Here is a 72,089-nt window from a genome sequence, read left to right as displayed (position 1 = left end):
TTTCAGTGCTGTGTTGGTAGCAAATTCAAACACTGCCTTAAATATGAGAGCTATACCAAAACGTGGAACTATCTATACCTATAACTTTAAGTGGAGAAGTCAAATGTCAAATTTCAGCTAATTCGGTCAAAAACTTTTTTGACCTCCTGAAACTTCAAGTTTCAAATTGGAGCCAATTTGAGCGGAAAATGTAGCCAAAATCCTCAAAATACCTTAAATCGGGAGGTACTATTATATAGGGGCTATACAAAAACGTGGACCTATCTTGAAAATTTTTGTTGGATAAATTTCTTCTCCATTGAGAACCTCAAATGTCAAATTTCAGCTAGTTCGGTCAAAAATGTAGCTAAAATCCTCAAAATACCTTAAGTCGGGCGGTACCGTTATATGGGGGGCTATACCAAATCGTAGATCTATCTAGCCCATCTTAGAGCTTGACTTGCCTATGGAAAAATACACTCGGGTGCAAAACTTTAGCGTTTTATCTCAATTATTGCGGACGCTAGAGTGATTACAACAGACGGACAAACATGGCTAGATCGTCTCAGCATTTTATCCTGATCAAGCATATACATACTTTATATGATCACAAATGATTAGTTCCATGTGTTTCAAACAGAAAAACAAACTTAATATACCCTTAATACTATGGTGGAGGGTATAAAGAGAACCTCAAAATGTAAAAATAGCTGAAATCGGCCGGTACCGTTATATAGGGAGCTATTCCATCATTTTTGATGGAGAAGTTTCTTTGATATGCCAAATTATATCCAATTTGGTCAGCAAATGTATCTAAAACTTCAAAAAAAGTGAAATCGGATGGTACCGTTATATGGAGGCTATTCCAAAACGTACAAATTTTGGACGTGGGCACAATTTTTTGGTAGAGAAGTTTATTGACCACTAGGAACCCAAAATACCAAATTATATGAATTTTGGTCAGGAAAATTGGCTTAAAACCTCAAAAACCCGAAATTTGGGCGGTGCCGCTATATGGGGGTGATTCCAAAACAAGGACCCAAGTCCACATTTTCTGGTTAAGATGTCTTCTAACCACTTCAGATTCTAAATTCCAAATTATACCTAGTTCGATCAGAAAATATAACAAAAACACCAAAATACTTGAAATTGGTCGGTCCACAGTTTTTGGTGGAGAAGTCTCTCTAATTGACAAAATACACCGAAATTGGTGGACAAAACGAGGACCTATTACCTAATAAAATTTTCAGTGAAGATGTTTGTTGACCTCTAGGAACCCTTAATGTCATATTATATGGCTAATTTGGTAAAAAAAAATTAGCTAAAAGATCCAAAATACCTTAAATCTGGCGGTGCGCTTATATGGCGGCTATTCCAAAACGTGGACGAATATTGTCCATTTTCAATGCGTTACAAAAAGAAAAACAAACTTAATATAAAAACGTCTGTGAAACACCCAGGACCAATATGGATGTGTTCAGTTTGTCACATCCGAATTCACCACACTCAAACTTCGGTCAGAAGCAATGCAGTGAATATATCTCAGGGATTGGTCTAAACTCGTCCATATAAGAGACTACGACAAGGGCAGTTCGTACGGGATACGGGACAGCACTTAACACCAGCCGTTGCTATTTCACTCCCTGAAAATGCATCCTTTGTGCAACTCAATTGCAATGGACTCCGAGGAAATAGTGGATTTTATGAGTCGGAAGAATATCAGCGCTGCATGAAGCTCAACAACAACCGCAGTTTGCAACGTTGTGATGGTTACAACTTACTGAGGATGGACCGCATCAGAAGTGAAGGTGGGGGATCAGCTTTCCTATTGCAACAGTCTGTTTAATACAGACCTATCACGCTTGACCCAAGCTCTAATGATCCGTACATGGAATGTATGGGGGTAGCAGATAGGAACTGCCGAGTTAGATTTGCTTAAATTAGACATTCCGCCGATAAATAGCTGTACTCGAGGTTAGAAGCCCAACATTATTAGTCCGCTTTGGAAGGTCATAACCGTAACCAGGGGATTTTAATGCTCACCAAGAGTTGGTGCATTCGGTCCTCGGAAACGACCAGAGGGTTATACACCTTTTTCAGATGTAATTCGAATTATTTTAATTATAATTCGAGAATTGTATTTGTAATTCGTAACATTTCATTTGTAATTCGAGAATTCCATCTGTAATTCGAATTATTCCATTTGTAATTCGAATTATTCCCTTTGTAGTTCGAATTTTTCCGTTTGTGATTCGAAATATTTCATTTGTAACTTGAATTATTCCGATTGTAATTTGAATTTCATTTGTAATTCGCAAAAAACCAAGTATAAAATCAATAAAATAAATAGTTTGAAAATGTTGTTGAGTATTCGATTCAAAGTCGTTTTCAAATAAAATAATTCGTATTACAAATGGAATAATTCGAATGAAAAAATTCTAACTACAAATGGATAGCTTTCGAATTGCAAATGGAATATTTCGAATTACAAATAGAAATAATTCGAATTATAACTGGGATATTTCGAATTACAAATGGTACAATTCGAATTACAAATGGCATAATTCGAATTACAAATGGAATATTTCGAATTACAAACGGAACAATACGAATTACAAATAAAATGTTGTGTTTTGAATTACATGTGAAAAAGGTGTAGTAGCGACCTTATTGCCCATACAGATGTAATTCGAAACATTTCCATTGAAATTCGAATTATTCCATTTGAAATTCGAATTATTCCATTTGTAATTCGAATCAATTCATTTGAAATTCGAATTATTCTATTTGTAATCGTACTAGTTTAATTGTAATTTGAATTATTCGATTTCTAATTCAAATTATTCCATTTGAAATTACAAATAGAATAATTTGAATTACAAATAGATTAATTCGAATTTCAAATGGAATAATTCGAATTACAATGGAAATGGAACAACAGCGCTGTACATCGATGACTCAACCAGAGCAAGATGTGCGATAGCACAGTGATGGTGGCGCTTGACTTGACTAAAACAACATTAAATTCTTATTTGTCACTTCACTGAGAGGAGTGAGATCCCTCCGGTAAGGCCCCAGATTCCAAACATCAGCATTCATTTATTTCTCACTCATGGCATGTGTATTGGTTAAGTAGTCAATTGTTGAGCTCTGAAGACTTTAAGGAACTATCTGTAGCTCGGCAGTGTTTCTAAAGCTTGGGTTCAATTATATATCTGCTTACAGTGACTTCAAAAAATTGCCCAAAACCAGACATAAAATTGTTAAAATCATTTTGTGCGTGAGATTTTTTATCGAATTACTTTATAGAAGATTTTAAATGATACAGGGATATGATACAGGGATATTAGATTGTGAAAAAATCATCACCCTAGAACACACACATGTCATATAACCGGTAGTAGGTAATCAAGCAAGGGTATAAAACACAAAAACTTTTACCCCAAGTCAAAAATAACATTGCGTTTAGTAAACAAATTCAGAGATTATTCATTTCGACGTAAATGCTGCAAACTATAAACAAAACGTCAAATGACAGCTTGTGTGAAAATGTATTTCAAAACAATTTCTAATCTTAATCAAGGAATATTAGCGCCATATGCACTTAAGCGGCTAATTTATATGTATGTATGTAAACAAATCATAATTCATAGACAGGGTAAACAGATTTAGAATTCAACAATTTAATATAAGTTGTAAATAAGTAAGTGTTCCCACGTAGTGGAAAAATTATTGCGAATGAAGGAAATAAGTCACAATCGTAAAGAGAAACATATTTATAAGGTCCACTTTCAGTGGGTGTTCAAAAACTCCATAGGAATACGTGTATACTACTAGCGATTAATATCTCTATTTATCTGATATAAAAATAAGAAAATAAATCAAGATTGCTTTAATATGAGGCCATCCTGCATTAGTTAAAAATGATCGGTAGAATTTGAAGTTCTAATTAAAACTCCATACATAACTAGAAAGTCTTTTAAACCTCGTTTTTAATTTATTTATTCTAAAGTGGTTCACCCTATGATGTTCCACACTCTGCATTTGTCTAGACTATGGGGGTTGTAGGAAAATTTCACATCAATATACGGTCATAATATTGTTGTAATATGCATACATACATACATACATATAAATATTACCAACATGATTAAAAACAATAAAAATATTACTATCAGTGTGGGACACGCGCTTAATACGCCGTAACCAATTTTATTCCTGGGAACAACATTTTTATTTGTTGTGTTAAATGCTTTTTTCAAATCAAAACAAACTGAATTATCTATAATATTTCGGATAATGTAATCGAAATTACAAATTCCAATTGCTATTGTGAAATGAAGTCAAAGGTTAAAAAAATAAAATGTTTACCGAGATGCTTTGAAGGTAATAGTTGGACAACTATAAACTTGCTGAGGCATAAAGAAGATCGCATTTACTCAAGGACAAATTATCTACATGATCAGTGTTAGTGTATTTTTTTTCATTATAGACTTAAAGCATGATCCCAAAAATGTCTTACCGTAGATGTAAGGCAGAACTAAAGCAATTACTCTCTCCGAACTCTCCACTGCAATCTTCACAAACATTTATCTAAAACCACGATAATCGGTTCTATGCTCTGGAACGATCTGTGGTCCATTCCGCAAAGGATTGTCAACTCAGTGAATGCTGTATCGACCTGTGGGTTTTACCCAAGGCACAGTGGTTCTTGTATGGAAAGCAGTGCCAAAATAGTTGTAACGAGCCAAAAAGACAGAAACAAAATTTTAGTGGTTATAGGTCCACATTTGAGTATAGCCCCAACGTAAAAGTTCTGCCCGATGTTTGGCATTTTGAAGATTTTAGCTAAATTTTCTAATCGATTTGGCTGTTATTTTGCATTTCGAGTTCTGAGTAAAATTTGTTTTCCGTGAAAAAAATGTTCAATATAGGTCCAAGTTTAGATGTAGCTCCCATACTAACGTACCTTCCGATTTTCCCAATTTTGACTATTTTACAGGCGTGGTATAAGGGGAAAACATTAGAATAACTCACAACATAAGTAAAACTCAACTTCAATAATACTGTGCAACATTTTTAAAGTAATCTTGTCCAAACAACTGAGGATTTTTTGAAAGTACAGACCCAAACGACAAAATCCCTAGTTGTGCTTTGTTGTGTCAGATCCAGCGTGGATTTTATGGCCCCATCTAAACATGGATAAATATTGACTTTTTAAAGCAATTCGGGGCTATACATACCTCTGAAGCAAATTTGTAGATAAGTGAAAGAATAAAATATTTGGAGAAATAATGAACTCAAATAAATGCATTTATTGCCTCAAATTTTAAAATATTTCTAAAAAATCCATATCCAAACCCAAAAAATCCAACTGTTACATTTTTGGTAATGTTACACTGTGCAACATTTTTGAGCCAATCCCGTGCAAACAACTTCTGTTTAGAATTTTATGAAAGTAGAGGACCAATGGACAAAAACCATATTTGGGTTTTGTTTTCTTAGATCGGGTTCGGTTTTTATGGCCTCATCTAAACATGGTTAAAAATCGAATTTTTAAAACAAATCGAGGCTGTATCTCTGAAAACAATACGAATCTTGTTTTGACGTCTGCAGCAAACTTGTAGATAAGAGCAAGAAGAAAATATTTGGAGGAATAGTGAACTCGAAAAACTGCTTTTATTGCCTCAAATATTATAATATATCTAAAAATTCTATAATTTGTGTATATTTCGCAGCGTATCTCCCAAAATGTTAAATTCTTCTTAATGTTACCTTTTGGGAAAATAATCTCTGGAATGTAATACACAACTCTTCAGAACATTGTATTGTTGTAAAATGCCTCTATCGCTATATTTATAGCAAATTTTTCAACAACAATTTGGTAAATATTTCAATAATTCATTGAAATCCCAAACATGAGAATAAACATCCTGTGTGAACATTTTTTGAAATACATAAGTTTTGTAAAAGGTATGTTATAAAATACCCCTTTAATAACGTGAAATAACAATTTTAGAGTTTCAGAATGTTCTGAAGAATTTATGGTCACATTATTTGGAAAATTTTTAGAATGTTTACTTGTTTCAACTTCCAACAGTTTAGTTGTTACTGACCAGAATTTCAGAAATTATGTAAACTTTTCTATATTTTAACGAGTTTGATGTGCTAGATGCAACTAGTCCTAGTTCATCTGTTTGACACATAAGTTCTACTACTTTAGGCCTACAATACTGATGAAGACTGCAAAGCAAAGTTCTTATTAGTTTCGGAGATAAGGGTCCGATCACATTTTAGGTCGGTTTAGATGAGGCCATAAAATCTAAACCCGATCTAAGAACACAAAACCCAATTAAGGTTTTCGTTGCCTCAATATGTACTTTCAGAAAATGCACATTAGAAGTTGTTTGCATTTTCAGTGTTGCTTGGAATGTAATACACATCGTCTGCTCCGTCGGAAAAGGTCGTAAGTCCACTTTTTTTGGAAATCGCGTTTTTGTTACAGGATGATAGTACAAGTCAAAACACGTCGTATTGTACAAAGAAAATGGTAGTATGTCGCGTTTTTCTATATGTTTTGCCCTTGTCGGAAAAGGTCGTAAGTCCACAAAACGTACAAATTTGAGTACGAAATGGTCGTAAGTACACAGGAAAATGTATAATTTAACAGAATACTACAGCTAATGTAGTTCAGATATAATGTTTAACGTCATCCATGGTTGGGGTACAATGTAAAGAACTAGCCTACACCTTTGGATGATAAACGGATGATATTTGGCGGAGCCTGTGGACCAAACTTTTGAACAAAAATGTGATAATTTCTATATTGCAACGGAAATTTACATTTGAATACTATTTTCCCCTATAAGCGATGCTGATTAGGATGCTGTATGTGTTCAAATACCTCATATATTGAAAAATTTGTAAAAAAAAAATCAAAATTTTTACTGTTTTTATTGTCTGGTAATTTGTGGTCTCTCTAAGGACATTTATTCACATAACGAGATTAGTTTGTATTCTGAATTCAATAAATATGTACCTTCTAACGGGCGGGTAAGTGCAATGTTCATATTATTAAATGATTCTAAAATAATAATTGATTCAAATGTTATTAAACTAAGAAGACAATACTGCTCTTTGTTATGGAATGGAATTAGACGATGGTGTCATGGGTCTAGTTCCCTATGATTTTCACGGTGATTCTGAAAGCTCTGATGATAAACTTCCTAAACGCAGGAAGACATTACATGCTGAAGATTCTACATGGTTTGCAAACAAAAACAAAAGATGCAGGGAGTTGGGGCAGAACTACGTGGGAAGACAAAAAATGGACACTATTTGGGATTACAATGTAGCTAAAAAACCACGGACATCAACGGAATTAATCATGAAATTTAATTGAAGAAAAAGGGTCGTAAGGCAAAAGTACAAGGTCTTAAGTACAACGTGTCATGTTTTATATTAAATATTATCCGAACCGGTCCACGTTGCGCCAATACCAAACATCCTAGAAGTAATAGAAACTTCTATACCAAATCACGAAGATTTATCTTAAAAATTGCGAGCTGCATATTAATTTCAAAAGACGGACAGACGGTCATGGTTATACCGACTTAGAATTTTACTCTGATCAAGAATGTATATAATGTATAGGGTCTCCGCTGAATATACATGGTGGGTATTAGGTTTATGGTATAAAAATCTTCAGAAATGTAGGTGTCGATATGCAATTTTAACATACCGCCAAATAACTGATGACTTGAGGCATACCGACTGTGTCCCTCTTCTTATAATGTATCTTATATACCTGTTGAAACTATAGCTATCGATATGTTGCCTTTTAATCTAAACACTTGCATTCCAATATGACCAAATCTTCGTTATGCATAACATCTAGTATTTCCATTGATTTGTATCATATTTAAGAAAGTGGGAGTGGTCGGGTCTTATTTTCGTTCGTAAGTTTTATATATAGCGCATTTAAAAAATAGGGCACAGGTGTAACCCGCTCGACCGAAATTCAAAAAAATATATGTATAGCCTACTTCCACCAAGGGACATCCCTCTGCATAATCTGAAAATTACATGGAATAAGTACATAGGGTCGGAAATTAAACAACCGTTGCTTCGCAAATTAATTTTCTCCGATACTTTCATAACTTTTGCGAAAAAGTGTTTTTTTAAATAGGGCCTGCCCCGCGCCCTCCGAAATTCAAGAAAATATAAAGCATATTTTCACCTCGGTTGTTCGTAGTATAATCTTTAAAATTTAAAAAAATCGGTTCAGACGTTTTTGAGTCTATGCGGAACATACACACATTGTCTTTTACGAGGGCAGTTCGGAAACTTCTTAGCCTAGCACAAAAAGCGCGGTATAAACAGAAAAAAGTGTTTTGGAAACTTCCATCTCTGTTACGAACACATGTTACATTTTGTTTCGATCTGGTAACTCCTTCATATAGAAACAGGTGTTCAAAAAAGACGCATCCGCAATTTTTTTAGAATGGAAAAATTAGAAATGCGTGCTGTCATTAAATATTTACATAAAAAAGGTATATCGGGACAAGAAATTCATAATGATATGGTGAATGTGTTAGGTGAAAGTGCTCCTTCATATGCAACAGTAAAAAATTGGGTTGCTGAATTTAAACGTGGTCGTACAAGCATTGAAGATGAACCACGTAGTGGACGTCCAAAAACAGCAACAAAAGAAATTGTAGCCAAAGTGCATGATATGGTATTAAATGATCAACGAATAAAAGTGCGTGAAATTGCTAATATCATGGGCATCTCAAATGATCGAGTCCATTTAATTTTGCATGAAGAACTACAGATGAAAAAGCTTTCTGCAATATGGGTGCCGCATTTGTTAACAGTCGATCAAAAACGCATAAGAATGAACATTTCTCAAGCTTGTTTGGATCGTTTTAAGCGAAATAAAAAGGATTTTAAGCGTCGTTTCATAAATGTTGATAAGACATGGATCCACCACTATACTCCAGAGACAAAAGAACAATCCAAACAATGGACTGAAGCTGGAGGAAGTGCCCCAAAGAAGGCAAAAACAAGTCAATCGGCTGGTAAGGTTATGGCAACGGTTTTTTTGGGACTTCAAAGGTATTTTATTGATTGATTATCTGCAAAAGGGTAAAACAATTAATTCAGAGTACTATTGCAACCTTTTGGATCAATTAAATGTACAAATTCGAGAAAAACGTCCTGGCTTACAACACAAAAAAATAATTTTTCATCAAGACAACGCACCAGCGCACAAGAGTGAAGAGTAAAGACGCTAGTGTAATCATAAAGACGCTAGACGCAATTATAGCTCAATTATCACTAAATTTTGCATAAGATAAGAGTTTAGGTAGAAGAAGATGCCTACAATTTTGGATATGATATTTAGCGGGTGAAATGGACCATTACTTTTATATGAAAAATTAAAAAAAAATATTTTTGGTCTATATTTTTTTTTTTCGTGGAGGGCATACACCGGCAAAGTAGCTTACATATAGAAAAAGGACTACTGACCTTTCACCCCTGATGCAAATTGCAATAACGTGTCAGCTAGATAACGGGCCGACTGCCTAACATATAATGGGTTTTGTGTAGAGAACCATATTTTCCCATTCCCAGTTTTTGCATTATTACAAATTACATGGTGCCCTAGCGTATTAATTGTCCAATTGGCTTTTTATACCCTACACCACTATGTTGGGAGATTATTATAAGTTGGTTTTGGGAAAAAAATTTGTAACGCATCGAAATACTTATATATACCAACATGAATGTCTCACGCTACAAGTCGCAATTTTGATCGGATCGTCACCAAATTTTGGGTGTTGATTGGGGTCCGGAGGGGAAGAAGCCTATTTATTTTGGTCGGATAATATTTGGGGGCCATAATGGGCAAACAAATTATTTAGAGAAAAAGTCAACGTATTTTTCCAAAGCAAATATCGAAGCTTCTATAAGGGGTATGTATACCAGAATCTGACAATGAAAGCAGAAAATATCACCTTTCGAACGATGTAACGTAGGTTGTCGTAGGTGGTCAAACAACAAAGATATCACAATAGTCACAAATAAAACACAACTTTTCATTTTTGCGACTTTAATGATAAGTCTGTCTGGTTAATTTCCCAATAAGAATTGCCCAGCAAGAACTTTCTCAGAGAGTAAGGGGTTTTTACTCTCTTTTGCTAGAAAATTGTAAAAAGTAAACAGACACCTTCCTAGCAAAAACCAGCAAGCAATCAGCTGGCTTGCCAAAACAACAATTTGTCCGCCAATAAAGGAAGCAAACACGTTGTATTTTATTAAAAATAAAAAAGAAAATGAAACAAAAAAGTATTTTTCCACTTTACTAATTTTTTCTCCATAAAACAATACAATTAGACTATGTTATTCCCACAATAAAATTGTTTTTAATTTTCACAAACATAAATCAACAACAAATTAAAAACAGATGATTGATTGTTTTCAGGAAGAAGAAGAATAGCTAGTGCTTGCTAGAAGAAATTCGTCCAGCAAGAATTTGCAAACTCTCAGAGAAAGAACTGTCTCGAATCGCTCTCTTTTACTGGTTTTTTGTGTTAACAGACGGCTTCCAGCAACAATTGGTACAAATTGTTGCAAATTTTAGGGTAACCAGACAGACCTTATAATGACGAATATCATACCTTCCCATTTTTACAATGTTGAAATGTAGGTTGGCGTAGTTGGCCAAATAACGGAGATATCGCAATAGTCGGTAATACACTCATTTTTTATTTATTTGGAAATCACGCTACAGGTCGCAATTTTGATCGGATCGCCACGAAATTTTGGTGGGTAATGGAGGTCCCGGAGGGAAAGAAGACTACTAATTTTGGTGAGGGCAATTTTTGCGATTTTAATTATATCTTTGGTTGGGGACATTACAAAAGCAAAAGTAGAAAATACCATCTTTACAATGATGGAAAGTAGGTTGGCGTAGGTGGCCAAATAACGGAGATATAGCTATAGTCGGAAAATCATCCAATTTTTCTATTTTTTTTAATCACGCCACATGTGGCGTCGCAATTTTGATAGGATCGTCACGATATTTTGGTGGTTAATAGGGCTCCCAGAGAGGGAGTAGCATATTGAGTTTGGTGGTCGGATAATATTCAAGAGTCAGATGGGCAAAAAACTTATGTGTGTGGAAATTCTGAGTTTTAAATTAATACAAAATGTGGCATTTATAGTAAAATATCAAAGTTATTGCAAAAGGCGCTAAGCTTTCACAATTTTAATATTTTGAAGTTTTTATTTGTCGTATAAAAGATATGTAAAATGCTAATCAAGAAGACCAGCAAAGCTTTCAATCAGTACCAAGTAGATGTCAACACTATTCAAATTAAATATTAATTAGTTTGGTTAAGTCTTTTGGTTTAAAAGACAGATAGGTGAAATCTTTAGGGAGATACTAAAGTTTTCACCTATCTGAGTTTTATACCGAAGAAATGTTTACAAGTGAAAAGCTTATGTACAGAAGTAGTGGTGTAGGGTATCACATAGTCGGCACCGTCCCGACTATGGCCTTTTCTCACTTGTCTTTAGTATATTTTTCAACGACCATTTCCTAAATACATCAACAATGCAGTGAAATCCCAAAAACGAGAATAAACTGCTGGCGCGAACAGTTTTTGAAATACGTGTTGTAAAAGATATGATACAAAATACCGCTGAAACAATATGAAATAAGCATTTTAGAGTTTCAGAATGTTCTGAAGAATTGCAGAGAACAGTATTTGGACGATTTTTGCAACAGTTTACTTGGTTCAACTCCCAATAGTTTAGCAGTTACTGACCAGAATTCCAGAAATTATGTACATTTTTTTATATTTTATTGGTTTGGATGCCTTAGATTGGACTTTTCTTATCTGGTCTGTTAAACAGATAAGTTCTACTACTTTCGGGCTACAATACTGCTAAAGACAGCAGGGCTAAATCCCTATTCGTTTCTGAGATAAAGGTCCGAAAAATGCAAAAAAAAGTAGTTTTAGTCCGGTTTAGATGAGGGCATATAACCCGAACTGGATCTGACAAGACAAAACCCAATTATGGTTTTTGTAGTCTCACTATGTACTTTCAAAAAATGCGTACTAGAAGTTGTTTGCATTTTCAGTGTTGCATAGTGTAATTAGTAATGATATTAAAAATATCAGAAAAAAACCATTCACAAAGAATTCATTTTTAAGGAAGTTAGAAAATCAGTTACGAATATTTTTTTACGTAAAAACATTGTAATTGCCACCAACAATTAGTTCCATCTTGGAATTTGTACATTTAACTCTTCAATGCTTTAAGGATGTATTTTACGTTTTAAGGCACCACATTCAAATTACAACTTCTCCGACTCAACTTGGCTTTTTTATGTGCAAACAAATTTGTCGCCAAAATTTTTCGATTTTTGTCTTAAACCCAGTTCGAAATAGCCCCCATAGAAAAGTATAGTCCGATTTCATTTAATTTGACATTTTGACCGACATTTTCGTCCCAAATTGGATGTAATGTGATATTTAGGTTTCGAATTGGCCAAAAATTTAGACTTTCGCAGCTATATTTTTGTAGCATATTTAGACGTTTGTAGCTATATTTTCAGACCAAATCAGATATTATTTAGCATTTAGGGTTCCTGGTGGTCGAAAAACTTATCTACTGAAAATTGTGGACGTAGGTTCATGTTTTGGAAAAGCCTGCATAGAACGATACCGACAGATGTTAGCCCGATTGTAGCTATGCATATGCTTAGACCGAATTACCTGTTGTTTGGATTTAGGGTTATTTGGTCAAAAAACTTCTCTCCAAAATTGTGGACAGAGGTCATTGTTTTGGAATAATCCTAATATAACAGTACAGCCCATTTGAGGTATTTTGGTACATTTTCTGGCCGAATTAGCTGTAATTTGTCATTTGGGAACCTTAGCAGACAGAAAACTTCTTCACTAAAAATTTTAGACATATCGCCGCTCATCTACTCAATGGGTGTCACATCTCAATAAATTTAGTCTCGAGAAAAATGCGTTTTAAGTTGCCGACTAAATTTTGACTTCCCAAATTAAAAAGATTATTACACAAAAAATAAAATAACTACTTCGACGATATTTTGCAAAGAGCTAGTCATATGTATATCAGTGCTAAATTTCTATGCAAATTCAAGCATGGTTTGCATTGGTTCAGTGCTTCATAAAATCATAAAACTTATTTGTTGATTTATCCCAAACTCCTAGTAAATTAGCTGTAGCTCGTTGAGTTTTAGAGATATCTACATGAAAATTGGACACAAGATAAAGTAGAAGTGGCAGAAAAAAGAATATGTGCATGTTTTGTTATAAGCCCCATCAGCGACGTACGCAGACAATGAAATTTTTTGGAACATTTTGCTTCCAAAAAGTCATATTTGGTGTAGTGGGCCCATTTCATTGAAAAATTTGATGAAATTATGCGTCCCTAGAATAAATTTCCATAGTAGAGTAAAATCATGGTACAATAAAGTAGAGGTAGGCCATGTATGAAAATCGATGAAAAATACAACCCTGCAGCCATAGCTTAAAACGTCAAATGGCATGGTGCAATAATAAAGGTAGATGTATCTGCATAGTTAGTCGTTTTACAACAACATATGGAATGTAGAACTTCACAGTTTGTGTGTTACTTTAGCTAGGCTCCAGAATATTGTTGCTAGAAAAGTGTTCCAAAAATAACAAAAGTTGTAAGGCCGATAGCCCTAGTTGCTAGTGCTTTTTTTTATAATTTTTTTATTATGATTTTTAATTGTAATAAATATTTCGAAAATAAAAAAATAAAAAATAAAATAAAACAAAGGTTGTACCCAAACTTATGACAGTAAACAAATGTCACTCTCTTATTTTCTACTTGACAAGTTTTCCGGATCCAACTTCGTGATTGATGGCATCCGATTTGCAGATACATTTCACCTAGAGTTTTTACAATATTTGTAATTTTTGCATCTACCGTTATTGTATAATGTCAATAATAATAAAAATGTCGACCCTGCTTTTAAAAGAATAGGCCATAATAAGAAAAAAATTGTAATCAGCTGTTAGCTCTGGCCTACCTTATAATTATTCTACCATGAGTAAAATCATGAAATTGCTGTAGTGGGGGGATTTTTTTCAATGAAATCACTCTGGTGTGGACCGTGACAAGCTTGATTGATTTGTTTCAATATTCATCTCAATCGACCTGTAGTAGGATTCCCTAACTCATTTTTTGGTTACCGACAAAAATTGGTAAAATTAAAATGCTTATAATTACGTTAATAATTTCTATTTTTTTTTTTTTTCAGTGAAATTATTCTTCGACTAAAAATGATAATTTCATGACATTTCTTTCATGAAATGTGTGGGCTACATACTCTTAGCAAGCCTTAAATGTCGAATGACCTGCTAAATATCACATCTCTAAATGTTTTACACATTGTGTGATCTCAACGAAAAATTACATCAAAATTATGTACCAACTAATATGTAATTCCATACATATACAACTTTCCTCCAGCTGCAACAAATACAGAGAGAATCCTTAATTAATTTCTAAAAATTTTAAAATCTCTTATGACTTATATTTATTTATTTTTCTTTATTTATTTTTATTACACCAGAACTTTTTTATTTTTGGTGGGAATGTGAAAATGGGACATACTTTTTGAGAAAATTAAGTGAAAAGGAAAGTCCTTATGTGTAAGGATTAAGGATTATTACATGTTTCAAAAGGACAACGGTCTCAAAAGTATGGGTTTCCTTCAATAAATTCCCATTTTTTCAAAAAGGACAAGTCGAAACTCGAATAAGATCACCCCATACTGAAATTTTAGAGCTTTTCTGAGCATTTCATGCCTTTAAATTTCCTAAACAGGACATAACACTCGGAATTTTGTCGCTACAGTTGTTATATTTGTAGATGACCAATTTTTGTGGATTTTTCGATCCAGTATATGTTGGACTTGTCACTATAAGTACTATAACTGCCATTAAAACCAATTAATAAAACTCTTTATGATCTTAAATACAGATTTAGTTTCATTTTGTTCAAAAATATCAAGAATTTTTAAACAGTCCCACGGGGATTATCCATTGTATACTAAATTGTGGTCTTATTTGGATTCGAACCGTACATTTGCTAATGTATGCAAATATTGCGCACTTTTAATTGTTATTACGGAAGACAACCTTCTTGTCTATCAAATAAAACTAATTGTGTTGTTCTTTTCAATAAGTTATATTAATATTTATCCGTAATACATTTTGGTTTCAACGGTGTATACTAACTTTTGCGACAGACTGTATATCTGTTCGGAAAATCCGAACTAGAACAAAAGAAGACTTGTAATAATGGGGGTATGTTTTCTTTTACTATTGGATGGATTTGAAAACGCAAAATAAACCAATTTATCTGCATTAAAAATATATTTTTCGCATTAAAATTTAATGCCAAGAAGGTTCTCCTTGAAATTTAATCATCACGTTTAACTTTGAGTTAACCTGAAAGCTAAAAATCAGTTGGAAAAATCCAAACTATAACAAAAGAAGACTTATAAAAATGGGGGCATTGTTCACAACGTATAAAATAACAAAATTAACCGGCAAGTTACTACAAAAAAATTAAATGGAAGTTAGCTTTTTGTAACGGAACAATAATAAAGATTAAATAATTAATTGTTCGCCTTTGACCTTTGTGATTATAAAAACGATTTTAATTTTGATTAATTTTGTCTTTGTCTTAATTTTGTTTTATGTCGTAATAAAATAATGTCCCTCAATATTCTCTGCTGTGACATGTAAACAAATCTAACACACTTCATTTGGTTAATTTGGTTGATAAAAATTTTCTTCTCGCATTTCACTAAATGCTCTAAACAAATCCTTGATCCCACGGAGCGGATCTTCAAAAACGTGTACAAATGGCTATCACAAGCCACAATATATATAATGGACTATAAATTAGCTCTTATTTTGAAAGCCGTTTTCAACGTTTTTATAGGCTCGTTAGAATTTTAAAACAAAGAATTTGGATTTTTTCTGTTATTTTTATGATAAGAGCACCCATTGTCAGAGTGTATCAAGAATTACTTTATCAAAGTAATATATGGAGGTATTATGATACATATTATCAAAATTTACAGTGCATTCAATATAATAATTATAGATAGGTTATGTGCACAAACAGTGATACAAACACATCTTGCATATTTGCGTTAATATATTTGCTACTACAATACGCTCAATCCTTCTAAGATGTTTGTTTAAAATTTGTTGAAGATCCTATTTAAAAACCCAAAGTCATTATGTGGTCAGGATATTATAAGTTATTTTTGGCTCAAAAGTCTGTAAAACATCGCATCGTTAACTTTATACGCCAAAATTAATGTATCGACAAATTTAGTTGATTTGCGCATGTGGGTCCGTCCATCTATTTTTTGTAAACGCGCAACAAAGTCGCCATTTTCATCGAAGCCTATTGAAGCCACTTCTGTGCGGAAAGAGTCAATGTGTTAATCTTACATATGTCCTTGGTCACACTAGATGGTTTCATTGAAACAATTTCATGAAATCCAGGGTTCCTAGGTCGATGTCCGTACTAGAGTAAAATCATGAAGTTGCTGTAGTGGGGAACTCGATTTAAGAATCCCTAAAAGTTTCAATGAAACCACTCTAGTGTGATCTTCGACTATGTGAATACCTACGATTCTATTAGGGGTATTTCCAATACAAATGTCAGACAATGAAAGTAGAAAATCTCATCTTTACATAATGCAAAGTAGGCTAACGTTGGTCATCATAGATCTTCTGAGCTCTTACCGGTCAAATACTTGTTATATAGAAAACGGACGCTCAACTATACTAATCTCCAATTTGTGGAATTTTATTTTCATGGCGGAAATCGCTTCTTCTGGACTTATTCTAAGGAAAACCCTGACTATTTTGCCTCAGTTTTAAATTAATACTTAATGTGTTGCATTATTGCAAAAGGCTCTAAGCTAACCCAGTTTTAATTATTGACATTTTTATTTAGTAAATATTAGTAATAATTATTACAAATTATCGAGTACGCGGAATAAGTTAAAAGTATTAAAATTATAACAAATTGATGGCGACATCAGCCCTGTTCCTTTACGTGCAAGAATCTTCAAGTTTTACCACTTTTTACTCGAAAAGCGTTCCTTTACTTCAGACACCATACAATGCATATGGGTGCAGTTTACAACTTTTACCACTTTTGCCGGTTTTACCATTTTCAAAAGTAAAGGAACAGACCAATCATTGTTGAATTATATTAACGGTCAAAACAACCGCTGTTTTATTTAAATTGTAGAAAGCAACCGCTGTCTTTATGCTATTCATAATGAAATGTTAGCACTCGATTTTTCACTTTCCTCCATCTCCTCATTCTAACTCTGTCAGTTTTGTTTTGGCTACTCATTTTTATTGGTTAGTCTCTTTTGTCTGCTTCTTCGTGTTGCTTCATTATTCACCGATAACAATAACAAACCAGAAAAATCAGAAAAATGGTAAGTTGTCTCCTTTGAAGAAATTATGGAAATTACAGAAATTACATCCCGTTTTAACTTGAATACGACTGTCATAAAAAGCTGGAAGAAGTTACGTTTCCCAAATCTGTAAAACGTGGAACCAATAATTGAATTTGTGTGACGAAGGAGGGATCAGGTAATGCTCCCTGTTTCACTCTATCGGTCTTGGACTTCTTGTTCCTGAATCCAACGTACGACTGTGACACTTTTCGTGTATTAATAAGTGAAAAATTACAAACAGTTGTGATAAAATATCGGTTTTTTTTGTTTTGCAAAAATCAGTTGATCGACTTTAAGACCAGAATAAATGCATAAATAAACAAGTAAGCCAAGGCTATAGTCGGGTCGGGGCCGACAATGTGATACCCTACACCTATAGCCCTGTGCATAAGCTGTTGACTGGTAAAATTCAAAATATTAAAATTGGGATAGCTTAGCGCCTTTGCTCTGAATGTCTTCATTAATACAGGTTAATTTTGTTGAAACGCATTTAAATACATCGTCAGTACAAGGAACAAGTCTCGTTTAGGGGCACCTCTCCGATCGGACTGAAATTTTTACCATAGGTAGTCCTTGGGACCCTGATCACGACTATGTATATCTTTCATACTTCCCGAGATATGGGTCTTGACATTTCGGTAATGTCCTACTTTAAAACCATTACTTTATTTAGGGGCACCTCTCCGATCGGGCTGAAATTTTTACCATAGGTAGTCCTTGGGACCCTGATCACGACTATGTATATCTTTACCGGGGGAAGTCCATACTTCCCGAGATATGGGTCTTGACATTTCGGTAATGTCCTACTTTAAAACCATTACTTTATTTATGGGCACCTCTCGGATCGGTCTGAAATTTTCACCATAGGTAGTCCTTGGGACCCTGATCACAACGATATATATCTTTTCCGGGGGAAGTACATACTTCCCGATGTATGGGTCTTGACATTTAACTATTTTTACTTGCGCAATATGGGTACCATTTTAAAGCTCGTGGTGAGTACTTTTCTTTGCTATTACGACTTTTGCTTCAGATTACAATTGGTGAATTTCAGCCCGATCCGAGAGGTGCCCCTAAACGAGACTTAAGCCCAACTCGAATAAAAAAATGGTAAATTGGGATGTACGCCAACCATCAATAGGCTTCTTTCTCTATGAGACCCCCATCAACCCCCAAAATTTCGTGACGATCCAATCAAAATTGCGACGTGTAAAGCGATTACAAAAAAATTAAAAAATGGTATGTATTACTGACTATTGCGATATCTCCGTTATTTGGCCACCTACGCTAACCTGCTTTACATCATTGTAAAGATGGGACTTTCTACTTTCATAGTCAGACTTTGTTTTTGAAAGGTTCCCAACCAAAGATGTGATATTCATTATTATTAAAATCGCAAAAATGACAAGTTGGTTTCTATTAGCGACTATTGCGATATCTTCGTTGTTTGACCACCTACGACAACCTACGTTACATCGTTGTAAAGGTGATATTTTCTATGCGTTAAAAACTTTTTGGTCAAAACAAACTAATAATACCCTCCCCACATAGTGGTGTAGGGTATAAAAATAAACCCATGTAGTTCAACAATTGCTCTGTTCCAGAACCTGCAAGAAGTTACTATTTTTTACTACGATAACATTTTTTCCTTTATGTTATCGGAAAAAATAGTAAAAATTAGTAGATTCCTGCAGTTCTGGAACAGACCAAATAATAAACAAAACTAATAATTCACATGCTATACAAGGTGGCAAACTAATGTTTTCAAAACGTAGTAGTACGTTTATATATAACAGGATTTAACAAACCCACGGGTTTTTAAATGTCAATTCCATTGATTATATGTAACAGCATGTTTATATTATAGCTTTTTGCCAGTTTAACCTTCTTAGGAGGATTTGTTTGACGTATACACAGTGGAATTGACCTTCGAAACCCAGTGGATTTGTTAAATCCGGTTATATGTAAACGTACTATTAAATAAATCCTCACAAAGCAAGTTAACCCGGCAAAAATGCTCTAATGTATATGGCGTTTAATGAAGGTTTCAAAACACCCCATTAATTCGGTAAATACCACGGCACAATTACCAAGGTAGTGGCATCGTAAAATTTTGAATATGTTATGTCAAAATTTTCTTTATGTGGTTGGGGAAATTACAACAAAAATATTTTTTTATAAAGGGATTTGACTTTTCATATTCGAAAAGCTGGTGTGATACCACTATCCCACTACATGGGTAATTGTGCCATGGTAAATACTTAAAAAATCATGACATTTTATGACCTTTATTCTTAATAAGGATTAACTACTAACAAGTATCAATATTAGGTATATAATATCCCTACTAAGAGGGTTGCCATGTGGTCCAAGGGGGTAAACGATCGTATTACATGTAAACAATGTCCTATAGGTCTCAAACCGTTAATATCAGAAAACTAAGACGTTTTATGAGTTTTTTTTTAGCTCACTAGGATGCACTGCCATCAATTACAATAAATATTGCCTACATAATAACTCGATCAGGAGGGTTGCCAGATCGACGAAAAAAGGCCCATAATCAGGTCTTAAAAGGCGTTTATTTAACTGAAATCGAATTGAGGGATCAGAAGCACAAAACTCGCTTAGAAATGCATATAGAAGATATTGCCAGCATAATGACTTTGTTATAGACATTCGATTTTAACTCTACGTTTTTTGGGTTTCATGGTATACCATGGCAACACTGCAGCATTACTACCCCGTCACTTAGCAAATTATGCCGCAGTATTAGTTCAGAGAACACGAAATGTCTTCAGAGAATTGTAGAAAACTGTACCCCAGGAAGGAAAATAGTCTCCAAATGTGCTATTTTCGACTGTTTCACGAAATATTCTTATCTCTTAATTAATTTAGAATGGTCCCTTTTACTGTTAATAAGACCTGGTACTTTTTTAGTCGATATGGCTGAGTTATTCAAAAAAAAAAACGCATAAAACGTCTTATGGCCTGCTTCACTAAAACGATTCTAAATCAAATTCGTTCGAAGTATCACCAAACTTCTGTGTTTTTGAAAAAAAATATTTGATTCATTTTTGTTTTCAATCAAACAAAAATTTCTGCGATTACAGGAGTTTGGTAGTAATTCGAACGAATTTGAATTCGAATCGTCTTAGAGAAACGGGCCATTAGTTTTCAGATATCCCCGGTTTGAAAAAAATCGCGCGATTTTTTAAGTTTCTCTAGTGGCTTCTCCAATTTATTAATCATACAATCTTTCCCCCGCATAGTTATTTCACATAAAAACAGATTTTATAAACTGTGTGAAATCGATTTTTTTGTAATACTTGTGAAGGAGCATAGGTGAAATTGTTTTAAAAATCGCGCGATTTTTAAAACAATCTCACCAATGCTCATTCACAAATTTGAAATCAATTTTTAAAACAAAAACCAGATATTATGAACTGTTTGAAATCGATTTTTATTTGTAATACTTGTGAAGCAGCATTGGTGAGATTGAATACTCCTTCACAAGTATTACAGATAAAAATCGATTTCAAACAGTTCATAATATCTGTTTTTGTTTTGAAAATTGATTTCACCAATGCTCCTACACAAGTATTACAAATAAAAATCGACAGATAATTGGAGATATCTCTTTTAACTACTTCCATTGAAGTTGCGACTGAAAGCCTTTAGGAGTTCGATAGAGCCGGATACTGCTGTGGCTACTTCGACTGGGATCCTAGTAAGGACTACTCTGTTCAGACACCTCAACTTTCAACTTCTTTACATTCTTTAACTAGCTGTGATATGGCCGCTTGACTGTCGACAACAAATCCTATTGAGGTTTATGGCCAGTACCTCAGTCTGAAAAACACTGCAGACTTAAAGTAGCTTTGTGGATGTAGCTTTGTGTGCTTCTCCACATCTGTGTACACCTTGATGTCGTTACCTATCAGTGATGATCCATTCTTTCCTGCATCTTCATCTTTTCTCGAACATGTACGTCGAGCATTTTCGGGACTACGTTTTTCTGCTTTGGGTATGAAGACACATTTACCTGAAGTTAATTATACAATCCGCGCTTTGCTGCATATTTGTTATAATACCATCTGAAGCCGGAAATTTGTAGGGAGAGAAGCTGTTGATTGGCCCTTATAACTTTACTCGGACTTATTATCTTGTTGGCTTCAATGTTGTCCTTATTTATAGCACCATTGGTTTGCTCTTAGATGGTTCTATCCTGGCAATCGGTGCAATTATCGAATACCCAATTCAATCCTGACAATTCGTACATAACTAGTAAATGCCTAGGAATTCTGTATGATATATATGACGAAAAAGCACCGTGCACTTATGCCGGGTCAGTTTAAGTAGTTTATGTTTCAGTCCGAATGCCGGCTATCAACAAGAAAAATGTATCGGCGTTGGAATTCTGAGTCGATCTATGCATGTTCGTCCACCACAAAAATGGAGATAGAACGCTGAAATTTTGGAAAGATGCGTCTTTTGTTTGTAGGCAGGCCAAGTTCGATGATGGGCTATATCGGCCCACGTTTTGGTAGTACCTCCCGATTTTCGGTATTTTGAGGATTTTAGCTCCAATTTTTCACCACGAAACTTCTCCACCAAAAATCGTCAACATAGGACCATGTTTTGGTATAGCTCCCATATAACGGTACCTCCCGAATTACGGTATTTTAAGGATTTTACCTACAGTTTTAGCCGAACTAGCTGTAATTTGACAATTGAGGTTCTCAGTGACCACGAAACTTCTTTGCAAAAAATCGTCGATATAGGTTCATGTTTTGGTATAGCCCCCATATAACGGTACCTCCCGATTTTCGGTATTATGAGGGTCTTAAATACATTGTTTGAAGGAACTACCCGTAATTTGACTTTTGAGGTTGCCTGCAGTTATAAAACTTTTCCACCAAAAATTGTAATGATAGGTAAACACTGTGATATAGTCCCGTAGGTGGTACCTTTCACCTGGCTGAATACATTTTTTTTAGATTAGATTAGATAATTTAGGCATTTGGGGTATCCATGGTCGAAAAACTAACGAAAATTGTGAACGGAAACTAATTATTCCATTTTAAATAAGACTAGTTTTTACTTGTTTAAATTTAAATAAGTTTAAATTTGTATAAGTTTTAATGGGTGTTAACCTTAAACAGTGCACCACGATGGCACCCAATTGCTTTGACCTGAGTATATTATGGTCTTATTATTTAAGTCTTGGAAACTTTCTGTCGGTTTTCCGAAATAATAAACCAAGTTTATTGCCGCTTAATTAGTAATATATTTATTTAAAATATTCATATAAAACAACACACAGATTAGTAAAATAATATATAATACATTATTCGAATTTGTACATATCATAATAGGAATTTGAGTTTTTGTCTGCTTCATTAGAGATCTTCAGTGATAACTGTCAAACCAGATAAATTGAAATTTAAAACCAGCCATTTAGTTTCTCACATATGTAGGTCACATAAATTTGCTCCCAAGTGCTTATTTAATACGCCAAAGTGGCATCATCTACATTATGTTCCATATCCAAATCATTTGCTGCTAGACCACCACTTCGTTTGCCACCCCAAGAATGAAAACGTTGCTTCTTACCCAACGTAACTGTGTTGCGTTTTTCATCACGCTGTTGCATGAATTGTTGTTGCTGAAGTTTCCGATGACACCTATCGATGATTGCATCACGTAGAATATTTGCAAAGTCCATATCATTGAATTGAGCCATTAGCAATTTAAAGAATGTCCAAATTTCTGCCTTCTGTTCGGTGGGTTGATAATGATCGAAGAATGCAATTTGCGATGGTAGACCATTGTCGGTGGTTAGTATCGCCCTTGAGTTATAGGCATCGCAGACATCTTCGAAATTTAAAATGGCTTGTAGTAAAAATCTGCGATATTTATTTAAATGTGATTCACATGATTGAAGATCTCTAGATTCGGCTGCCGCTCTGACGCTTTGACTATAGCAAAGACATAGAAACACTATGACAATACTGATGCGAATGACGGACATTTTTCTTTACTTTGGGATGATCTGGAAGTAGATAGAAGAACTGTTTATTAAAAAATGTTTATTAACAAGTTTTTCAATTTTGTTTGTTGAAAAATATAAAACTCCTGTTGTCGCAAAAAAAAAATTGTTTGATTAAAAACAAAAATGAATCAAATATTTTTCAAAAAACAGAAGTTTGGTAGCAGTTCGAATACATTTTTTTCTTCTATCCTCTTGGTCATTTGTGGCGACCAAGTATACAGTAAAGTATGTAAATATTTTATGGATGAGATTCAAAAGAAATGCTTAGCTTTATACATACGAACGAATATATCCTACAGCTCTTTGAAAAGATATAAAAAATCGGAAATTCAACTCAAGCCCCTGGGAGAACCTTATGTGTATGTTAATGCACGTCATCACTGATTAGCGGCGCGAAATTAATAACTTGCAAACGAATGACCATTCTTTTTCTTTTTCTGTGCTACAAAAATTTCTCTCAGAAATTAGTCGGTATAGGTCAACGTTTTGATAGAACGGTACCTCCCGATTATCGATATTTTGAAGGTTGTAGCCTCATTTGGTCTGTTCCTTTACTTTTGAAAGTGGTAAAACCGGCAAAAGTAGCAAAAGTTGTAAACTGCTCCCATATGAATTGTATGGTGTCTGAAGTAAAGGAACGCTTTTCGAGTAAAAAGTGGTAAAACTTGAAGATTCTTGCACGTAAAGGAACAGAGCTATTATTTTACCGAAGTGGCTGAAATTTGGTATTTAGTCTTTTTCTGGGCTACAAAAATCCCCCCGCCCATAGAACGGTATATCCCAATTTTCGGTATATTGAAGGTTTTAGCCTCATTATAACACTGAAATGGCTGCACCTTGGTACTTAGTCTTCGTTGAGGGTATAAAACTTTCCACCTGAAATTTGTCGGTATAGGTCCATGTCTACATATAGCCCCCATAGAACGGTACCTTCCGATGTTCGGTATGTTAAAGGTTGCAAAATTGGACAATCGCTCAAACAAGGCTTCTGTGAATTGGTTCAAAGAAATTGAAATTGCTTCAAACGACGTTTATAAGATCGTCACATATGACGAATCTAGGATCTTTGCTCCTGAAACAAAGCAGGAATCGGCTGTTTGGGTCTTCGAAAGTGAATCAAATCAAACGAAAGTTGTTTTTTATTTTTACCTTATTAAGGCGAAGGTCATTTATAGTGATATTTAATTAATTCTCTTTCGAGTTGAGCTGTTAGACCTTAGATATACATTGAAAAATTAGGAGTCTACCGAAGTCCCACGCATCCAACCATTACGCTACGTTTCACGGGTGGTTAAGCCGATCTTCAGGCGTAGTAGGATGTTGTTTTTGTGGCAGACGAAGTCAAAGCTTGGTAACTAGTATATATATATATATATCGCACTTCATTAGATAAATGCATATGCGAAATTATGTCAGTTAATTGAAACTCCAAACTTTTCCTATAGTCCTGCTTGGTAATCCAATTTTTCAATGTTCACAAATACTATGGTAAGTTTTATTCCTACGTCATTAGTAATTGCTCCTCTATATCAGAAGATTTGTTTATGATCATCAATTATCTCCTAAAGTTTTGACAAGTTGATGGTGGTTCAGAACGCTAAGACGCCGGCAACCTTGACACTCAGTTGTCGGAGACCCAGGTTCGAATCCCAGCCTGGCTCATGATGAAATTATTTTTTATTTTTACCTTATTAAGGCGAAGGTCATTTATAGTGATATTTAATTGTTCATGTAAGAAGCACTTCGAAGCAAAAGGAAGCCTGTTTCTTCAGAAAAACTGATCGTGTGGCGACTATACGGCTTGAGAAATATAGGACGGTTAATTCTGAGTGGTACACTAAAGTTGTTTGCCTGAAGTCTCCTGAGAAGTTCGAAAAACGAACAAGAGAAGATCAATTATTCTGCATCATGACAATGTGGGATCTCACACATCGATTCAAACCAGCGCCTGTTTGACCGGACAAAACGTGGAATTGATGGGTCATCCGTCGTACAGCCCTGACTGGGGATCGAATGACTTCATTTGATTCCAGCACATCAAGGAAAAAGGCGTGCTCAACGATTTTTGTTGCCTGTAAAAGCTTTCAAAACCCATGTTTTGTAGGTCTTTCAATCGGAGTGGAAAAAGTGCTTCGGAAATAGGTTTGAGCGCTCGAAAAAGTTTTTGAGGTAAATATTCGCGTTTTCATTGTTAGGCCAGATAGTTATTGTTCAGCCCTCGTATTAGGCCGGGGCGATTTGAAAGCCTTAATGGGCCCTTCGCGTTTCTGATTCCTGGGATTGAACTGAGCAAAAAAGTCTACTGAACCATATGTCTTCGATGAAAATCGAGCCTTCCGATTTTGACTTTAAGTTTTTTATCTACGTTTTTTTGCCATCTTGGCATATAACAGCCAAACCATTGAGATTTTCGACCCAACACAAAGGCAAAAATTGTAGCCAAGACAGTAATTAAGAACTCTCTAATACATCGCAAAAGCATTGGAACGCAGGCAGTTTTGGTCTTGAGAAGGTGCAAACTTTTCGGAAAATGTCGATAAATGGCACTGTGCTACAAAAGTTGATCAGAAAAATATTCAAGCGTTCTGATGCAAAATGCCATCGTGTTGGGATCCATGGAGAACGAAAATGCCATTAGTTCGTTTGGGTCACTTCGTTTTATTTTTTATAACGGTAAAAGTAGTGAAAATCTGGGTTTCTTATATTTTCAAATTTAAACGGGCATAGCGATGATAAATTAGTTTTACTTCTCTTTTTTAAAGAGCGCTTTAATAAAAGGAGCGTTGTGAATGTGTTTTGTTTCTCATATATTGTGTAATTATCAGTGAGAAAAAGTTAAAAAAAATCGTTATAGAGAGGTTATTTTGTGTGAGAATTCCCACTTGTGCAATAAAAAACACTTGGTTATAGAGAATTATTCGTTATAGAGAAGTCTAAAATAGGCAAAAAAGCGCTGCTAGATGCTGTGTTTTCAATTTTTCTTAGTTATAGAGAAAAAATCGTTATAGGGAAGTACGTTATAGAGATGTTCGACTGAAATTCTAATTTAAATATGATTAAATTTGTAGGATCTATAAAATCGGAAATATTGGTTCATGTGTATAATTTGTAAACACTCACGTATAAAAAATCAAATCTTTGATTAGAAAAATATTTTTAGAATCGAATATACCGACTATTATCCACTTGAATTGTTTCTACTTAAAATCGAAATAATATTACTTCCAATTTAATTTTTATACCCTCAGCCTTTAGGCTAGAAAGGGTATATACACTTTGATACGACCAAAAATGTGCCAAGTATGTTTGGACGAAATTTGGAGTCGATTGAGCCATGTCCGTCTGTCTATCTGGCTGGTGCGCACGATAACTCTCGAAAGGATCAACCGATTCGGACCGAATTTTGGGTATCCTAATATTTTGTCCAAACTTAGTTTAAGTTCGAAGATGGGCCATATCGGTCCACTCCCTCGGGTACCTCCCCCACAAAAGTTTAATATTTTTCTGTAAAATGCTGTGAACGATAACTCTTGAAGCGAGCAATTGATTCGGTCCAAACTTCGCACGTCGTATTATTCCTTCCACTCCTTCGGGTACCTCCCACACAAAATTCGGATAAAGTGAATTTTAAGAGCACCTCTCGGATCGGGTTGAATTTTTTTAAGTAGGTTGCCCTTGCGGCTCGCTTTACGACGGTAATTTTTTTTTTTGCGCAAATCCACACTTCTTGAGATATTAGCCTAAAGTCTCCATGAAACCCTGACGGCACCAACCAAAATGGCAAATCCGCAAGATAATTCTCGAAGGGACTTTCTGATTAATACAGACTTTGCACATCGTATTATTTCATCCAGTCATGTATCAGGTTAGAATATGGACTATATCGTTCCAGTATTTCGCGAACCTCCCACACAAAATTCGGAAAAAGTGAAGTTTATGAGCTCCTCTCGCATCGTTTTGATTCCTTTTTCAGTAGATTGTTCTAGCGGCCTCATTTACAACGGTACAATTTTTTCCGGAGTAAGTGAATACATTCTGAAATAATGGCCCAAAAGCTTCAAAACTCTGTCGGCACTTATGGCTATTGTGCAAGATAACTTTAAAACTTTTTCAAAAATGTTTTCCAAACTTTTTTTGGTCAGGCTGAGGGTATATCTCCGTCAGCTGACTGATACTTTCTTAATTGTTAATTTCTAAATAAAAGAAATGAGTCTTTGCATGCGTTAATTGTAATTTTCACTCTAAACCAAAAAAGGTTGAAGATCTTAATTGGGCGTTTTTCAAATTTGTACACTTTCTTCAAAAAAAATAATTAACCGTTTTCAATTACCTTTTCGTATAAAACAATTATTAACTAACACTTAACCGAAAAGAAAGGCGTAAAACACATTTGAAATTGTATTTTTAAGTTGTTAGGAACCGACCGAGCAAAACTTGTGAATCGTCAAAGTTGAAAATGAATACTGTGCTCTCAAAACTGAACAACTTCTCGTTTTATACATTTTTGAGGAGTCAAGAAAGTAATTACCCCCTTCCATCCAACCCCACCCACTGTTGGGGTAATATTCATAAAGGATAAAGACCATTTCATATTAATCGTCACTTTTATCCCAAACGAAGTAGACTTTTAAGGCTGTTAATAAAATAATTACCAACTTTTGAATGGACAGACTGGAGCAAACGACAGACAAACGAGGCAAGACATTCATGTTTGTGCCGATTCACACTTCGTTAACAATTAAAACACATCCTAGTAAGTGTTGCTCGTTGTCGTTTTTTTATTCTTCTGCAACATTTGATGGACTAACGTTGCGAGAAATTAAAAAAAAAAATAAATATACATACATAGTGAAGGATAAAGCTGCCCTTCTTTCCTCCTCCCTATCCAAAGGTTTCTTTGAAGCAACAAGTTGTTTTGCCAAGTGACAGACTTGTTGTCGTTTTGTTTTACATTGTATGTGTAGGAATGAAGGATGGATGGTATGCAAACATGTTCGTGCATGCAATTATCAATTATGTGTATGACAAATCGCTAACATTTAACTACGAAAACATTGAAGGAGTAACAGGTTTTGGCTGGTAAGATTAGGGAGGTAAAAGAATGGAAACCTTAAGAAGTTAGGCTAGCTTAGGTTTAAGGATGCGCATTGCGCAGCAATCTAATAGAATAGTGGTTGCTTCATTCGGAGACCTTGGGTCAAGATTCAAGCAACTATGTCAAAAACTGAAAGCTGGAAATCGGTACACGTACAAGTTCCGTCTTATCTGGGTTTACTCCATAACCATTGTTAAAGCCCCAGCTTGCCAGTTGCACCATAACTCCTTGCAGAAGGTCAGACAGGGTTGGTAACAATTTGCCACTTATCAGCACGACTACATCATCAGCATAAGCCAACACTTTAATTTTTAGCTGGTCGAAATACACAACAATTTCATTTCTCCAGAAAACAGAGTAGTGGTAAGAGACTCCCGTTTTCCTGTTGTGTGCCTCTGTTAACAGTTTTCCTCACGGAACTCTCTCCTATGCCCGAATTGTTATTCCTGCATTTCTGCATCTCATCGATCCATTTCAGTACGATAGAGGAAATTCCTATGAGAGCGATGTGGATAGATTCAAGCTTTACATTAGTGAAGGCCCCCTTGTACGACTTTGCATAGAATAGACCTGGTATGTGCGAGAAACGTTTCCAGGCTTTAAAAATCTCTGCCAGCATTGTTAGTACCGGCTCTGCTACAAATTTTGAAGCATTATACCATCCGATCTCGTAGATTTGTAAGGCTGAAAGCTGTTGATGTATTTGGACGCAAGTTAATTTCAAAAAATAAGCCAAAATGCGTGCCTAGTTATAATATTTCGCCCGCAACTGTGTTTTAGTTTATAACGTTGTTACAGCCTTCTACTGTTGATATCTCCGAGGATTTGTATTTTTCTTTGACACTTGAATAATTTGTGTTGAGCAGCAGTGAGAAACGTACACACATTACTGCAATTCAGTCGAAAAGTGAAATATAAAGAAAAATAAAAATTTTAATTATTGTTTGGATGAGCAGTTATGAATTTCATTGAAATTGTTCCCACGTAAAATTTTACAAAACGTTTGTTTTAAGTTTCATTGAGTAAAACGTTAATTAGTTGTGAAATATTTATTTTATGACTATTTTTGCAGTTATGCTCTATAAATAAGAAAATTAAATTTTATGGAAATTAATATTCATATTATTACATTATTATTACAATGTGTTGAAACGAAGAGGAGGAAAGTCAAATCTTTTGTTAACAACAAGAAATTAGGGGTCTCCCTAACTATTGAAAAACCTGTATGGAATCCTTTATACTCGATTATAATATACATAGTGCTGCTCAAAACATTTGCAACTCAGATGAATATTTCTCATTTATTCAAAAAATTAATTGGGCCTGTCAAAAATTAATTGGGCCTTCAATCCACAAGGATCCAAATGCCAAAAATATTGATGGTTATGTAGCAAGAAAAAATTAGAAAATAATTGGAAACAATCATCATTTGCCATGACCTCTGAAGTTATAAAATGGGATTTTAAAAATGGTGCGGTTTAGTGGCGAAGGTATTTAAATATATATGCGGCGAATGACCCTCACATGTTGCATGAAAATATCAATAAAGAGTAATCTAATTTGTCTTATTTATTTAAAAAGTAATATGTTTTTTCTTGCCATAATACCGTCAATATCTTTCGATTTAGCAACCTTGTGGACACTTCATTTAAGACGTTGGTTCCGAGATTAATATAAAAGACCCGATTAATTTTTGGAAGCGGCCAGGAATGATCTTACGATTTTTTAAATAATTGTTTTCTCCTTTCTTGATTTTCATAGTTCCAAACAGTAATTTATTTCACTATTTGCGATGCATCTTAGGTTTTTATTTATTTTTTATGCATTTTTTATGATTTGAAAGTATCGGCAAATCAGTTTTCACTGATTTTCTTAGAGATTAATGTCGGTAATGACCAAAATCGATGTAAGATATTCTCGAAAAAATTAATTCAGGAAAATGGGAGAAAATAGCCGCGAAAACATGTCGCAAGATGGTGAAAGTGACGCCGAAACTGTTGTAGAATGTGAAAACCATATACGGTTACTATAAAAATCCTTAGGGTGTAACAAAAATGTCATTTTCTCAAAAAATATGTAAAACGCAAAATACTTTTTTGAGGTAAAATAGTTTGTGTTGTTATAGATTTTTGTCAACATCTAAAATACCGTTAAACCTTTCGCATCGGTTCTTGCAGATATTGGATCTTAAATTGTCCACAAACATACTATATACAAATATTCCACTTTTTTACCTCGAATTGGATGGCTTTAAACGAATTTAATAAATTTTTTCAATTTCCTGAAGAGGCAAAATACTTAATTGACTAACTGTATTTATGTATTTTTGTAATTTGATTCCTTATTGGCCCCATTTTCAAGATTTAAAAATGATTATACAGTTATTAACACTTACATGTTACCAAAATGAGTGAAATATCGGAGGAACATATATTTTAGCCTGCTCAAAACATTTGCAGCTCCATAGCACGAATATCTGTCTATTCCCACCATACCAGTTGCTGATATTTTTCAAATGTTATAATTTTTGAAAACGCTATAATTTTTGAACATTTGGTGTTATGTTGGTACGACGAAAACTAAGTTAAAAACTAGACTTTCCGGCATAAGTCGGATCAAAAAACTGACAAACCTTTAGAACAAAAGATGGCGCTAGCAGCACATTGCACATTGAAAGGGCATAAACCGAACTTTAAAGGCGTAGATATATTGACACAAGAAAATAGTTATAAACGACGCTTTACTTTAGAAATGTTACATATAATTAATGTACCAAATGACCAAAGAATGAATTGCAAAACTGACACAGACCACTGTGCGCATATTTACAGGAATTTAGTGTGTAAGCATAGACGCAAAAAACTTTAGTTCAGCATAGACGGTATAGCAACACTGTTGCTTTTCTCATACAAATGTAATTTTATAATTGTCGTTATCGTTTTATAATAGTTTATATTTTTGTAGAATATCCCTGAAGATGACTGTCGATGACAGCCGAAATATCGGATAAATAAAAAAGAAACAAACACTAACAAAGGCCAAAATAAAACAACCAAAACATTTGGTGAATGTTTTTTCTTTCAGGCATAAGGTTTAAGGAATTTTGCTGTGGAACTTTGTCTGTTTGCTCAGAAGAGGATTGTTTTTCATCCTGTGGAGTTTTGCTTTAGGGGGTAGACTCTTTAGTATTTTTCATTCCCTTCTGGGTTAGGTTCGGCATTGGAGCAGAGATTGACCCCACCTTTTTGCTTGGGGCAGTAGGTCTATTCAATTCTAATTTCTGGTTTTGCGCCGCAGCTTGGTTTGATCAACTAAAAATAAGGTTTAATGTTTAAAGACACAGATGTATTGTGAGAAGTTTCGGACTTTTATAACCTTCCATAAACTAAAAGTATGCCTATTTTTATAGTTCGTTACACATTAAGACATGGTTCATTTTCTCAGGATTGGGCTCGGCATCGAAGCGGTGATTGACAGCATCTTTCTTCGCTACATCTTCCTTAGAGGCTTTAGATTGAGCAACTACAGCCACTGGAAGGATTATCTTGTCCAACTGAAATTCGCGTCGGGGTACATGTGGTAAGTTCTCTCGAATTTCCTCATATGTCTCAGCCTGCTTCTGATGAATAAGACTTTGCGAAGATACGTCACAGTACGTTGTAATACTTTGTAACATCTCCGAAAGATATGTCCTTGGGGTCATTGACCAATATTGGAGTCTCCTTATATTTTCCCATCATCGGTTAAAGATCCAGTGACATCCTGCCGACATGTGCCGATATAAGACAAACTGAAACTGTGCTTGTTGCTAGTTAAGCATCTGAGTCCATATTCCCTTCCTCTGTTTTTTCTCCTATGTTTCCTAGTAGACTTTGCCGGGATAACCGTGGTGTCCAGCTCGTCGTCAGTTGGGTCAGATGGAGCAGCATGTCCTCCGGGCTTATGTCCTGATCTTCTGGTGGAGTAGTTGCCCAATGGTTTTAAGAGCCCCATGTAGGTCGTCCCCGCCCATAACTTTGGTTCTATCAGCCGTAAACCGTTTTGCACCAAACTTGGCTAATCGTTGTCCTTTGAGAAAAGATGACAAATCTTTTCTATCATTAGTATTTGGTGTATTTGTAGCAGATTCAGCTGCAGGTGCATAGACATCCACATCTCAAATAGGCGGATCACAATCACTTGATCTCGACAACATATGGCTTGTGGTATCACCAACGCTTGCCGCCGGTACTGGGTTATTTAATCCCTGCACCGTACATTTAATTCCGTTAATTTTCCCTCCCCATGTTGGTTGTTTATTTTAGGAGAACTACCCAGACCCATTTTTGTTCCACGAGGGATCCGCAGAGCGCAGAGGAGAGACAGGACATCTTACGTTACAAGCGCATCATTCCAAAAATTTGTGTGAAGAAAATAGTGTATGTGCATGTTAAATTGACGCCGAAACTCTCGATCATTGCCCAGCTTTCGCAAACCTCAAAACCCAAATCAGGGCAAACGAGAGATTTTTAAGGGCAAATAATTCCTGAAATTATTTAATGTTGATGTAATTTCTTGTGGAATGTCCGTATGGGCTATATTTCTCAACCTAACCTAATAAAAGTACACAGTAGCTGTTCACGTAACGAACAGGCTTATTTTCTAATAAAGACAGTGAATGGCTTGGTGATGGTGTTCTGTGTAGAGGAGAGAGATATTTAGTTAAACAGGGATCTATGTATTTTATAAAATAAGTCCACTAAAGAATAATAAACGTATGGTAAGCAGACCGTCTTCTTATAGGAGGTCGTTTGAATAAAATGAGATAAGATTTTCCTTTTACACACAAGTCTATGTTAGGTAAGTTATACTGTAATACTTAGTTCTTAAGAATATTTTTCCTTTGAAGCAGTTCTTCGTCAAAGGCTATACCCAATGTCCATTAAAACGAAGATTATTGATTTTTAAATTATGTTTTATTTAACTTTGTACTTTGGTTGGTATCTTCCACTTGGTTTCTCGACTAGTACAATGTCCAAAACTTATTAGAAGCTGGTTGACTAGTTGGTTTCTCAAAGGTTGATCTCAAAGTGATTTTATTAACTTTTATTCTTTTTAGGTACTCGTTTTAAGAAGCGAAAAAGTCTTTTAGTCATAGAAGTGTATTTTAGTAGTAAATACAAGGTTGCAATGCAAAAGTATAATAATATAAATATGTACAGGGTTGCATAGAAATCGTTAAAATTTTAAAACATTATAAAGATAAACAGGGTTGTATGGAATATATACAGGCTTACATACTAAACGTTGAATTCTGATGATAATTCACTGTATATAAATAATGGTTTGGTACAACTTTAATAAAAACTGTGTCTCGTAAGCATTCGCGAAGAAAGGACGTTTTGTCTTTTTTTAGGAATATAAATCCTTCGTACCGGAGCAGTGGCCGAAACCAATAGAGCTGAAAACAATTTGCCACAAAAAGGAGGAAATTGCCTCAAAAGGATACAAATGTGGATATTGTCCTTGAGGGAAGGGATATTCATCATGCTGGGTCAAAATGGGAGGGCGCAAGGAATTGAAGATGAAGTGGCAATATTTTTGTTCTCATCAACTGGGTTATTGAGGGGGTCAATGAAACCCAGTCTGGAGAGTACGTTGATAGTCAGTGGGCTGAAGCATCGAATCTGAAGCAAAAAAAAAAAAAACAAATGGAATGGAATAGAATGGTAAACGAGAAAATGGTCCAATTGTTTAACATAAAAAGAGAAAGTAAATCCGGCGATACAAAAGATAAGGGACAAATATAAATGTTCCATTATGTCCCTGTCATGGGAGGAAACAGAAAGTGAGAGGAAAAAAAGAAGACGACAAATAAGACCGTAGAAAAGGAAACGCCGACCAAGACAGACATCAAGCATGCTGTAGCAAAGAAAGACAATTGCATGAAAAACAGAAGAGAAGAAATTGTTATTCCACGTTGAGAATAAGGTAAATAAGGACGATTCATCGCGAGAAGGATGACTTTCTTCGACGTGAGAAGGAGAAGATGCCCAAGGCCAGACAGGACTCTCTACGCTGGAAGTACAAGCTCTCCAACCTAAGTAAGAAGAAACAGCCAGGGAAAGATGATAAGGGTACTCCCTCCAGAATCAAGATTCAGCCAAATAAAGGTGAAACCGGCCGATAAAGGTGGAGGGGCCTTCAAGAGCGACTGGCTAGAGAGATAGATGCGTTGACTTTTGGTATTTTAAAATAAGTTAATTTTAAAAAATTTTGTAATTATTTCATGGTATTTGGCCCCCAAAAATGTTCACGTTGCGAACAGACTTATTTTATTATATAGTGAATTTCTTGATGGTGTCGGGTGTAGAGGAGAGAAATATTTAGTTAAACAGGGATCTATTGTATCTATATATATATAAAAGAGCAGTGAGGTGAGGTATTCACTGACTGACTGATTGACTGACTGATTCATCAGCGCCCAGACGAAACCGCTGAAGCTAGAAAGTTGAAATTTTGGGTGTAGGTTGCTGTTGGTGTGTAGGGGTGAGATAAGGCTGGGTTTTTGGAAATTCGACCTAGAAGTGTACGAAAAGTACTAAAAGGTACTAAATATGGTACCCTTTGTATTAGGCAAACGGTAAGACCTAGAATTCTGAAATTTGGAATGAGGGTCACTGATGGAGAGTTAGAAAGATGTACCAAAGGGTTATTGGAAATTCGAACTATAAGTGTACGAAAAGTACTAAAACTTACAAAATTTAGTACCAATTGTATATTTTGAACGAATATAGCTAGAATCATGGAATTTGGTATTGAAATCATGATTGGGAAGTGGTGTTGATGTAATTAAATGGTTTTGGAAAATCGTACTAATGTGTACGAAAAGTACTAAATGGTACAAAATTCAGTACAAATTATATTTGGGTGAACGGATAGAGCTGGAATCCTGAAATTTGGAATTAAGATTACTGTTGAAGTGTAGGATTGAGACATGAGGGTGATTTTGGAAATTCGTACTTATGTGTACGAAAAGTACTAAATTCAGTACATTTTGGAATTGTGTGAACGGATAGAGCTGCAAAACCTGATATTTATAATTAAGATTACTGTTGGAGTGTAAGATTGAGACATGAGGTTGGTTTTGGAAATTCGTACTTATGTGTACGAAAAATACTAAATGGTACTAAATTTGGTACACTAGGGATTTTGTTGAACGGATACATCTGGAGTCCTGAAATCTGGATTTCAGATTACTGTTGGAGTGTAGGATTGGGGAAGTTTTAGAAATTCGTACTTAAAGGGTTTTTGGAAATTCGAACTACAAGGATACGAATAGTACTAAATGGTACTAAATTTAGTACAATTTGGATTTGGCTGAACGGATAGAGCTGGAATCCTGAAATTTGGAATTAAGATTACTTTTAAAGTGTAGGATTGAGAAATGAGGGTGGTTTTGGAAAATCTTACTAATGTGTACGAAAAGTACTAAATGGTACTAAATTAAGTACAAATTATATTTGGGTGAACGGATAGAGCTGGAATCCTGAAATTTGGAATTAAGGTCACTGATGGAGAGTAAAAAGAAAGGATTTTGGAAATTCGAATTAAAAGTATACGAAAAGTACTAAATTGTACTAAATATAGTACAATTTGGATATGGGTTAACGAATAGGGCCGGAATCCTGAAATTTGGAATGGGGGTCACTGATGAAGAGTAAGAAAGAAGTACCAAAGGTCGAAAAGTCCTAAATGGTAGTGAGTTTAGTATGATTTGGATTTGAAGAGCTGGAATCCCGAAATTTGGAATTAAGATTACTGTTGGAATATAGAATTGAGATATGGAGGTAGCTTTAGAAAATCGTACTAATGTGCACGAAGCACAATTTGTATTTGCGTAAACAGATTACTGCTGGAGTGCAGGATTGAGGTAGTTTTGGAAATTCGTACTTATAGAAAAGTGCTAAATGGAACTACATTGGCTATAAATAGGGTTAAGGTGAACGGATTGAGCTGAGATATGAAAGTACATTTTAAAATTCTTGTACGAAAAGTGCTAAATGATACAAAATTTAGTACCTTTTGTTATTTGCTATATGGTATAGAATTTTGCACAATTTGTGATTTTGTAAAGGGTAGAACTGGAATTTTGAAATTCGGTATTAGATTAGCGATTGGTGTTTAGAGTGGAGGTAGGGAGGAGGTTTTGAAATTTCGTACTTATTTATACAAAAAGTACTAAATAGTACTATAATGGGTTTCAGGGGAATGGATAAAGCTGGAAAAGTGAATTGGGGTTAGGATATAAGTTGAATATAAGGAAGTAATTTTTGAAACGTTTTCCTATGTGTACGAAAAGTTGGGTAACATGTTGGTACCAAAACCATTTTGGCATTGTGTAAACAGTTAAGGTACTAAATTTGGTGTTGGCTGTAGGAACAAAGCTGGGATTATATAATTTGGAAATATGCTATTTGTACAAAACATACGAAATGGAAAAATATTTGTTATGAAGATCACTCTAAAATTAGAGACAAAGTTCTGAGTTTGAAAAATTGTACTGAATATTGTTCCATTGATTTGATGTTAACGCCAAGGCGTTTCTAAATAGTGTACTGAAATTAAGTAATCAAACGTGAAGTAGCTTTTCAAAAATGTTTTTGTTCTGACCGCTTTGGTAAGTTAATTTGAAAACGTGGTGAAATGCCACCAAAAAAATTTCCGTACAATTTTTTGTAAAAAAGTTTTTCTCACCTTTCATGCCACAAATTCCGAATTTCAGTTGGAAAATATGCCAAAGATCTTCAAAATACTCTGAATCTTCAAAATATCTCTTCTAATAAACGTGGATTGAAGTGGACATTTTTTTAAATTAAACGTTTATATCCTCTGAGTATTCAAGGTCCAAATTTAAAGAAAATTGGACAATATAGATTTGTTCTTCTTTTAAAATACACTAAGTCGAGAGGTACAGATATATGGGGATATACGAAAACGTGGATTTTGAATGCAGAAAGTTTAGCGGACCTATTCGGGTTCTGGGCGAAACCGCTAAAGCTAGAACCTTGCATTGTAAATGTGCGGGATTGTTGTTGTGAAGGGGTGAAATAAAGTTTAGTGTTTGGAAATTCGTACTGGAAGGGAATGCTGTGTTAGTGAATGGTTAAAACCAGGAGTCAAATCTGAAATTTGCAATATGATACGTAGTAGGAAATTCGAAATACAATCGAAAAAATATTGGTAATAAAATATTAAATATTGTTTATATATATTTTTTTCCTTTCCGCATACGAAGTAGCGGGCATTTGCTAGTGTATATATAAAAGAGCAGTGAGTTGAGGTATTCACTGACTGACTGACTGATTCATCAACGCCCAGACGAAACCGCTGAAGCTAGAAAGTTGAAATTTTGGGTGTAGGTTGCTGTTGGTGTGTAGGGGTGAGATAAGGCTGGGTTTTTGGAAATTCGACCTAGAAGAGTACGAAAAGGTACTAAATTTAGTACAATTGAGATTTGGGTGAACAAATAGAGCTGGAATCCTGAAATTTGGAATGAGGGTCACTGACGAAGAGTAACGATGAAAGGTTTTTGGAAATTCGAACTATAAGGGTACGAAAGTACTAAATGGTACTAAATTTAGTACAATTTGGATTTCGGTGAACGGATAGAGCTGTAATCTTGAAATTTGGAATGAGGGTTACTGATGAAGAGTAGCGATGAAAGGTTTTTGGAAATTCGAACTATAAGGGTACGAAAAGTACTACATGGTAAAAATTTAGTACAATTTGGATTTCGATGAACGGATTGATCTGGAATCCTGAAATTTGGAATGAAGGCCACTGATGGAGAGTAACAAAGAAAAGTTTTTGGAAATTCGACCTATTAGTGTACGAAAAGTACTAAATGGTACTAAATTTGGTACAATTTGGATTTGAGTGAACGGATTGAGCTGAAATTTGGAATGAGGGTCACTGATGGAGAGTAACAAAGAAAAGTTTTTGGAAATTCGACTTATTAGTGTACGAAAAGTACTAAATGGTACTAAATTTGGTACAATTTGGATTTGAGTGAACGGATTGAGCTGAAATTTGGAATGAGGGTCACTGACGAAGAGTAACGATGAAAGGTTTTTGGAAATTCGAACTATAAGGGTACGAAAGTACTAAATGGTACTAAATTTAGTACAATTTGGATTTCGGTGAACGGATAGAGATGGAATCCTGAAATTTGAAATGAGAGTCACTGATGAAGAATAACGATGAAAGGTTTTTGGAAATTCGAACTATAAGGGTACGAAAAGTACTAAATGGTACTAAATTTAGTACAATTTGGATTTGGGTGAACGGATAGAGCTGTAATCTTGAAATTTGGAATGAGGGTTACTGATGAAGAGTAGCGATGAAAGGTTTTTGGAAATTCGAACTATAAGGGTACGAAAAGTACTACATCGTAAAAATTTAGTACAATTTGGATTTCGATGAACGGCTTGATCTGGAATCCTGAAATTTGGAATGAAGGCCACTGATGGAGAGTAACAAAGAAAAGTTTTTGGAAATTCGACCTATTAGTGTACGAAAAGTACTAAATGGTACTAAATTTGGTACAATTTGGATTTGAGTGAACGGATTGAGCTGAAATTTGGAATGAGGGTCACTGATGGAGAGTAACAAAGAAAAGTTTTTGGAAATTCGACTTATTAGTGTACGAAAAGTACTAAATGGTACTAAATTTGGTACAATTTGGATTTGAGTGAACGGATTGAGCTGAAATTTGGAATGAGGGTCACTGACGAAGAGTAACGATGAAAGGTTTTTGGAAATTCGAACTATAAGGGTACGAAAGTACTAAATGGTACTAAATTTAGTACAATTTGGATTTCGGTGAACGGATAGAGATGGAATCCTGAAATTTGAAATGAGAGTCACTGATGAAGAATAACGATGAAAGGTTTTTGGAAATTCGAACTATAAAATGGTACTAAATTTAGTACAATTTGGATTTGGGTGAACAGATAGATAAGGAATATTGAAATTTGGAATGAAGGTCAGTGATGAAAAGTAACAATGAAAGGTTTTGGGAAAGTCGACCTATTAGTGTACGAAAAGTACTAAATGTTACTATGGAATCCTGTAATTTGGAATGAGAGTTACTGATGGAGATTAACAAAAGTACTAAATGGTACTAAATTTAGTACAATTTCGGGTGAACGGGTAGAGCTGGAATCCTGAAATTTTGAATGAGGGGTCACTGATGTAGAGTAACAGAGAAAGGTTTTTGGAAATTCGAACTATAAGTGTTTGAAAAGTACTAAATGGTACGAAATTTAGTACAATTTGGATTTGGATGAACGGATAGAGCTGGAATCCTGAAATTTGGAATGGGAGTTACTAATGGAGAGTAACAAAGAAAGGTTTTTGGAAATTCTACCTATTAGTGTACGAAAAGTACTCAATTTAGTACAATTTGGATTTGGGTGAACGGACGGAGCTGATGACGAGTAACGATGAAAGGTTTTTGGAAATTCGAACTATAAGGGTACGAAAAGTTATAAATGGTACTAAATTAAGTACAATTTGGATTTCGGTGAATAGATAGATCCGGGATCCTGAAATTTGGAATGAGGATCACTGATGGAGAGTAACAAAGAAAGGTTTTAGAAAATTCGAACTATAACCGCACAAAAAGTACAATTTGGATTTGGATAAACGGATAGAGATGGAATCCTTAAATTTGAAATGGAAGTCACTGATGAAGAGTAACAATGAAAGGTTTTTGGAAATTCGAACTATAAGGGTACGAAAATCACTAAATGGTACTAAATTTAGTACAATTTGGATTTGGTTGAACGGATTGAGCTGGAATCCTGAAATTTGGAATGAGGGGTCACTGATGGAGAGTAACAAAGAAAAGTTTTTGGAAATTCGAACTGTATGTGCATGAAAAGTTCTAAATTTAGTACAATTTGGGTTTGGATGAACGGATTGAGCTGGAATCCTGAAATTAGGAATGAGGGGTCACTGATGGAGAGTAACAAAGAAAAGTTTTTGGAAATTCGAACTGTATGTGCACGAAAAGTTCTAAATTTAGTACAATTTGGGTTTGGATGAACGGATTGAGCTGGAATCCTGAAATTAGGAATGAGGGGTCACTGATGGAGAGTAACAAAGAAAAGTTTTTGGAAATTCGAACTGTATGTGCACGAAAAGTTCTAAATTTAGTACAATTTGGGTTTGGGTGAACGGATAGAGCTGGAATACTGAAATTTGGAATGAAGATCACTGATGAAAAGAAACAATGAAAGGTTTTTGGAAAGTCGACATATTAGTGTACGAAAAGTACTAAATGGTAATAAATTTAGTACAATTTGGATTTGGGTGAACGGATTTTGCTGGAATCCTGAAAGTTGGAATGAGGTTCACTGAGGGAGAGTAACAAAGAAAAGTTTTTGGAAATTCGAACTGTATGTGCACGAAAAGTTCTAAATTTAGTACAATTTGGGTTTGGGTGAACGGAATGAGCTGGAATCCTGAAATTTGGAATGAGGGGTCACTGATGGAGAGTAACAAAGAAAGGTTTTTGGAAATTCGAACTGTAAGTGTACGAAAAGTACTAAATGGTACTAAATTTAGTACAATTTGGATTTGGGTGAACGGATTGAGCAGGAATCTTCGAATTTTGAATAAGGGTTACTACTGATGGAGACTAACAAAGACAGCTTTTTGGAAATTCGAACTAAAAGTGTATGAAAAGTACTAAATATAGTACATTTTGGATTTGAATTAACGAATAGTGCTGAAATTTGGAATAAGGGTCACTGATAAAGAGTAAGAAAGATGTACCAAAGGTCGAAAAGTCCTAAATGGTAGTGAGCTGGAATCGTGAAACTTAGAATTAAGATTACTATTAGAATGTAGAATTGAGATATGGAGGTACTTATGAAAAAGTGCTAAATGAAAGTACATTGGCTATAATTTGGATTTAGGCGAACGAAAGAACTGAGGTATGCAAGTAGTTTTTGGAAAGTCGTGTACGATAAGTGGTAAATGGTACAAAATTTGGTACATTTTGGTATTTGCTATATGGTACAGAATTTCGTACAATTTGTGATTTTGTAAAGGGGCAGAATTGGAATTTTTAAATTTGATTCGGTATTAGATTAGCAATTGTTGTTTAGAGTGGAGGTAGGGAGGAGGTTTTGAAAATTCTTACTTATTTATACAAAAAGTACTAAATAGTAATATAATTGGTTTCAGGGGAACATACAAAGCTGGAAAAGTGAATTGCGGTTGGGATATATGTTGAATATATGAAAGTATGTTTTGAAACGTTTAATTAAGTGTACCAAAAGTTTGGTAATATGTTGGTACCAAAACCATTTTGGTATTGTGTAAACAGTTAAAGTGAGAAAAGTACTAAATGGTACTAAATTTGGTGTTGGGTGTAGGAAAAAATCTTGGATTATATAATATGGACAAAAAATACGAAATGGAAAAATATTTGTTATGAAGACCACTCTGAAATTTAAGATAAAGTTCGGAGTTCGATTGGAAAATGTACATAAAATCTTCAAAATACCTCTTCTAATAAAAGTGGGTTGAAGTAGACATTTTTTAAATTAAGCTTTTATATCCTCTGAGTATTCAAGGTCCAAATGTAAAGAAAATTGGACAGTATAGATTTGTTCTATTTTAATGAGATAAAGTTTAGTGTTTGGAAATTCGTATTTGGAGGGAATGCTGTGTAAGTGAAGGAGTAAAACCAGAAGACAAGTCTGAATATGACAATATGAGTCGCTGTTGGTGTATGTCTGTGATATGCGGTCGTAGTTTTGGAAATCCGAAATAAAAAATACGGTGGCTGTGTAGGGGTGCGATAGGGCAGATATGTTTTTATACCCTCCACCATAGGATGGGGGTATATTAAGTTTGTCACTACGTTTGTAACTACTCGAAATAATCATTGTAGACCCCACAAAGTATATATATTCTTGATCAGCGTGCAATTCTACATCGATATAGCCATGTCCGTCCGTCTGTCCGTCTGTGGAAATCACTCTAGCGTCCGAACGGATTGACGTAGGTTGATGAAATTTTGGGAAAATATGTTATTTTTACGTAGGACTTTTGGTATTGAAAGCGGGCTATGTAGGTCCACGCTTTCGTATAGCCCCCATACAAAATGACGCGTGACGCGTCGTCGTTTTAAGGAATTTTTAAGATATTTGGCCCATTTTACCACCGAATTGGTTGTAATTTGGTACTTTGTGTCTCCAGAGGCCAAAAAATATTCCTACCAAAGTTGGGTTATATAGGTCCACGTTTTGGTATAGCCCCCATATAAGGCCCCATATAAAGTACGCGTCATTTTAATATATTTTGAATGTATTAGACCCATTTGACCACAGAATTGGTTGTAATTTGGTATTTTGTGTCTTCAGAGGCCAGAAAACATTCCTACCAAAGTTGGGTTATATAGGTCCACGTTTTGGTATAGCCCCCACATAAGGCCCCTTATAAAGTACGCGTCATTTGAATATATTTTGAATGTTTTAGTCCCATTTGACCGAAGAATCGGTTGTAACTTTGTATTTTGTGTTTCCAGAGGCTAAGAAACATTTCTACCATAAAATGTTTATATAGGTCCACGTGTTGATATAGCCCCCCATAATACAATATCTCCCGATTTTCGATATTTTGAACGTTTTAGCCTCATTATCACACCGAGATGGCTGAAATTTGATGTTTAGTCTTCTTTAGGCGTATAAAACTTTCCCCCAGAAATTTTTAGGTATAGGTCCACCCCATCATATAGCCCCCATAGAACGGTACCTTCCGCATTTCGGTATTTTGAAGGTTGTGGCCACATTAATCCACCGAAATGGCTGAAATTTGTGGTGGAGGGTATAAAAAGTTCGGCACGACCGAACTTAACGCTTTTCTTACTTGTTTTGGACTGAAATCGATTAAATGTTGGTATTAAAAATAGGTTTTATTACAACAGAATCGTCAGTGTTCAACACTTCCATATTAAATATTGTTCATATATATTTTATGCCCTTTCCGCATACGAAGTAGCGGGCATTTGCTAGTATATGTATATAAGCATGTGGTAAGCATACCGTCTTCTTGTAGGGGGGTCATTTGAATAAAAAGAGATAAGACTTCCCCTCTCTCTTAAGAATATTGCGATTTTATAAAAACAGTGCACTATAAGCATTAAAATAGGAAAGACGTTGAAGTATTTTCTTTAAGGATCCGCCATTTCTAACAAAGGAGCGTGGTGGGAATAACTGGGACAGTTATCTCTATGAACTGCTAATATATAACGTCGTTTATTTGAATCACTGAGAGTCTTTGAACTTATTAGAAAAAAACCTCTCACAGAATTGTTTATATGATCCCGCTTGGGCGATGGGCTAGTTCGGCATCGGAAACTCGTCGATTCTCAGCGTTACAGTAACTAGTTCCACTTCTGACCACTCACAGTGCAATCAACTGTAAACTTTAACATGGGGATGTCATAGGAGGTAACCAATTGACACTCTATGCATTACCTGTAGGTGGTATTGTACTAGTTCCAGGTTTACAGTCATATACCAGTTTATTTATAAAAAAAAGTGGTGGGAAATAGTGACACAACTGACGCTTCGTCGTTTACTTGGGGATATATAGGTGTCAATTGGTTCCCTTCGCATTACTTATGGGTCAATTGTGAACTAGTACCACTTACCTCTAGTTTAGGACTATTTAAATTGCGACAATTGGAATTGCTAGCGGGTAGAGAGAAGAAGAGGGCGATTTGCATATTTCCTTCGTATTCCTTTTTTATACCAGAACAATACGAGTATGAATAATATGTACGAAGATATTCAGTCCATTAACACTAGCTTCGGTTATTGGATGCTTGATTTATATTAAAGTTATGAAGAAAATGTAAATGTGAATTATTTATACAAATCGTCGTTTAAGTTAAGTTAATTAAGTCGCAACTGACGCCTCCTCGTTTACTTGGGGATAAAAAGGTGACAATTGGTTCCCTTCGCATTACTTAGAGACCAATATTTGTACTAGTACTGATTAGAACTAGTTCTGGACTATTAAATTGCGACAATTGGAATTTTCGTCCCCACAGGGATGTATTCAATATTTTGAGTTGTTAGGAAAGTTAGTTTATGAAAACAAAAACGATATACAACACAAATGTATTGTGACGAATTTTCGACCTTTTATTACTCTCCATACGCAAAAAGCATTACTAAATTTTAAGTTCCTTACACATTAAGACATCGTTCATTTCTATAATAACTAGAAATGTGTCTTCGAAACGCCTTCGATAATTGTTCTGCTCCCCAATTAAACAAAATAAACAATCTGTCTTACTTCTAAGTGATAATTTCACACGCAATTAACACAAATTTCATGATGACTCTTTTTATTTGCAGAAATTTCGCTTTTGTGGAGACGGTGATTGTCCCGATTGGGTGTTGGGAGAGATTATATCAACTCTCTCCGTATTGGAAGCTAACAAATTGAAGACATTAGCCGATATGGTGGCGAAAAAAATATTAGGCCATGAATTGAATGTAACGTTAATAATCATTTGTCACATTTTCACAATTACCGATTCAACAAATTCTTGATTTGCTTAATTTTTTTAATCATCAGGAAGAAGAAGTTAAGGCATTGACGTCATCCGTTTCTGCAGATGGTAAAACAGCGGTTGCCTGTATACATTTCTTGCTGAATAATGCCGCTCGACACAATGCCAGTGAATTGGTATTCAATGAAGAAATACAACAATTGGGACTGCCCAAAGAACATGCTGCAGCAATGTGCGCCGTACTAACGGAACATGCCACGGCGATACGTCAGCGTTTGATTGATAAGTCTTTCAAAAGTAAGTTATGAATAGTTGTGTATTAGAAATCTTCTTGTTTTTTAATTTATTTAATAATCTATTTTTAGTTAACGAACTGGAATCGATACGCGTTTTACCGCCCTCTGCGGATAGTATAAATTGTAGTCGCTTCGAATTAAAAATTTCCCAAGAATTAGTGAATGGCTTACCGCAAAATAGCACACATGTGTTGAACATTGACAATGCCCAGTTACGTGTTTTAATAGAAGAATTAAAACAGGCCCGTAGTATTATGAAGAAATACGACAATGGAAATCTTAATAAAATATAATTGTGATAAAATATTATGAGTATTAATCGAAGTATGTATGTTTCTGTATGGAAAGAAAAATGGACAACCGCATGTAGGTTATAGCGAAGGAAACGAGCGTCACAAAAAAGAAAAATTGCTTCGGAATTGTCATCCGAACACGGCAACAATACAAAGCTTTTAGTTCATCCGCATCAGTTTCAGCCAACTTATCGAAAGGAAATGTGTTGAAATGTTATCCTCAAGAAAGCTGTTTTATCTCCATCTCAAGCTAATAAAATGTGGAAAAAATAACCTGCAACGAGAAAATATCAATACCACTCTCATCGGATGAAGCATTAAGCTTTCTAATAGATAATTTAATAAAACAATGAAATAAATTTAAGAGGGTTGATTAATTCAAAAAATTGCCATTCCCCACTGTTCATGAGAAAACGGCGTGAATGGCTGCAGTGAAATATTAGAATATCGTCCCCTCAAACGGCGTCGATCAATTTTATTTTCTTTTTCTACTTTTTCTTGTGTCATAACCAGGGAAACAAACTGACTTTTCACTATAAGAAGAAAAAAACAAAATTTGAGTTGTCACTTGTTCCTACAAACCTTAAAATTAAATGTTGTGAATACCAAATTAAAAATAAATTGATGCCGTAAATTAAAATTTTGTGTGGGACAGTAATTTTTTTAGACATCAGGGGGGTTACTCTATTGCGATGCGAAAGTTAAATGCGTTAAGAGTACAATTTGGTACTCTGTATCACAAACGCAAACGCTTTCGCAAAATAAACCGAAAATATGGCAACACTGGCTGCACAATGTAAACAATAACGAAGAATGAGAAAAAGAAATTTCAAAAAATTTTAAATAAAAACAATTTTGTTCGGTACGTGCGTTTTTAAAACTTGCTAATCGTTTATAACAAAAAAATAAATAATTATGGAAATGGTGGCGGAACGGATTACAAGGAGAAACATTTTTTTCGTCTCAACAAAGATGCATTTAGGCAACTAATGTATTGCAAAAACCAAAATGTGAAAATTTTCATTTTAATTGTTCGTTTATAGCAACAAATTACGTGTTCATTTTCACACGTATAAATGAGAAATGTCCTGCCATAAGCCTAGACAGGCTTAAATTCTAAGGATCTAGCACCATTTATTTTTAATAAGGACTACGTATTTTGTCATAGAGCAGCTTAGTAATATCCATCCAAAATGCAACATTAATATTCATTTCTTGAACAAAAGTGCTTAATTTAAATTTAATTTTTTTAAAAAATTCGAACGTTAACTTTACTAAATTTTATGTTTCTGTAAATCAGAGGCCTCTGCAAGGATATTCAAGTACAAAAAAGTCGAACTTTACCCAGAAAAATACTTCAAAAATAGCAAAAATGTAGTGCCTTAAGGTGTTCGAATATGAATTTTGCATTGACTCTGAACGCCATCTACCGCAAATGATGGAACTAATTAAACTCTATCTTTGTTTCAGGTAAATTATTCTCAATCCAATAAATTAATGCACTTGTTTCTACCATATCTGCCATAAATTACGATTTTACTCATTTTTTAAGGGTGTTCGAATATAAGTTTTGCATACTGTATGTAAAAGCTATACGGTTTCTTGTGCAAATCTCTTGCTATTGGTCCTCCAAACAATAATATTTCATTTAACTATACAAAGTGTTGTTACGATTTATAAAAAATACAGTGAAAAATAAGCATTGCCTACTACTTTGGGTGATAAATAAAGAATTTGGAACAAGTGTCGTTTAGAAGCACCTCTCGGGTGGGTTTGAAATTTTTTACCATAGGTACCCTGGTACCCTGATTATAACGATATTTAATTTTCCAGAGCTAAGTCTATACTTCCCGAGATATGGGTCTTAACTTTTTTACTTGTATCACCATTATTACTAAAACCTATGAAATATGAGACTCGACGAAGAGTACTTTCCAATGCCGCAAATAATTAATAATTGTAATTTGATTTTTTCATAATAATTTGTTAAATTATTATACGTCAACATTTTAACAACATTTCCCTAAAAGAATAAACAATTCTGATATAAATACAAGCATTTAATTGTGCTAAATTACATGATTCGTTTCCTTTGCGTTTGATATTTTGTTAACGCAAGATTTTTGCGCTTATCGAACGAGTTTGACATACGTTTTCATATTACAGAGTGCGGTGATACCACATTTGCGAAAATTAGATGCGAAAACGCATTAGAGAGTACCAATTAATTGATTCGGCACAATTTTTCTTACGCATCGCAATACAGAGTAACCCCCCAGGAGACAAGCCATCCTTTCTCCGGAAGTGCATTCGCCACATATTCCAGGATAGCCATAATTATACCCTGTTCCGACGTGGACACTGTTCAATAGCGCACGGCAAGTGTTTATAGTGCTAACACTGAAAGTTGTTGGTCTGGGAGCACCATACCTCTTAGGCGGTCAGTTGGATGGTCCTGCGAGCCGGATGTGAATCAGCAGTAATTGAATGTCGAACCTATGCTAAGCTAACTGTAACGAATTCATCAGCGAATGTATCTCTCCAAAATTACATAGACCACACAGCAAAAATAATTAAGGACTGTTCACCTAGGAACAGGTTTATTTTCTAATAAAAATAGTTGCTCTGTTCCAGAATCTGCAAGAAGCTAAAATTTTTTACTACGATAACATTTTTTCCTTTATATTATCGGAAAAAATAGTAAAAATTAGTAGATTCTTGCAGATCTGGAACAGACCAAGTGAATGGTGAATTGGTGAGGGCTGCGTGTGTAAAACAGGGATGGAAAATTCAGTATAATCGTACTTTTTCAGTACCATTTCACTATAAATAGTACCGAAGTACCCACGCGACTAATTCAGTACCATTTCGCATACTCTTGTTCCACGCGTTGAAAATTTGTATGTGTATCGAAGTTATTTTGTTTGTTTTCAATTAGTGCAATACACATTTTAATCACGTTACTACAATCATTAACAGTTCGTTTAGACTATGCTGGATTTAGCAAATCCAGTCGATTTAAGTGTCATTTTTATATAATATACAGTGAGTGTCAAAAATATTCGGTTTTCAATTTTACCAATAATAACACCTCAGTATTTTAGAAGTCCCTACCCAATAACTAAAAAACCAAATACTTAAAAAATGTTGGTTCTGTGGCAATTAAAAATCTTATATGACATGGATCCATGGCAAACCTATAGGCGAGAATAACAAAGAAAAGTTTGTTAGCCCATAGAAAAATGCGTCAAAAATATTCGGCTTTTGCAACTTTTGTTAAATATTTTGCCAAATAACAGGACATTATTTCTGCAATACTATTATACATTTTAGTAACTGCGAAAATAGAGATTTACATGAATAAGAAAAAAACCGAAGGGACTAAAGAATTTTGTTTGTTATATGCCGATCAATGAATTCAGTGATGGAGTGTTTGGTAAAATATATTATGGGACTATGCTTTAATACATATACTAATATTTTGGGGCGAAAAAGAAATATGCTGCCGGGTTCCGTTTAGAATGGAAGGAAAAATTTCCATGGCTGAAACAGTTTAAAGGAGGTAACAAGTGCACCAAATGTGATATACTAATTGCTGGTGGTTTGAGGTACATTGAACGCCATGCATCTCGTGACTATCATTTATAAAATGTTAAAGTTGTCCAAAACACACCAAAAATTGATGCAACAGCAAAGAAATTAATATGTCGTTAACAATTTTAGAACATTTGAATCAAATTATAAAAAATGGCACACCAGACTCCCAAATTACAAAAAAAAAAAACTTATAAGTCGACACAGGGTCCAACAAATAATGGTGCTACAGGACCAGAAAATACAATAGCGATAAGCAATTTTTGCTAAGCAAATTATTACTCAATTGTAATTGATGAAAGTACTGACTGCACGGTGTCCCAACACTTGGCAAATGTTGTAAGAACTTTTGATGGAAAGTGCCAAGATAGATTTCTTTCACTAGAGCCTATTGTGGAGTCAATGGGCAAAGACATTGCCGATAAAATAATTGATATTTTGAGTGACTGCAACATACCTCTGGAGAAAATAGTCGGGTTTACAGCAGATAATTGTTTAGTAATGTTGGGGAAGTTTAAAGGTGTGCAGGCAATATTAAAATTATCTTTTTGTAACGGGGTGCATTTGTCATATATTGAATTTGGCATCACGTGCGGCGTTTTGTGCGCTACGTAAGAAGGTAGGAAGATTGATGAAAGAAATAAATTTTTAATTAATTTCTGGTAGGAAATCGAGCTTTTTATGATCAATAATGCATCTGAAAAAGGAAAGCCGGCGATTTTTGCAATAGTCCTAGTCGTCGGGACGACTTTCCAAAATTTCTCAGACCACTTTGGAACTGACATGCATGTTATTCTTGGATATGCTGCAACACTGAATCAACCACTATAATTTAGCAATTTATTAACCGATTTGAACCAATAATAGCTTATTCGGAAGATATTTTTCATCCCTTTAATAGGAAAAGGGATCAATAGAAAACCGTAGTGAAAAAGAAGATATGCCCGTTTAAATTTGAAAATGTAAGGAACATAGTGTATAATAGGGCTATAACCAAAAAAATACCACCACATAGCCGTGTAGAGCATGGAAAACTATTATGAAATACGGTGTCAATTTTTCTCTATCGCGAAAAAAGTTTCCGCACCAAATGCATGGAAGTTCAGAAATGCTTTTTTTAATTTTATCTGTTATAACAACATATTTGCTTTTTATTAAAATTTTTATTTTTTTGTAATCTAATTTAAAATCATTATCAAAGCATTCTGGACCAATTTGTTCTCAAATCGCGCCATTTCGGAGCATATTACGAAATTTTGACCCTATTGCAATTTTTGGTTTTTCTTTACAAACTCGTGAATTTTATGTTTTTATTTTTTGTACCTATCGGACAAGAGAATTTGGGGTCATTTGCAACGAATTCGCAAAAGTTACAGGCTGTTTTTGTTGACCTTGCCTGTGCGAATTGTATATGTTTTCTACAAAAATACAACACCAGTACCATGTGGGGAATTTTGTCCTAATAATGAAAACGCGTTTCTAAGATCGATTCGATGAAAAAAGTTTCAGCACCGACCGCAATTACTAAACCCCTTTTGGTATTTTTTCTACTTATAATTTTAAATTTGCTTTGTTTGAATAAATATTTATAGACACAAATACATTTTTCACAGGCAAAGGCATTAAAAACGGTCTGTAACTTTCGCGAATTTGTTGCAAATGACACCATATTCTCTTGTCCGATAGGTACAAAAAATATAAACATAAAATTCACGAGTTTATAAAGAAAAACCAAAAATTGCAATAGTGTCAAAAGTTCCTAATATGCTCCGAAATTATGCGATTTGAGAACAAATTGGTCCAGAACGCCTTGATAATGATTTTAAATTAGATTACAAAAAAATAAAAATTTTAATTAAAGGCAAACAGTTGTTATAACAGATAAAATTCAAAAATGCATTACTGAACTTCAATGCTTTTGGTGCGGAAACTTTTTTCGCGATAGAGAAAAAATTACACCTTATTTCATAATAGTTTTTCATGCTCTACACGGCTATGTGGTGGTATTTTCGATATCTGCAAAAAAGTGCAAAAAGTTATATCCCTGGTGTATAAGTTTGATATGTTCCAACTCAACTTCCCGAGCTCAGTCAATCACGTATGCTGATTGACGTCATCAGGCATCTCCTCTGCACGTTCCCTCTGCGGACGTCGTAGAGCGCAGATGCCAACGAACGGTGGTTGTTGAGTTTTCTCTCATTGGAATATGTAATTGTAGTAGTATAAGTCGACTAAGATCCTCTGGGATCACAACAATCCTCTGCGATTGCAAGAACCTCTGCGTTCACTGGTCGATCAACCTTTGTATAGTTATCTTGTCGCGCATGAACCCTAACGTCTTCGCGTTTACTAACCGGCTTCTATCGCCACCACAGATTACAATTGGTAATCCTAGTTGATATTAACAGGCCTCTGTCGCCACACACGATTACAGAAGGTAATCTTTGTTGTTGCTTGAAAAGAAATACGATCAATAAACGGAAATCATTTATTATATTTAAACTGATACTGCTTTTGTTGTTTTATTTTATTCTTTTCACCCCCACTGCTCAGCATTCCTTTACTGAGTTATCAAAACCTATGGATTTCCCCTCCCTCACCTAAACACCCAGATTTTCACTACTTTTACCGTTGTAAAGTATTAAAACGAAGTGACCCAGACGAACCAAAGGTATTTTCGTTATCCATGGACCCAAACACTATAGAATTTTGTAACAGAAAGCTTGAATATTTTTCTGGTCAAATTCTGTAGCACAATATCATTTATCGATATTTGACGACAAATGTGCACTTTATCAAGGCCAAAACTGCCTGAAGGAGTGTTCTAATACTTTCGCGATGTACTAGAGAGTTCTTAATTATTGTGTTGGCCTTTGTGTTGGATCGCAAATCTCAATGGCTTGGCTGTTATATGACAAAATATCCAAAAGCTTCAATAAAAACTTCAAGTCAAAATCGGGAGGCTCGATTTTCGCGGTAGACATCAGTTCAATCCTAAGAATCAGAAGCGCGAAGGGCCCATTAAGGTCTTTTTCCTTCCACACAAATCGCCCCGGCCTAATATGTATATATTTAAGAAATTAAACATATCTTTCGTATTTTGTCTCCACCGAGGAATGGCTGACTTCCGACACGTCATAAAACACTTCGCATTAATTCTGTATCACTGCGATATGGAATTCTTACAACATTTTTTACACATTTATAAAGCAACTGACATTTCGGAAGTCATCCTATTATTAGCCTAAAAAGTTGGTAATATGCCAAATCACTTGCACTCATGTTTGGCATTGAAAATTTGCTGGGTATCGGTCAACTCCCTCGGGTAGCTCCCCCACAAAATTTCAATATTACGGACATGTCTCAAATTGTTTGTGGGTTCTTCACGAGCTCCTATAACGGTACATTATTTCGGGGCAAGTCCATATTTCCTGTAATAATAAAAGAAATGCTTTTAAAAAACACTTGCGGCACTAACTAAAAACAATAATGAGTATGACAACATACCAGGATAGTTTACAACGATGTAAAATGTTTAATGGCTAGTCCAGGCTTAGTGACATAATGGTCCAAAATCTCCGGTGGGCATGATATCTATCGGAAGGAGTGACTGACTTGTTTCTCATACCTCGCACACGGGAACTAAACTTTCTTTTAAATTGTCAATTTTTTCCAAGCTTTCGGAACTTCGCAGGAAAATATATCGGAGAGTATCGACTTATTTATATTTATATTTTTGTAATCAGAACGAAAAGATTTGAATTTTGCGAAAACACATATTTGATGCAGTGTTTTGGATTGCATTTAAATGCAGTCTAATGACGTTATAAAAATGCAAGCCTTTGCAAAATATCCCAGAATAAACAAAATGTATTTTTTATTTGTTTCAAACAATAATATTAAGAACTTTATTACAAAAACACATATTATACAAATTTTCCGTTAAATTTAATCGTGACCGAGTTTACTTCCTCTGCTCTGTATTTTATGCCATCGCAATTGATTTTGCTTCATCATCCAAAGGGTTTTTATATATATTGTCCTCCCACTCCAGCTCAGATTTCGAAATACATATGTGCACTCTATCTCTCTCGCTCTCTTCTACACACTAGTCTAAGTTAGGTTAAGTCATATTTTACTAATTATCCATAGCGGAGAAGTTGTTTCCCTTCGGAATACGGATCCTGGTTTAATAAGGACGTTTTGAGCGAATGTATGAAGTCGACGAATTTGGTTTGATACTTATTTGCGGGTTCGATGGTTCCACAAATCCAAGTGAATTTAAGAAAATTCTGAGACAACAATACCCCCTAAAGTTTTGGATAATTGTCTATTTGTAACCTCAGTTTTACCATTAAAAATAATAGCGTACAATAAAACGATTGTTTGGATTAACCGAACTCCACAAATCGCACGTTTCTGTCGACCTTTAAAAAAAAAAACATTTGTAAAAGATACCAAAGAAGTCGTTAGAGTATTATATGGAAAATGTTAGAAAGATAACTGTAAAGTAAAGGCTTATTATGAGTTTAATTGATGGTAATGTGTTGAATGTACTAACGGAAACAAAGAGAACCTTAAATTGTGTCCCATATTTGGTGGACACCCGAAACAATTTTTAGACATAAAAGATTTGAGTACATCGGTTTTCAGCTCAACAAAAGTGCATTAAAAGACGATATAATTCCATTGCATGCATGGATTCGATGTTTCAGAATTTATCCTCAAGCTTTCATACAGGTTAATCATATGAAAATGGCAAATTCGGTGTGCTGAAGAAAAAGACCTTATGCTTTAAAGAAAGCTTGAAATCCAACAAAAATTTTGAGGAAAAATGGGCTTTCATATTCAATAGCCAAAAGGTAATGGGTGTAGTTCCAAAAACGACGGTAATATGGCACGAACGGCATTTTCTGGTACGGAATTGTATTCTTCTATTAACAATATAAATATCGAATTTTTAAATCGCTTGCATCTACACAGTCTTATACCCCGTTTAGATTATGCTTGGTTCAGCAAATCAATTCAACATAAGTTGTAATATTCGAGCATTGGTGGCGTTTTTTATTGGGATAGCTTTTGCAATTTTGTTTATTCAAAATAGTCGTGCTTAAACACCAGATAGAATACTTATCGGCTTTTCGCTACCTTGGTAGCGTGATGTCAGAAGATGGAGGAATCGTTGATGATTTAAGTAACCGACTCAGTGAAGCGCGCTCAGCTTTCGGTCGTCTAAATAATAAATGGCGATCCACACAAATTTCACTGAAGACAAAGGTTTGCAAATGTTTACAAATGTCTTAAGTATTGTGTTTTATAAGGCCATACTACTTTACTCAGAAGCGATGTATTTCAAATTGTCAAAATTGGGAATTTTTAAAGTAGGTATAATTTTTATTTATCATGCACTCGCAGTTGCAATGCAGGAACAATGCATTAGTGCAGAACTGAAATATTTTGACAATAGCTAAAAATTGCAGTGAGTTGGTACGTTTCGGAAGTCAGCCAAAATCGCGAATCTTTAACGCATCGCCACTTTTGTAGACAATTTTTAAATTTACAACTTTTACTTCAGCCGGTTTTAGCTAAGTCGTACCGTTTTTGAGAAAACTGAATAAGGCCTGCAAAAATGACTTTTGACTGGAATAACTTCTTTTGCGCACATAGGATCGATAAGCACTTTTAAGGCATTGCTTCCAGCTCTCCATCAAAATTCAGCTTTGTGGGAATTTCTGCTATTTCCCCTTTATACGCATGTCTATTTTGACGGTGTTATTGAAGGACAGGCCCAATTCTACAATTAGCTCTATGATATGGGACCTCCTCTTCATTAAAGGCTAAATATACAAAGAAACTAAAACTAACAACATTTTAGTGCCCATGTATAAATAAAACACATCTTTGGCCTTGGGATTAATTTGTGTCAGACAGTTAACCTTATAGGTCTTGCTTTTATTATTTTATTCATAAAACTTCATCATAAAAAAGGAATACTCAAAGAAAATAACTTCTAAAATTAGGCATATCTGCAATATCAACGGACCTCCTGCAGTGACTTTGCATTTTCTAAAACAAAAATTTTGTGCCGAACACCAAAATTTATTAGTTGTTTATTAGAATTCAAGTGGCAAAGATGACAAAGCTTTCGCTGTTCGTTCTGTGGCTATTGCTACAGCAAAATCAAATTGCCTCCAGTTATGGTATCAGCATTGAGGATGTTATACTGCAAATAAATCAACTATACCAAACGGAAACAAATGTTTTTATAAATCTTCAAGAAAGTGGAAATGAAAATTCTTCATTTAACGCGGCTATACAGGGAGTCTCGACTCTAACAAAAATATTATATACCAATCTGGGAACTATTCAAGGCATAAAAGGATTCTATTCGGAAAATAGTCTTACCGTGGCTTGGATGAATTCGGAAAACATAAATTCAACTTTTGTGGCCATAAATAGATTACTTAACGGTTTGCACTATACAAATCTATTGATTGTTTATGATGGAAATGAAATCGAGCTACAGAATGTAGTATTTTTGCCGATATTTGAAAAATGTTGGCAGAGTGGTATCACCTATGTAATGATATGGTCTAACCGCCTACTCTTTACTTATCATCCTTATCCAGATATTCAAATAAAAGTCATACGAAACATATCCGACTTTAGCAACAAAAATCATTTGGAAAACTTCCAAGGATATACAGTCAAGCTTGCTGCTATAGATTTTCCACCGCGTTTCTTCAACTACACAAATCGTCAAGGAGAATTGGTGTTCACCGGCTATATTTATAAGCTTATATCGAATTTCTTTGCACATTACAACGGTACAACTGAGTATTTCTTTGCTGACATGTGGGCGAAAAATTTCAGCATGGAAACGGAATTATTGAAATGTATCCCCATCGGATGTTCATTTTTGCCTTTATTGCTGGACGTCCATGAAATGTTTGTGCCTAGTTGGGCGCCATTTTTGTCAAAGGCCTCTTTACTGGTACCAGCTTCAAAGGAAATATCCAAAAGTTTATATCTAATAATACCATTTGATGGCATTGTTTGGACAATTGTTCTCATCACAGGATTTCTATACTCCCTACTTATGTTCGTGGTTTTAAGACGTTGGAATCCTAACATCGACACTAGTCTGGCCTTTATGGAAGCATTTAAAATTATTATCTTCTTGGCACCGACAATATCCAAGGGTAGAAACTTGAAACACTTTCTTTTGTGTCTACTTTGTCTCTTTACAGGGATATTTCTTACCAATTTCTATACATCCAGTCTCTGGAGTTTATATACCTCTAAAGTTCATGAAAACGAATTACAACGACTAACAGATATTGAAAATATCAATCTATATATCCAAATCTATAGCTTAGATAATATGTATTGGGAGCAAATAGTTGCCGGTTTACCACCCATAATTGGACAACGAATATATATCGGTGATGACGATCAGTTCATGCTAAATCGTCAGAACTTAATCATGTCTCACATGTATCCAGTCGTAGAGGATTTAGCTGATTATTTACTACTCCAACAAATGTACTTAAGTCGACCAAAGGTCATAAAGTTAGCAGAACCACTTTACTATAGACTCTTTTTTATCTCTATGCATCCGAAAACACCTTTCCTGCAACAATTCAATCGATATTTTTCGCGTATTTTCGAGAGCGGTATCTTAAATAAATTCATGACGGATGCCCAATGGGAAGGCATAACAAGTGGAAATTTGAAGCTGTTTGAAAATGATGGGGTTATAAACGAAGCTCTTACCATGCTGTATTTTCAATATGCCTTTATAATGTTATTGATCGGTTTGGGGGCAGCAATTCTTGTCTTCATTGTGGAAATTTTTTGTGATTTAAAAAAACAACATTCCTGCAACAAGATACATACACACAGAACCGTGCACAATTGTTCGAAAAATTAAAACTTTTACATGTAAATAAATTATTTTCTTTATATTTAAATAATTATTGAGAATATTACTACAAAGTTAATATGTTTAAAATTTAAAATATTTATGTTTGAAAATGTAATGTACTAAGAACTTAAATTTAATTCATTTGCTCACGTATTTCCCTTCCAAAAGTATATGGGGATTTCTGAGTGAAATCGGACACTTTCTCAAAACAAGGTTTTTGTTTCCTTTATTTTTTGCTATGGTGATGCTGCTCATCAGCAAAACATTGTATTGACAAATTTAAAAAAAAATTAAGAAAAAATAGTTGTTATTCGAATCTCACTACAAAATAGGACTTAAAATTTTTGCAATTAATCGCAGTGACGTAGTGGAGGAAGATACCAAGGAACGGTGCTGACCAGCTTTACTTACTTACTTACTTAGCTGGCCCATTACAGAACATTTGTTCTATAGGCCGAACTAAGAATAGATCTCCATTCCTCTCTATTTGTTGCTTTGCACTCTGGAATACCGCGCCTTTTTACCTCATCATCCACTTGTTTGCGCCATCTATTCCTTGGCCTGCCAATTCTGCGTGCACCGCCATGTGGCATGTATTCATACGCCTTTTTAGCGGGTTCATCATCGCTCATTCTTATGATATGGCCTAGCCAACGCAATCGCTACATCTCGATACGTTTAACTATACTGATGTCGTTGTATAGCAGATACAGCTCGTGGTTCATGCGACGTCGATATTCACCGTCAACGCAAATTGGTCCGTAGATCTTTCGAAGAATTTTTCTCTCAAACACACCAAGCACTGCCACGTCTGCTTGCGCAGGTACCCAGGCTTCGGAGCCATACGTCAGCACGGGTAGTATCAGTGTTTTGTAGAGCGTTATTTTTGTTTGACGAGATGTGGCTTTGTTTTTAAATTGCTTACTTAAACCAAAGTAGCATCTGTTGGCCAATACAATTCTTCTTTTTATTTCACAACTGATGTCGTTTGTTGTGTTTACGGAGGTGCCGAGGTATACGAAGTCTTTTACTACCTCAAAATTATAGGAACCAACTTCAACAGTTGGTCCGATCTCAATGGACGCATTGCGCGTCGTCACCATCAACTTGGTCTTCTCACCGTTTACCGCCAGACCCATCTTAGCAGATTCTCCTTCGACCTTTATAAAGGTATCAGTTACTTCTTTTACTGATCGGCCCATGATGTCTATATCATCAGCATAAGCAAGTAACATGTGACTATTGGTGTAGATTGTGCCACTTCTTTTGACGTTTGCCTCTCGTATAACCTTTTCTAGCAGGATGTTGAAGAGGTCATACGAAAGGCTGTCTCCTTGTCTGAAACCTCTTTTGGTACCAAACTCTTCGGAGAGGTTCTTTCCTATTTTAACTGAGGACCTCGTGTCAGTTAAAGTCATTTTACAAAGCCGGATGAGCTTTGCGGGGATACCAAATTCAGACATGGCTTGGAATACCTTGGAACGCAGCGGGCTGTCGAAGGCTGCTTTATAATCGACAAAAAGGTGGTAGGTGTCGATCTGCATCTCTTGGTTCTTCTCCAGGATTTGCCGCAGGGTAAATATCTGGTCAATGGTGGACTTGCCAGGTCTAAAGCCGCATTGGTATGGTCCAATTATCTCGTTGACCATAGGCTTTAGTCATTCGCACAATATCCCTGACACGATCTTGTAGGCAATAGGGAGTAGACTTATGCCCCTATAGTTAGAGCATACAGTCTTATCTCCCTTCTTGTGGACGGGGCACAGGATACTCAGGTTCCAATCGTCGGGTACTCGTTCTTCCTGCCAGATGGTGCTAACTAGCTGATGAATACACCTTATCAGCGTGTCGCCTCCGGTTTTGAACAGCTCGGCTGGTAAGCCATCGGCCCCTGCTGCCTTATTATTCTTCAGCCGATTTATTGCTGTCTTTACCTCATCTTGGCTGGGCGGTATACATTCAATACCATCTTCTGGGATTGGGACTGTGGTATCTTCGTCGTCTTCGCTGCTATTGGATACCAACAGATTTGAGTTACCAAATTACCTTGCTGGTCTCTACAGGAGGATGTGCCTGTACCATGCCATCAGTTTGATGCTTGACTCTTTGGTAGAATTTTCGGACTTCATTCTGGCTCCTGTACATCTCGATTTTTTCACACTCCCGCTTTTCCATCTCTCTCTTTTTCCTGCGGAAAAGACGTTTCTCCTCTCCTTTTCTCCCTGTATCTCTCTCGTGCGCTACGCGTTGCTACGGATTGTAAAGTATCCCTATATGCCGCATTTTTCTCTTCGGTGGCAGCACGACACTCCTCATCATACCATGGATTCCTTGGTGGAGGTCTCTGGTATCCAAGTATGGATTTTGCGGCTGTTTGCATGGAGTGGGCAATGCTTTGCCATTGCACTGATATGTTATCGGGATGAGGAGTGCTTTGATTAAGCAATTGGGCTAGTTGAGTGGAATATGCTGTGGCTATCTGTTGTGATTGCAGCTTACCGATGTCTAACTTTCGTGTTGTGTTTGTTCGTACTTTGTTTGCTACGTTTAAGCGGGTGCGTACCTTTGCTGCAACAAGGTAGTGGTCCGAATCAATGTTTGCGCCTCGGAACGATCGTACATCCAACACGCTCGATGAATGTCTTCCATCTATCACAACATGATCAATTTGGTTTCTTGTTTTCTGATCTGGAGACAGCCAGGTGCCCTTATGAATATCGAGATGATTAAATCTGGTACTGCTAACTACCATGTTTTTTGCAGCTGCAAAGTCTATCAGCCTCATACCATTGTCAGATGTTTCGCTGTGGAGACTGAATTTCCCAACTGTTGGGCCAAAGATATTCTCCTTTCCAATTTTGGCATTAAAATCGCCTAGAATGATTTTAATGTCATGGGCAGGGCAACGGTCATATGTTTCTTCTAAGCGCTCGTAAAATATATCTTTGGTCTGTTCGTCCTTTTCTTCAGTGGGAGCATGAGCGCAAATAAAGCTGATGTTGAAGAATTTAGCTTTTATCCGAATTGCAGCAAGTCTTTCATTCACTGGAGTGAAGCTGGATACCAGATGTTTTAGTCTCCGACTAACTACGAATCCACAACCAAATTCATGCTTTACGTCATGGCAGCTATAATACAGTGCGTCACCTTTAGGTGTTGTTGCGACGCCTTTTCCAATCCATCATATTTCCTGTATGGCAGTAATATCGGTCTTGTACTTTTCAAGTACGTCTGCCAGTGCGAAGACTGCACCTTCTCTATAAAGAGTGCGAACATTCCAGGTGCAGATTCGCAGATCATGGTCCTTAAAACGTTTGCGGGGTTCGTCAACTTTAGAGGGGTTTGTTTTTCTTTTCTTTCGTTTTTTTCATAGTAGGCTGTTTTTTCTAGGGGTGGGTTACTAACCCGACGCCCAAACCCAAGTTTTTAACGTTCTTATGGGTGAACGCGCGGCACATGTTAGCTCACTACCTTTAACGGGTGTTAAAGGCAGTTCCCCAGGTGACACCACGGGGAGGTCAGTGTCCACTTGGGATGAAAGAGGGACCAAGATAAATCCTGGGCTTTGCCATGTTAAAACCGGTCAGGACCGTTGCTTGGTATCTTCCATCCCCTACGTCACCCTGACCAGCTTTAACATGGCAAATCCCAGGATTTATCTTGGTCCCTCTTTCATAACATGTGGACTCTGATCTCCTCGTGGTGTCACCTGGGGAGCTGCCTTTGACACCCGTTAAAGGTAGGAGTTAACATGTGCCGCGCGTTCACTCATTATTTAGGCGTCAGGTTAGTAAGCCTCCCTTAGAAAAAGCAGCCTACTATGAAAAAACGAAAGAAAAACAAACCCCTCTAGAGTTGACGAACCCCGCAAACGTTTTAAGGACCATGATCTGCGAATCTGCACGTGGAATGTTCGCACACTTTATAGAGATGTAGTTGATCGGAGGTTAAAACACCAGGTCTCCAACTTCACACCAGTGAATGAAAGACTTGCTACAATTCGAATAAAAGCAAATTTCTTCAACATCAGCTTTATTTGCGCTCATGCTCCCACTGAAGACAAGGACGAACTGACCAAAGATATATTTTATGAGCGCTTAGAAGAGACATATGACCGTTGTCCATATCATGACATTAAAATTATTCTAGGCGATTGTAATGCCAAAATTGAAAAGGAAAATATCTTTGGCCCAACAGTCGGAAAATTCAGTCTCCACAGTGAAACATCTGACAATGGTATGAGGTATGAGCGGCAAAAAACATGGTAGTTAGCAGCACCAGATTTAAACATCTCGATATTCATAAGGGTACCTGGCTGTCTCCAGATCAAAGAACAAGTAACCACATTGATCATGTTGTGATAGATGGAAGACATTCATCAAGCGTGATGGATGTACGATCGTTCCGAGGAGCAAACATAGATTCGGACCACTACCTTGTGCAGCAAAGGAACGTACCCGTCTATACGTTGCAAATAAAGTACGAACAGATACAACGCCGATAAGCTGCAAACACAACCGATAACCACAGCATATTCCACTCAGCTAGCCCAATTGCTTAATGAAAACACTCCTCGTCCCGATAACATATCAGCGTAATGGCAAAATATTACCCACTCCGTCCAAACAGCCGCAAAATCCATACTTGGATACAAGAGACCTACACTAAAGAATCCATGGTATGACCAGGAGTGTCGTGCTGCTACCGAAGAGAAAAATGCGGCATATATGGCTAATCTAGAATCATTAGCAACGCGTAGCCCACGAGAGAGGTATCAGGAGAATAGGAGAGAGGAGAAACGTCTTTTCCGCAGGAAAAAAGAGAGAAATGGAAAGGCGGGAGTTTGAAAGAATCGATATGTACAGGAGCCAGAATGAAGTCCGAAAGTTCTACCGAAGAATAAAACACCAAACTGATGCCTTTGGTACAGGCACATCTACCTGTAGGGAACAGCAGGGTAATTTGGTAACTGATACAGATATTGTGCTAAGGTTATGGAAAGAACACTTTTCCAAACTGTTGGTATCCGATAGTTACGATGACGGCGACGATACCACAGATCCAATCCCAGAAGATGGTATTGAATGTATACCGCCCAGCCAGGATGAGGTAAAGACAACAATAAACCGGCTGAAGAATAATAAGGCAACATGAGCCGATGGCTTACCAGCCGAGCAGTTCAAAACCGGAGGCGACACGCTGATAAGGTGTATGCATTAGCTAGTTAGCACCATCTGGCAGAAAGAACGCGTACCCTACGATTGGAACGTGAGCATCCTATGTCCAGTCCACAAAAAGGGAGATAAAACTGTGTGCTCCAATTACAGGGGCATAAGTCTGCGCCCTATTGCATATAATATAGTATCTGGCGTATTGTGTGAGAGACTAAAGCCTATGGTCAATGAAATTATTGGACCCTATCAGTGCGTCTTTAAACCGGGCATATCCACCACTGACCAGATATTTACCTTGAGACAAATCCTGGAAATGACTCAAGAAATGCAGATCGACACCTTCCATTTTTCGTCGATTATAAAGCAGCCTTCGACAGCCCTATATGTTCAAAGGTGTCCCAAGCCATGTCTGATTTTTGTATTCCTGCAAAGCTCCTTCGGCTTTGTAGAATTACATTAACTGATACTCGGTTAAAATAGGAAAGAACCTCTCCGAAGAGTTTATTACCAAAAGAGTTTTAAGACAAGGAGACGGTCTGTCGTGTGATCTATTCAACATCCTGCTGGAGAAGGTCAAACGAACGCGAAGGTCAAACGAAGTGGAACAATATACACGAACAGCCATATGTTACTTGCTTATGCCGACGACATTGACATCATAGGTCGATCGGTATAGGAAGTAACTGACTGACACCTTTGCAAAAGTCGAAAGAGAATCTGCTAAAGTGGGTCTGGCGGTAAACGGCGAGAAGACCAAGTTGATGGTGTCGACGCGCAATGCGTCCATAGAGATCGGGTCAACTTTTGACGTTGGTTCCTATAATTTTGAGGTAGTAAAGGACTTCGTCTACCTCGGCACCGCCGTAAACACAACTAACAACATCAGTTGTGAAATACGAAGAAGAATAGTGTTGGCCAACAGATGCTACTTCGGTCTGATTAACCAGTTTAGGAATAAAGCCACATCTCGTGTGTTTGAGAGAAAAATTCTTCGAAAGATCTACGGACCAATCTGCGTTGACGGTGAATATCGACGTCGTATGAACCACGAGCTGTATCTGCTATACAACGACATCAGTATAGATAAACGTATCGAGATGCAACGATTGCGTTGGCTAGGCCATATCATAAGAATGAGCGATTATGAACCCGCTAAAAAGACGTATAAATACTAGACGGTACACGCAGAATTGACAGGCCTAAGCTTAGAGGGAGCAAACAGGTGGATGAAGAGATGAAAAGACGTCGTATTCCAGAAAGAGAAGCAGTAAACAGAGAGAATTGGAGATCATTTCTTTGTTCGGCTTATAGAACAAATGTTCTGTAATGGGCCAGCTAAGTTAATAAGTAACCAAATTCAATACCAATAGTTATTAGTGCGAGGCCTAACTGTAGGCAAAATTTAGGTTAAGATAGACACCAGTCGGACGGTCTTAGCAAAGCCTTATCTTTGCAATGTTTAAACACGTTCGCGGACGCAACAAAAAATTCAAAGAGGCGCATGACTGCCAAATATTTTAGAAATTAGTTAAATTATATTTATTAACTAATAATATTGTTATTTTGTTATTATATTATTTATTTATATTTATGAAACTAGTCGTATTCTGTGAATGGATGAATATTGTGATATGACTGGATTTGGGGGTCGAAAATGGCGAAGTGCGAAAATGGGTTTAAATAAATATTTTTCGGCTTATACTGTTGTAAAAGACTATTTATTAAGTAGCGGTGGGCCATGTAAATTTATGGATTTTAAGCATTTTTTAAAAACGACGGAAATGACATTTTTTCCTCTGCATTTCTAACAATTTTTTTTGAGGTTGCGATGCTATATTTTATGGTAAGTTTAATAATTCTAAAATAAATTTAGTTTGAATAATCTCAAATTTATATTGTCAATGTTATTGCCGTGTTCCTTTTGTCATTACCGTGGTTAGAAAATATTCATGGTAGTTTAATACAGTCTAAAAACAATTAACTTACCTATACCATCAATTTGGAAATTATAATATAAATAACCAAAAGAATACTCACCACGGGAATGAAAAAATTCCAGGAACATGCACAAAAAAACACTAAACACTTCCACAGTTCTCAAACAACAGATTACATTTTTCACTTCTGTGAATTATCTTTAAAACTAACGGGATTTCTCGTTACATTGACAGATGACATATAAATAAAAACCCGGTTAAAATCATTTTTAATACGTATATTGGCCCACGGGAGGGACAAAAAATTGGGACACGACTAAAATGTCTCAAAATCATAATTTAAAAAATAAAATTATATTTATGAAATTAAAATTCACTTGGTTCATTCTTTTTGAATAAGTCGACGTGCTTCATTTATCTCATGGCAGAACTACCAGGTAGTGGTATCACACCAGCTGAAAAAGTCAAATTCCATTATAAAAAAATTATTTTTGTTGTAATTTCCCCAACAACATAAATAAAGTTTTGACATAACATATTCAAAATTTTACGATGCCACTACCTGGGTAATTGTGCCATGATTTATCTTCTATACATATATGTAAAATTGATATTTGTTTGTACGTTTGTTGGTTTGTTTGTGCCTTATAGACTCGAAAACCGCTGAACAGATCTTACTGACATTTGTAGGATACATTGCTATATGGCCTGGAATGAAAATAGGCTATATCATTTTTTGAAATTTCTCGTTGATCTGAAGATATAGCATCAAAACCGGATGTACCTCCAAAAATATATCATATACAATCTCCAAATTTTGTATGTATGACGGAATTTGATGTAGAAATAAATTTACCAAATTATATTCAAATCGGTTAAGATTTGGATATAGCTCCCACATACATATATTTTCGGCCGATTTCCTTATTTTATGCACCAAACATGCTATTTATGTAAAATTTCAATGAAGTTTGGAATGTGTGGCGGAACTATTTTATGCACCAAACACGATATATATGTCCAATTTCGCTGAAATTTTGAATGACTGACGGAATTTGTTCTAGAAATAAATGTGCCAAATTATATCGAGATTGGTTCAGATTTGGATATAGCTCCCATCTACATATATTTTCGGCCTATTTCTTATTTTATGCACCAAACACGCTATATATGTCAAATTTCGCTGAAATTTAGAATTTGTGACGGATATTGGCCTAGAAATATGTGTGCCAATTTATATCGAAATCGGTTAAGATTTGGATATAGCTCCTATATATATTTTCTGCCGATTTCATGTATTTGAGGCACCAAACACGCTATTTATATCCAATTTCGATAAAATTGGGAACGTGTGACTGAACTTAGTCTAGAAATACATGTGCCAAATTATATCGAAATCGGTTCAGATTTGGATATAGCTCCAATACATATTTTCGGACGATTTTCCACTTTTGATGCGCCAAACACGCTATATATGTCCAATTTCGCTGAAATTTGGAGCGTCTGACGGAATTTGTTCTAGAAATAAATTATATAGTGATCGGTTCAGATTTGAATATAGCTCCCATATATATTTTCGGCCGATTTCCTTATTTTATGTACCAAACATGCTATTTATGTCCAATTTCAATGAAATTTGGAATGTGTGGCGGAACTGCCAAATTATATCAAAATCGGTTCAGATTTGGATATAGCTCCCATACACATATATTTTCGGCCGACTTCCTTATTTTATGCACCAAACAGGCTATATACAGTGATGTGCGAAATAATAGAGCCACTGAAGTTACAACGCATTAAACGTTTCTAAATCACTTCTGAAAAGTGTTTAATGGCGCAAATTGCATTTTTATAGAGGAACATTATCCCATAAATAAAATTCAGTCAACATTTGTCCAATTTGGGGGTTGACCTTGTATTAGGCAGAGCAGAGCCTGTAAGGGCTGTGCGAAATAATAGGGCCACTTTAGGTAAATAAGACAATTTCTTAAGGAAATTTAAACTTGACCGTCAAAGTCATAGGGAAAACTTTAGTTTTCCTTCCTAACATTATTTTCCTGTATGAACCTGCACTAAAAATTAAAATTGTAATTCCCCTTCTAGAGTTAATGGGGCTGAAAACCCATATGGACCCAGAATCAAAGATAATGCCCCATAAGGACCACCAATATATTGCAAATTGCAATAATATTTGTGATTGTGAAGAAAATGTGCTAAACTACTATCAAAAATATAAAAACATTAAAAACCCGTCGAAAAAAGTTAATATTTTTATGATTTTAGATAAAAAATGGGAGGTCCTGTAAGGAATATTACCCTTTTTAGCTCCTCTGCTCCAATAAACGAGCAAATAATGGATTGCTATTAACTCTAACAGATCTAAGATGTTATTTAAGAACAGCCTAAAACAATTTATGGGTACAGAAATCACGAATCCTTAACATAAAGACAGAATATGTTTACACGTGATCGTAGATGAACGCGTGGGTTGGCCTATGGCTGAACATTTTCCTTGACAGGTGGTACAACATTTATTTAACTCGAACGGACAGCTTCGGATATCATTTTCATTCACCACTGGTAGCCTGGGCATTTAATAAAGCTAACCTCGATGTTTTATGAGGCCTGAAATACTCAGCAATAAAGGAGGTAGCCAGAGATGGGTATTCTTCGAGAACTGTTATCAACATACTCTGTCTTTATGTTTAAGATTCGTGATTTCTGTACCCATAAATTGTTTAAGTCTGTTTTTAAATCACACCTAAGATCTGTTAGAGTTGACAATAATCCATTATTTACTCGTTTATTGGAGCAGAGGAGCTACAAAGCGTAATATTCCGTACAGGACCTCCCATATTTTTGCTCTAAAATCATAAAAATATTAACTTTTTTCGATCGGTTTTTTATGTTTTCTTGTTTTTGAAAGTAGTTTAGCACATTTTCTTCACAAACACAAATATTAATGATATTTGCAATATATTGGAGGTCTTTATGGGGCATTATCTTTGATTCTGGGCCCATATGGGTTTTCAGCCCCATTAACTCTAGAAGGGGAATTATAATTTTAATTTTTGGTACAGGTTCATTCAGAAAAATAATGTTAGGAAGGAAAACTAAAATTTTCCCTATGATTTTGACGGTCAAGTTTAAATTTCCTTAAGAAATTGTCTTATTTACCTAAAGTGGCTCTATTATTTCGCACACCTCTTTACAGGCTCTACCCTGCCTAATACAAGGTCAACCCCCAAATTGGACAAATGTTGACTGCATTTTATTTATGGGATAATGTTCCACTATAAAAATGCAATTTGGGCCATAAAACACTTTTCAGAAGTGATTTAGAAACGGTTAATGTGTTGTAACTTCAGTGGCTCTATTATTTCGCACATCACTGTATGTCCAATTTTGCTGACATTTAGAATGTGTGACGGATATTGGCCTAGAAATATGTGTGCCAATTTATATCGAAATCTGTTAAGATTTGGATGTAGCTCCCATATATATTTTCGGCCGATTTTCGGCATTTGATGCACCAAACACGCTATATATGTCCAAATTCGCTGAAATTTGGAATGTCTAACGGAATTTAGTCTAGACATAAATGTGCCGAATTATATCGAAATCGGTTCAGATTTGGATATAGCTCCAATACATATTTTCGGCCGATTTTCCACATTTGCGCCAAACACGGTATATATGTCCAATTTCGCTGAAATTTGGAGGGTCTGACGGAATTTGTTCTAGAAATAAATGTGCTAAATTATATCCAGATCGGTTCAGATTTTAATATAGCTCCCATATATATTTTCGGCCGATTTCCTGTATTTTATGCACCAAGCACGCTATATATATCCAATTTCGCTGAAATTTGGAATGTGCTACAGAACTTGGTCTAGCAATAAATGTGCCAAATTATATCGAAATCGGTTCAGATTTGGATATAGCTCCTGTATATATTTTCGGCCGATTTCCTGTATTTTATGCACCAAACTCGCTATATATGTCCAATTTCGTGGAAATTTGGAATGCGTATCGGGATTTGGTCTAGACATAAATGTGCCTAATTATATGTCTGACGGAATTTGTTCCAAAAATAAATGTGACAAATTATATAGAGACCGGTTTAGATTTGGACACTATATATGTCAAATTTCACTGAAATTTGGAAAGCGTGACGGAATTCGTTCTAGAAATAAATGGGACAAATTATATCGAAATTGGTTCAGGTTTGGATATAGCTCCAATACATATTTTCGGCCGATTTTCCACATTTGCGCCAAACACGGTATATATGTCCAATTTCGCTGAAATTTGGAGGGTCTGACGGAATTTGTTCTAGAAATAAATGTGCTAAATTATATCCAGATCGGTTCAGATTTTAATATAGCTCCCATATATTTTTTCGGCTGATTTTCTGTATTTTATGCACAAACCACGCTATGTATGTTCAATTTCAATGAAATTTGGAATGTGAGACGTGATTTGGTCTAAAGATAAATTTGACAAATTATATTGAGATCGGTTCATAAAGGAATATAGCTCCCATAGATATTTTCGGTCGATTTCATGTATTTGTTACGTATGTTCAATTTCAATGAAATTTTGAAGACTTAGCAGTCAGTAGAAGTCATCATTATTTACACAAGGACTTATAGTTGGGAAGGAATTAGGAATTAGAAATACTTATAGGCGAAAAGGCTTTCGGAGGAGTGTTACCTGCTTAAACATACAAAAATACCATAGTAGCTCCATAACAACCATGAATGTTTATTCGTTAAAATATTAAAAACGTTAATATAATTATAGCATTCCATTATATTTTATCGTAGTCGGGGTAGCAAAGCGCACCGGGTTCAGCTAGTATAATATATTTAAAAAAAAATAAAGGAATATCAGTGTGTTTTGAACACAAAACGATTGGGACACGCCATTGTAATGAGTATTTCCACCTTGCTACCAAATTTTTCATATAAATATGTAGAATGTTTTATTTTGATTTTCGAGCCTCCTTTAGGGAAATTAAATTTTTCAAAATTTTAAACTCTAAATGAGTCGGGACACAGAAACCAGTCTTTTGCAATATTCACCCAAATTAATCACAAAAACTTACGATTGTATACAAGAAAATGAATGAAAATTGGCTTTTCACGTGAATGCTATAGCATTCACGTCCGCGAACGTGTTATTCTACCACAACACCATATACCTCATTGGAAAGCAGAAACGTTCTTCTTTAAATGGTACCAAAAAATTTAGTGACAAGTCTAATCGAGTAACAAGGCGTGTCTAGTTACATAATTACGAGTTAAGTATTTATCAACATTGGTCAAAAACTAAGTGATTATACTCTATCCACGTAGTGGTGTAGCGTATAATTAGGCATATCTCTTATATCAACGGACACCTCCTCCTGCAGTCACTTTGCATTTACCACAACAAAAATTTAGTTCCGATTACCAAAATTTTATTAGTTGTTCATTAGAATTCAAGCGGCAACGATGGCAAAACTTTCGCTGTTTTTCGTTCTATGGCTGTTGCTGCAGCAAAATCAAATTGCCTCGAACTATGGTACCATCATTGAGGACGTTATACTGCAACTTAATCAACTATTCCAAACTGAAATAAATGTTTTTATAAGTCTGCAACAAAGCGGAAATCACAATTCTTCATTTACAGGGTCTATAAAGAAACTTTCGACTCTTACAAAATTAGTGTACACCAATCTCAGAACTATTCAAGGCACAAAAGGATTCTATTCCGAGAATAGTCTTACCGTGGCTTGGATGAACTCGGAAAATATAAATTCAACTTTTGTGGCCATAAATAAATTACTCAACGGCTTATACTATACAAACCTATTGTTGGTTTATGATGGAAATGAAATCGACCTACGGAATGCAATATTTTTGCAAATATTTGAAAAATGTTGGCAGAATGGTATCACCTCTGTAATGCTATGGTCATATGGCCAACTCTTTACTTATCATCCTTATCCAGATATTCAAATAAAAGTCATACGAAACATATCCGACTTTAGCAACAAAAATCATTTGGAAAACTTCCAAGGATATACAGTCAAACTTGGTGCTATAGATTTTCCACCACGTTTCTTCAACTACACAAATCGTCAAGGAGAATTGGTGTACGCCGGCTATATTTATAAGCTTATATCGAATTTCTTTGCACATCACAACGGAACAACTGAGTATTTCTTTACTGACATGTGGGCGAAAAATTTTAGCTTGGACACGCATTTAATGAAATGCGTTCCCATTGGATGTTCATTTATGCCTACATTGATGGATGTCACAGAAATATTTGTGCCTAGTTGGGCGCCATTTTTGTCAAAGATGCTGTTATTGGTGCCCGCTTCACAGGAAATATCCAACAGTTTATATCTGCTAATACCATTTGATGGCATTGTTTGGACAATTGTTGTCATCACAGGATTTCTATACGCCCTTCTTATGTTCGTAATTTTAAAACGTTGGAAACCTAACAACGACCCGGGTCTGGCCTTTATGGAAGCATTTAAAATTATCATTTTCTTGGCACCAACAATATCCAAGGGCAGGCACCTGCTACACTTTCTTTTGTGTTTACTTTGTCTTTTTACAGGGATATTTCTTACAAATTTCTATACATCCAGCCTCTGGAGTTTGTATACTTCTAAAGTTTATGAACACGAATTACATCGACTTACAGACATTAAAAATACCAATCTAAATATTCAAATCTATAGCTTGGATAAAATATATTGGGATCATATATTTGGCACCTTACCAACCATAATTGTGCAACGAATATACACCGGTGATGACGACCAGTTCATGCAAAATCGCCAGAACTTAATCATGCCTAACATATATCCGGCCGTAGAGGATTTAGCTGATTATTTGCTACTCCAACAAATGTATTTAAGACGCCCAAAGGTGATAAAGTTAGCAGAGCCACTTTACCATAGAATGTTTTTTATCTCTATGCATCCGCAAACACCTTTCCTGCCACAATTCAATCGATATTTTTCGCGTATTTTTGAGAGCGGCATTTTCAATAAATTCATGATGGATGCCAAGTGGGAAGGCATGACAAGTGGAAATTTGAATCTATTTGAAAATGATCGGATTAATGAAGCTCTTACCATGTCGTATTTTCAATATGCATTTATAATGTTATTATCCGGTTTGGGAGCAGCAATTCTAGTCTTCATTGTGGAAATTCTTTGTGTTTTTTTTTTTAAATAAACAGTCTTGAAAATACATGCACAGAACTATATACAACTGTATGTGAATTAAAACTTTTGCAAGTAAATAAATTTAAATTTTTATAAATAAAAACAAAGACATAAATACAATGTCTTTATGTCTCTGACAAAAATCAAATGTCGTTGGTTGGTAATTGCTGCGGTAACACTGTGCAACATTTTGAAGAAAATTTTATGTAAACAAATTCTTGCTCTGTTCCAGAACCTGCAAGAAGCTACTATTTTTTACTACGTAACATGTTTTCCTTTATGTTATCGGAAAAAATAGTACAAATTAGTAGATTATTGCAGTTCTGGAACAGAGCATCGAACTAAACA

At 35.4% G+C, this 72,089-nt stretch overlaps 2 protein-coding genes across 3 annotated transcripts; one reads left to right on the top strand and one right to left on the bottom strand.

The window, feature by feature from the left end:
* The first annotated feature begins 17,409 nt into the window (after positions 1-17,409).
* Positions 17,410-45,901, top strand: LOC141400949 (COMM domain-containing protein 4). Its single transcript, XM_073980660.1, has 4 exons — positions 17,410-17,536; positions 45,129-45,269; positions 45,352-45,583; positions 45,652-45,901. Exons 1-4 carry the CDS (start codon positions 17,534-17,536, stop codon positions 45,873-45,875), a joined length of 600 nt encoding a protein of 199 aa, XP_073836761.1. The 5' UTR covers positions 17,410-17,533; the 3' UTR covers positions 45,876-45,901.
* Lk (Leucokinin) lies at positions 22,821-64,647 on the bottom strand. Of its 2 annotated transcripts, none has more exons than XM_073980662.1 (2): positions 64,608-64,647; positions 22,821-23,609 (listed from the first exon to the last, which is right to left on the bottom strand). In XM_073980662.1, exon 2 carries the CDS (start codon positions 23,586-23,588, stop codon positions 23,064-23,066), a length of 525 nt encoding a protein of 174 aa, XP_073836763.1. In that variant the 5' UTR covers positions 23,589-23,609; positions 64,608-64,647; the 3' UTR covers positions 22,821-23,063. The 2 variants fall into 2 exon arrangements, with proteins under 2 accessions (XP_073836763.1, XP_073836762.1); XM_073980661.1 differs by lacking the exon at positions 64,608-64,647 and adding an exon at positions 27,940-28,076.
* Positions 64,648-72,089: the final 7,442 nt, after the last annotated feature.

This window comes from Musca autumnalis, unplaced genomic scaffold (genome assembly GCF_047663935.1).
Source record: "Musca autumnalis isolate F117 unplaced genomic scaffold, ASM4766393v1 scaffold_4, whole genome shotgun sequence".
Taxonomy (NCBI): Eukaryota; Metazoa; Arthropoda; class Insecta; order Diptera; family Muscidae; genus Musca; species Musca autumnalis.
This window is presented reverse-complemented; position numbering and strand designations above follow the sequence as displayed.

What these genes read in the sequence shown, in the direction of transcription:
- Lk (XM_073980662.1), bottom strand. Translation starts at nt 23,588, where the DNA reads ATGTCCGTCATTCGCATCAGTATTGTCATAGTGTTTCTATGTCTTTGC.
- LOC141400949 (XM_073980660.1), top strand. An exon ending in TATTAGGCCATGAATTGAAT is followed by an intron (nt 45,270 to 45,351) that starts GTAACGTTAATA and finishes TTTAATCATCAG; the next exon opens with GAAGAAGAAGTTAAGGCATT. An exon ending in GATTGATAAGTCTTTCAAAA is followed by an intron (nt 45,584 to 45,651) that starts GTAAGTTATGAA and finishes ATCTATTTTTAG; the next exon opens with TTAACGAACTGGAATCGATA.